We start from the raw sequence: 72,089 nt of genomic DNA, 5'->3' as shown, positions 1-72,089 counted from the left end.
CCCTCCATCTCACTCAGCCACAATATTCACTGGTTTTCACAGCCAGAAGTTATGGGGACTTCTCTCCTTGGCACTGGAACCCTGGGCTAAGCAGACTGGTGTGGGGCTAGAACCCTTGCTCCTCTGGTGGGGACCTCTGCAGCCGAGATACCCCTCCCAATATTTAATGGTCACACATGGTGTGGGACCAGCCTGTTCTGTGTCTCTGCCCCTACTACCAGTCCTTAGTTGTAGGGCTTTGGTTCAGCTATAGTTCAGGCGAGTTTAGTGATAGTTGTTGTGTAGTTTAGTTGTAGTTGATGTGGTCCTAAGAGGAGGTGAGCTACTCCACCACCTTGGCCAGATGTCTTTTATTAGCTTTATAGACATATAGTGTTAATTTTTTCAATGTTTGTTTTATCTTTGCATTATTATAGATTAGCATAGTACCAACCAGAAGCAAATTCAGTATTAAGTAATATTTGATTAAATAAAAATTGAGGGAGGAATGTTAAAAGCTTTTAGAATATAAGATTCATCAAAATATTTGATTTATCAAAATATTTACGAAGCACTTTCAACTGAAGATATAGCAAGATATATTTGGCAAGATAGTTACATAGTTATAGTCCTTGTCCTCATGAAGCTTCTAGTCTGAAGCTTCTAGTTGAATAAATTTTAATCAGTATAATACAATGAAAGTTTGAAACGCAAGTATGAATGACTTACCACAACCACGAGCATTAAAAAAGCAAGGGAAAAAAATGTTCAAAAATAAAAGACAGTTTAGGTGAGGAAGAAACAGTTTCAGGAATCACTGTGCAACATTTGACTAAGATTAAGTCTCATAATATCATAATTAGAGAGTCAAGCACCATGTTGGAGAAGGGACAAAAAGATATCTAAGAGAAAGAATAAAACCCCATTTATTCTTTCTTCATATAATAGAAATTTTAAAAAGAATTTTCCATGGATACCAGCCAATTTTCATTTCCTTTGAAAATAGTCTTTTTTACAACAGAGGTGGAGGGGCAAAAGATGTGCTGATAGGATGCAAAGTAGGTTAGTTTGTCTGAAACAGAATTTCAGTGTGAAAGTGTGGCAATGCAGTAACAAGGGAAAGTTTAAGACAAATAGTCCTGGGTCAGATCATGAAAAGCTCTAAATGCCATGCTAAGGAGTTTGCATTTTACCTTGTGTACAGTGAGAAGCAAAGCTTTTTGAACAAGAAAAATGTAATGACACAAATAGGATTTGAGGAAGATAAGTCAGCAATTCTTGAGAGGATATACTGGATGAAACTTTGAGACATGTCAGTCATAATCCTTTAGGACCATTCCAGAACCAGATGAGTGCAAGTTCCATGGGAGTATTGGCTATGTGGCATGCAATAAATAGTTGTTGAATTAATTAATGATCATGTTTCTCTTATTGGGAAAATCTGTAGTTATCAATTTCAAGTTCAAAACAAGCCTTGACTGGAAGTTTTACAATTTATATACTAACAATATTTCCCATTTAGAATGCCTTGGGAAATTTCAAGTCTGTCTATAATCCCTGATGTCACTGAGAAAAAAAAATGCTAATTTACAATTTTTCATTCAGCCATCACTCTACCCCACAGGTGGGACTAATGAACATTAGATAATAGGCAGCAAGTATGCTGATAAGGGAAAGAATAGCAGGTTGTAAAGATGAATTGTGGCGCAGCACTATTATTAGGCTCAAGAAATAATCTTTAATATAATTCAAGACATTAAGATGCTATATTAAGATAGTAGGAAAAATTGTGTTTTCTAATTTCTTTCTTTCTTTTATTTATTTATTTATTTATTGGAGATTGGGGAGGGAAACAATGCTGGGGAATCGGGGAAAGGGAACAGACAAGCTGCTGCCATCCTGTTCCTCAGTCCAGCAGTGGAGGATGCCGCCCCACCGGCCTAAGCCGGCACCATCACTGCGCTCCTCCGGGTGAGGCAGATCAGTTGCCGGCCTCTGGATGGCCGCCCACAGTGGCCGCTGGCTGCTCACGCTGGCTGCTGGCCACACATGGCTGCCCATGGCAACCCACTGCAGCAGGGGACTGCAGCCCACGCCGTCGCTGGCGACCCACGGCAGCCCAGCTCCAGGCTGAGCCGCCATTCAGCATCTTAGCTGCAGAGGGCAGTGCCACTGGCCCCCATATGCGGGATCCGAACTGGGGCCCTCCGGCATCCCAAACCAGTTCCCAACCAATGCGCCACTCGGCCCAGTGTTTTCTAATTTCTTGATAAAGAAAACAATATTTCTAACCTAATTAAGGAATAATTGACAAATATAATTGTATACATTTAAAGTTTGCAATGTAATATATATATTATAATTATATATATATATATATATATATCTCATATTTTCTTTCTTTATCCATTCATCCATTGGAGGACATTTAGGTTGTTTCCATATCTTGGCTATATATAAATAATGCTGTGTTGAGATAGATCTTTGACATACTGATTTCAATTCATTTGGTTATATACCCAGGAGTGGGATTGCTAGATCACATGGTAGTTAATTTTTAAATTTTTTTGAGGAACCACCATTTTGTTTTCCATAATGGCTAAAAAATTTACATTCCCACCAATAGAGCACAAGGGTTTCCTTTTCTCCACATTTTCGCCTACACATATTTCTTATCTTCTCCATGGTAGCCATTCTAACAGGTGTGAGGTAATATGTCGCTGTGGTTTTGATTTGCATTTCCCTTATTATTAGTGACATTGAGCACCTTTTCATATACCTATTAGTTATTTGTATGTCTTCTTTGGAAAAATGTCTGTTCAGGTCATATGTCCATTATCGAAATGGATTATTTGCTTCTTTGCTTCTGAGTTATATGAGTTCTTTATATATATTGACCTCTAATCAAATATACAGTTTCCAGATATTTTCTCCCATTCTATAGGTTGCTTTTCAATTTATTGATAGTTTCCTTTGCTGTGCAGAAACTCTTTAGTTTGATGCAGTACTACTTGCTTATTTTAGGTTTTGTTGCCTTGCCTTTGGTGTCTTATCCAAGAAATCCTTGCCAAGAGCAATGTCAAGGATCTTTTTACTATATTTTATTCAAAGAGTTTTATTGTTTCAGGTCTTACATTTAACTTTTTTATCCATTTAGAGTAAATTTTTGTGAGTGGTGTAAGATAGGGGTCCAGTTTCATTTTCTTGCATGTGGCTTTCCAGTTTTCTCAGCACCATTTATTGAAGAGACTGTGCTTTCTCCATTGTGTGTTTTTGGCACCCTTGTCAAAAACTAGCTGACCATATATGCATGGGTTTCTGCCTTGGCTCTGTCTAATTTTCCACTGGTCTATGTGCCTGTTTTTATGCCAGTACCAATCGATTTTGATTAGATAGTTTTGTAATATAGTTCGAACTTGGTAAGTGTGATGCCTGCAGCTGTGTTCTTTCTCAGGATTGCCTTTAGTATTTGGAGACTTCTGTGGTTTCATACAAATTTTAAAATGTGAAAAATGCCATTGGAATTTTGATAGAGATTGCATTGAATCTGTAGATGGCTTTGTGTATGGACATTTTCACAATATTAAATCTTAAAATTTAAAAGCACAGAATATCTTTCTATTTGTTTGTGGCATGTTCAATCTCTTTCATTAGTGTCTTATAGTTGTCAGTGTAAGGTCTTTCAACTCTTTAGCTAAATATATTCTTAAGTAATTTATTGTTTTTGATGCCAAAGTGAATGGGATTGCTTTCTTAATTTTTCTTTCCAATAGCTTGTTGTTAGTGTATAGAAATGCAACTGATTTCCATATGTTCATTTTGTTTATTATTAGGTTTGATAAATAGAATCTTTGAAGGTAATTGAATATACTGAGTTGCTATTAAAGTAGTAGAAAAAATTGTAGGTTTTCTAAATTTTTAGGTAGAGAAAGTAATTTTTTAAAGGTATTTCAATTTCATGTGTTTGAACTTTGTTCCCTCAGTAAACTGATAACTTCTAGAACATGGTGTCTTGCATGTCCACGTACAAAATACATGGTGCCAATTAAGTGTTTCTTATTAATGTGTAAAATACAAAAGCACTCTATGTGAAAAATTCAAAATCTTTTGCCATCTAATTGCTTCTTATATTTGGAAAGAACATATTTGTTTCATTATTATGTATATTTGTTCAAATAAAATCTAATTTCAGAAAAACACAATAAAAGTAGCTAACATTTATTGAATGCTTACTATATGCTAGTCTCTGGTCTAAGTTGCTTATATAGATGAGTATATTTATTCTTCATTTCAATCTGTGAAGTAGGTGCCGTTATATCTGTTTCACACATGAAGAAATTGATGCAGGAGAGGTTAAGTAAATTGTCCAAGAGAACACCAAAAATGGTAAGGAGGGATTTGAACATAGTCTGATTTTAGTGTGATACTTAAAACCAGCAATTGGCAATTTTTTCTATATAGGGCCAGATAGTAAATATTTTAGGCTTTGCAGGCCATACGGTCTCTGTCGCATCTACTCAACTCTGCCATTTAGTGAAAAGCAGCCATAGATAATATGTAAATGATAAGCATGGCTGTGTTCCAATAGAACTTTATTTATGGACACTAAAATTTGAATTTCATAAATTTTCATGTGTCACAAAATAGTATTTTTCTTTGGATTTATTTCCAACTATTTAAAAATGTAAAAATCATTCTTAGCTGTGGGCCATAAAAAAATGGAGCAGGGTGACTAGTTTTGTCCCACAGGCTATAGTTTGCTGACCCCTGCTCTATATTACAGCATTATTTAGCCTCTAGGAAGTGAATGAGGAGCCACCTAAGAAGCTAGCTAGAATACATTACTCATAAAGGAAGTTAGGACCTTTTCATTTTTCTGCTGAATTGACAAATACTTTGAGGAACTATTAAACAAAAGGATTTAGGATAGACCTAAAAATAGGTTATTAGATGAAATAGCAACTAAACCTCAAAACATGTTCCCGAGGATGATTGCAAGATCTTTTTATGTCTATTTTCTATTTGCCTCAGGAAAGACTATTTCTCTGAGAAATGGTTGATTCTTTCTTGGAATTTAGAAACAAGGATCATAGACAAGTGATCACCTAAACCATGCTTGACAAACCATGGGTCAGCCAAACCTGGTCTGCTGCCTGTTTTTGTACTGTCTGTGGGCACTATCCCAGCTAGCTAATATTAAGAATCATGGAGAACAAGGGGCAGGTAGGAGAAAGGAGTTCCTTCCCCATTCCTCCTCCATACCCAGTAACTGCCTTCCCAGTCATACCTTGTCACTGCCCAACATCTATGCCAGTTGCCCCTATACATTGGGGACTCTGCTGCTGGCACCAATATCAGAATCTCCATCTAGTAAGTGGCCTTGCCTCTGGGCTGCTGCCCAAGTTGAGATGGCCGCATTCCATCTGACTGTCACTGAAGCAAACAGTGAAACTGACCATGGCAACCATCTACCCTATTGCCACTAGGACCCCTTCCCTTTGGTCTCGTCCACCATCATCCTGAGTAAGTCTTTTTTAGACAACATCTCATCACAAAGCATCTCCACTACCTAGAATATCCACCCAGCAAACAGGGTATGATGGGCCAGGGTTTTTTCTCTTGTAATATAAGTACTTGCATCATACCCTTGATTTTTCGTCTTGGTTCACAAAGCCTGAAATATTGGGTTGTCGGAAAAGTCATGACGCATTTTTGCAACGAAAACCAGAAAAAATATGTCATGATTTTTCCGACAACCCAATAAAAATAGTTAATATCTGCCCTCTCCCTTCCTCCACCCACCCACAGAAAAAAATTGCCCATTCGTGACTTAGATCATGGCAGGGACTACCAAAACAAAGATGAAGAGGAAGAGGAAGGTGAAGTTGTTTTGAATGAAAAGATGTAAGATTTAGCCACAATTTAGCCCATTCAGTGTTTCACTTGACAGGAGGAAAATAACTGAAGCTTAAGTAAATATGAGACTAGAAAGCAATGGGACTGACAATTTTTCTTTACAATCACATGTAAGAAAATGGGATTACCTTTCAAAATGGCACCTCATGAAGCTCTTCATGAAATTTAGCAATGTTGCCATTGCTGTAAAACATTTTGACCTTCCTCTTTGGTAGCTGCCCCCTGAATTTTCAAGTTGCAAAAAATAATCACAGAGAAGGCATGTCAAGTCACATTTTAGAGCAGAAAGTACATTTGAGATCAGCCTCAGTGGTTTATAGTCACACACCTCCTTCACCCCAAGAAGTTAATTCCCAGCTGATCACCTTTTCTTGTTAGTAATACTTGCCTAAGTTTGACTCTTTTCTAAATTCATTCATTATTCCAGGATGAAAGCTATGTTTCCATCAAGGATAGTGAAAATAATTAACCACATGTTGTGAAAGTCATCTTACAAAGAAGAAATAAAAAAATGTTCTGAATTAAAAAAAAACTATCCTTTCTAGCAATGGCTAATAATTTGTTTAGCTACATAAATTCGTGAGAATTTTCTTTTTAAAAAAGTCATGTTATGCCATGATCAAGCAAAGTGCCTTGAGTTTTTGGAGTTTCATAACTTTCAGTTACAAAATAATTAAGTCTATCAATTCATGTTTTCTCTGAGTATTCTGCATTGTCCAACAAAATATATATTTTAAAATAAACACATCAGTATAAGTATTTGTCTGAATTATTAGTCACATTGATTTTAATAAAGCTAGATAAAGGGGGAATGTTGTTATGATTACTATTATTTTAGCAAAAATCCCTAGGAAAAAAACCAATATTATGACTTTATGTTTATCCACCACCAAAACAGTAACTAGGTTTGTTTCTCCTTCCTTCCTTCCTTCCTTCCTTCCTTCCTTCCTTCCTTCCTTCCTTCCTTCCTTCCTTCCTNGGAAGACAAGACAGAAAACGGAAACTGAAAAAGGAGAAAATGAACCAGAAGGAACTAGATAAAGTACACAAGTAGAAGGGATAACCTTTGAAAGGAGTAGGGACAAGTTTCTGAGCCTCAAGAGATGAGGTATATAAAAATATTTTTAAGTGAAGCAGTTGGAAAATGAGAAAGATTTTCTCTAATAACCCCCACCACTTTAGTAAAGTATAAGAAGAGCCCTTGTTAGACAGGGTCAGCTTGGGGACCTGACACAGGAACTGGTGATTTGCAGAGATGTTTTTCCCAAGTTAAAAGTTTAATATAGTTCATTAAAATGAAATACCAGCAAATCAAGCTTAGCTTTGTGTTAATTTTTTGTTTATATGCAAATTCATAGCTATCACCTAACTGCCTTGTAAATGCCAGGATATACTAATATAAAAACATTCTTTTTAAAAAATGAATTATGATCACATCCAGAAGTGCAACCCATGTATCAATTTGGACTGACACAATTGTTTTTATTTCTAATAAAGGCCTTCATTTACTTAAAATGTCGCTCCCTAGGTATTCTATTTCTCTTTTAAACATGTAAGACTATTGCTGTAAAAAAAAATTACATTGAATCAAAAGCCATTGAAAATATTAGTTGGAAACTTGATAAGCTACATAGAATCTTAATCTTGAAAATGCAGTAAAATTTGACTCCATCATAATAACCACAAGAGGCAGATCAATATGACTGAGTTAAGGTCTGTTCTATAAATCATTACTTGGTGAATGAATTAAGAAAAAGATAAGCTGTAACCAAAATGGTGAAGAGTGAGATGGGAACACTCCTCTCTGGAATTAGCTTCTAATAAAGTTCAGGTTGGGGCTGCAGTAATGGAAAATTAGATGTTGTATGCTGTGGGTGATAGTACATCTACTGACAGACTAATCTAGGCATAGGATTTGGGGTTTTGAAGGCACAGTTCTCACTCAGTCTTTGTGTAGAATAACAACAAAAATGTATAATATAAATCACAGACATAAGCTAAAGCTGTATATGTAACTATTACGTGTGAAGTTTGGCAATATATATTTATGATGTTAGGACTTTGTGTATGTTAATGATTTTTTTTATTGCCTAACTTGTTCAATTCAACTAAACAATCACTGGTTTAGCATCGACTGCCTACAAAGTACTGCCTAAGAACTGTAGATAATTCAAAGATTGAAGAGACTGGTCCCTGCCCTCCAAATGCTCAGTGTTGCAAGTTGAAAAATAGAAGCTTTTTTTTGAAATTGTGCATAGCCAGAAGGCTCTGTTCAGAATTCTTATGAAGTTTCAAATAGAATTTGATTGAAACATGGGAGAGAAAATGTTTATACTCCCATTAGCTTTTTTAAAAATTAAATTTTTTAAGATTAAAAAATATAGCTAACATACAATGTTATAAAAGTTTCAGGTGTACACAATAGTTCAACATTTACTGGGTCGTTGGGAAAGTCATGATGTATTTTTCTATGTTTTGCAATGCAAAAATGCGTCATGAGTTTCTGGACGACCCAATATATACATAAAGAAGTGATCACCATGGTAAGTCCAGCAACCATCTGACATCGTACCACATCATCACAATATTATTGACAATATTCTCTATGCTGTACATTACATCCCCATGACTTATTTGTTTCATACCTGGAAATTTGGACCTCTTATTCCCCTTCACTTTTTCCCCTTTATAAAAATTTTTCAATAACACTTGACCTTCAATGTTATTTTATATTAATTTCAGGTGTACAGCATAGTGGTTAGACATTTATATAATTTAAGGAGTGGTCCCCCTGAATAGTCTAGTACCCACCTAGCTCTATACATAGTTATTACTGTATCATTGATTATATCCCTGTGCTTTACTTTACATCCCCTGTGAGTATTTTGTAACTACCAATTTGTACTTCTTAATTCCTTCACCTTTTCACTCTGTCCCCCAACCTCCCTGCCATCTATCACCCCAATAAATCTAGTACCCATCTGACACCATACATAGTTATTACAATATTATTGACTATATTCCTTATGTTATACCCTACATCCCCATGACTACTGTGTAACAACCAATTTGTACTTCTTAACCCCTTCCCTTTTCACCTGCTCCCAATCCCCGCCCATCTGGCAACCATCAAAACGTTCTCTCTATCTATGAGTTTGTTTCTGTTTTGTTTATTTTATTCTTTAGATTCCACATATAAGTGAAATTACACTGTATCTGTCTTTCTTTGTCTGACACACTCCACTCAGCACAATATCCTCCAGGTCCACCCATGCCACTGCTGATGGCAAGAATCCATTCCCTTCCCTGGCAAAGCAACATTGTGTATATGTACCACCTCTTCTTTATCCATTTCTCCATTGAAAAACACCCAGGCTGCCTCCACATCTTGGCTATTGTAAACAATACTACAATAAACATATAGATGTACATATCCTCTTGAAGTAGCATTTTTGGTTTCTTCAGATAAAAACCCTAAAGTGGAATTACTGGGTCCTTCTTTGTTTCTTGTTATAACCTTTCTTTTAAGGTCTATTTTGCTTGGTATAAGCATTGCTACTACAGGTTTTGTTTGTTGGTTTGTTTGCATTATCATGAAATATCTTATTCCCATCCCTTTACTTTCAGTCTGTGTGTGTCGTTTGATCTGATGTGAGTCTTTTTTTAGGCAGTGTATGTAAGGGTCTTGTTTTCTTATTCATTCAGCCACACTATCTTTTGATTGGAGCATTTAATCCATTTACATTTAAAGTAATTGTTGATAGATATGTAGTTATTGCCATATATATATATATATATATATATATATATATATATATATATATATATAGTCTTAAAGAAATCCCTTTAATGTTCCTTGTAATTCTGGTTTGGTGGTGATGAACTCCTTTAGCTTTTTCTTGTCTGGAAAGCTCTTTATTTCTCCTTCGATTCTAAATGATAGCTTTTCTGGGTTGAGTTATTTTGGTTGTAGGTCCTTGCTTTTCATCACTTTGAATATTTCCTGTCAATCTCTTCTGGCCTGCAAAGTTTCTGTTGAGAAATCAGCTGATGGTCTACGGGAACTCCCTTGTAAGTAACTAGCTGCTTTTCTTTTGCTGCTTTTAAGAATCTCTCTTTGTCTTTAACTTTTGGCATTTTAATTATGATGTGTCTTGGTATACGCTTGTTTGGGTTCATCTTGTTTGGGACTCTCTGTGCTTCCTGGGCTTGTATATTTCTTTCTTTCACCAGGTTAGGGAAGTTTTCCATCATTATTTCTTCAAACAGGTTTTCAATTTCTTGCTCTCTCTCTTCTCCTCTGGTACCCTTATGATGCAAACTTTGGCATGTTTGATGTTGTCCCAGAGACCCCTCAAAATGTCCTCATTTTCTTGGATTCTTTTCTGCTACCTTGTCTTCTAAATTGCTGATTTGATCCTCTGCTTCATCTAATCTAGTGTTGATTCACCTCTAATGTATTCTTCATTTCAGTTATAATAGCCTTTATGTCTGACTGGTTGTTTTTCGTATTTTCTATCTCCATTTTTATGTTTCCTATCTTTTGTTTAAGTTCTTCCTGATTTAGTTGATCATCCTTTCAACCAGTGTTCTAAACTCTGTGTCTGGTAGGTTGCTTGTCTCCATTTTGTTTAGTTCTTTCTGGAGCTTTGTTCTGTTCTTCCATTTGGGGTATGTTTCTTAGTCTCCCCATTTTGGCTGTTTGTTTCTATGTATTGGGTAGGGCTGCTATATCTCCTAGTGTTAGTAGAGTGGCCTGATGTAGCAGGTGTCCTGTGGGGCCTACTAGTGACAATCTCCTTGGTCACCTGAGCTGGGTGCTCCATGTGTGTCCCTTGTGTGGGTTGTGTATGCTCTCCTAATGTAGTGAGCCTTGGTTTCTGTTTGCATATCAATTGGAGGAATTGACCTTCAGGCTGATTGATTGTGATGACTGACTCTGACTACAGTGGAGGAACTGTTGGGCAGGAGCTGACCCTACAGAGCAGGATTTGCTTCAGCAGGGCTCTGTTGCCTGCCCAGTCTGCCCTTTGTGTGTATCTTCTCTGGAGGTGGACAGGCGATATTCTGGCTGGGTCTGAAGCTGGACATAGGGTGTGTCAGCCCCAGGGCCTCATAGGAGGGGCCCCATTGTATTCCAAGTTCAGCTGCATCCTGTGCCCTGCCTGGGGCTNCTCTCGCTCTCTCGCTCTCTCTCATTCTCTCATTTCACAGCGATGTGCCACAGAGAGCAACCAAATATAACAACTCCCTTTCACAACCATGTGGAAGCAACTTGCTTCCTGCCATTTCTCTCTCTTGTGATATTCTGAAGTGAAAATGAAATACAGATACTATCAAACTGTGGCTATGACAGATGAAAAAAAAAGAGACTTCTGTTTTACTGAAGTGCATTTGTTTTCCTCCTCCATTCTGCAGGAAGCATCACAAACCCACAGAGTCCCTGAGAGATGGATTTTACTAGGAGGCAGAATGCTAACATGCTCAAAGATGTGTAAATGCCACGTGCCCAGATGGTCCTTTTGCCTATTCATAGGGAGAGGCTCAGAAACACACATGCATCTTTCTGTGGTCAGTCATAACAGATTTGTTCTAAATAAGCCACACTGTTTTGCAAGATGGCAGGGAACTGTCAGGCTGTATTTTAAGCACAAATGTTTCTGCCAGACAGACACAGCATATACCATGTGCTTCAGGAACACACACATGCGGCATTGATCTGAGGACAGAATACAGACCTTGTGTTGTATTTCACAGCTCAAATCAATAAGCCCAAGTTGTAGTTCCTGCATTGACCTTCAATTGATTCAAGAATTTCATGGCAATCTTCATATATAGTGATAGAGAAAGAAAGATAGATAGATAGATAAATAGATATGTGATAGATTAGATAGATGATAGATAGATAGATAGATAGATAGACAGACATATATTCCTTCTTATCCTTTACATAGTGATGTCCCTTTGCCAAGCCTGGTTTGGCATATTGCCCCTGAAAGAGTCATTGTGTTGTAGGGGGGGGGGAGTCCTAGTAGTTTCTTACCTAATTTATTTTTACTACATTTTTGCTGCTAAGAGTCACTTTCCATCAATGGTTTAATAAAAATAAAACTTAAGCAACTATTTACACTTGACATTTTGTATATTATCAGGTAGACTATAGTCCTTGGAAATTTGCATTCTAAAGTAGATATTCTGAGATAGAAATCTTTAGCTAACAGAGATTTATTTGAAAAAAAATTGTTACAAGAACTACCTTTCAGAGGTTAGCCACAATTTTGGGTAGAGAGTAAGAATACTAGTATAACTGAGTTAGTGATCAAACTGGGAAAGAACCATGAAACTTTGACTTTTAATTCAAAGTATTGTGGGACTGGTGACTACCACTGGATTAGTCCTGAGAGGCATCTTGAAGCAGGGGACAAGCCAAAGCCATATTACAAGAAGGCATGACTAGATGTGAAGATTGAATAGAAGTGAGCATTGGACTAGGGAAGAGGGAAAAGCATGTTGCTCAATGCAGCTAATAATTAATTACATCCCATCTCATTCCAAACAAAATTAGCAGGAGTTGACAAAGATGTGTTATTTTGAACTTGATGGTCAATTGGAAGAAAGATAGATTAGGGTAGAAAAGAGAAAAACAGTGCGAAGTATAGGTGATTATCAAAATATTTGCTCTAAGAATTTTGCCAGAGCTGGCTTGCACATTTGACTTTATGCTTCTGGCAGCCAAAAAGAGAAATAAAATCAGTGGCAAGTTCCATAGTGTCTAATAGGTTAAAAACACACCAGTTTCATAGGTTAATCCTATTTATATTTCATCTGAAATCTCAAATAAATCTATCTCCTGAACCTCATAAGAAGGCCACTGTGATGCAATAAGCAATATCTAACAACATACTTGTGGTAAAAATAGCAAGTTCTGTTAGATATTCTAAAAAATAAACTTTCTCAGATTTAACATGGGTGTAACCCCACAGTACAGTTCAGCAAAAAGAATTCTATTCAAATTTTAGTGGCCCATTATTTAAAAATAAAGTTGGGTGCCTAGAGGAATGGATGAACTTACAAGTTTCAGGCAATTCCCATCAATATTATTTCTGTGACCAAGTTTTGATTATTGTCTAATAAAAGCCTAAAGTGTAGATATTCTATTTGGAGACTGAGGGCAGATTTATATGACTTAGACATCAGAAAAAATTAGGGGTAGAGTTTAATACCTTTTATAAACTTAGGTAATACCAACTAGAATACACCACACACATACCTAAATTAAATACCCCTCACTGTCATGGCCAAGATTTTCACTAGCAAATAACATCACACATAAAAAATGGCCATGTTGGACTTCAATATTAAGAGTAACTTTAAAATGTTTTGACTATTTCAAAGAAAATGTTTGATATGACCAGTGAAGCCATTTCTATTATGTCACTGCAATCAACAGTATAAGTTGAAAAATCAAGAATTGAAATTTGGAAATGTTGAGTATACAGGGCAGAAATTAAAATATATTATCCTAATAAATTATTTGAATACCAATCAGGAAATCCAACAGTAGAATATTTGCAGCCTGTAATGCTAATATCAAACCAGGCCTAAAGCATTTCCTGGGGGATTAATGACCAGAGGGAATTAATGGCCCTTGGCTTCATCTCAGGCCATCCACTTTCCCAGCCAGTCATTAATCCTAAGAAATGCCCTGAGCCTCAATCATTACAGCTTAATTGAGATGTCATGAAAAGGGTTAAAGAAGTTTGACTACTTTACTACATGAATACCAGCAGTGAAAAGCATTTAGAATCCCTGTTTAAAAGACATGTAATTGTCTCAGATTCTTTATATTATCATAACTCTTCAAAATTGATTGGTTTTAGGTTTATGGAAAAATATGCAAATTTACAAAGGATATGACACACAGTTCTCATTGTGGGAATAAAAGTAGTTCACACAGAATTCATCTGATTGAGTTTGATTATGAACAAAATCTAATTATTTTAGATACATGATCTGACTTTTCTGGAGATGCATATTATAGGAAAGAAGTATTTGGCATGTGTGATTGTAGGAAAGAAGTATTTGGCATGTGTGATTGTTTGTCAGTTCAAATATGTTATCTTAAGCAATGGTTACACGGTGGGGTCCATTGTTTCTAGGAAGCACTGCTATCAGAACTACACTCAAAGTAAATAGAATGGAAGAAAGGATTTCTTCCTTACTTACTCAGGATGGTAACATAATTGGCCTGTGTGGAATAGGGAAAAAGACCAGCAACTTCTGTCTTAGCAATTTGGAACTCTATTTCCTAAACAAAGTATTTAATTAACTTACAGGGATACTTCATTTGCATAAGAATCTGATGATATTAGACAAAACAAGGACATCTAGCGAGTGGACAAATAGTGAGAAAGGCCAATCAGAATAAAAGAATGATTACAAAGAATCACAAGAGGGAACCACTTTTTAAGCCAAATATGCTTTCCAATGTAGAAAGGGGGAAAATTCACTAAAAACAGATCTTAAATATACATTTGATTGTCCTCATTGCTTTGAACCTGGCTACTTGCCAACCAGATGGGTCCCTTTTAAATTCTGGTCCTTAGTGACCATGTTTTACTCAACAAGTAACATCAAGCTCAGCAGTTTGAGAACATTTTCACATCTCCTAGTTTTTACTCTTTTCTCAGGACTTAGTATCCCCATTTTTTGAAAAATAGGTGTGTACATTCTACCATATTTTTGAACAGTAATTATTTGAGAGTAGTTGTGGTGGTAGTGTGTGTATGTGTGTGTGTGTGTGTGTNTGTGTGTGTGTGTGTGTGTGTGTGTGTGTGTGTGGTGTGAATGTATGATAAAAAAATGAGCATTGATAGTAGGTTTTAACATTACTCTTAATAAATCATCTTCTGCAGTGGTTGTAATTAAGTCAGTTAGTTGCCCTCTCACTTTTGAATTATCTATTTTCAATAACACCATTTGGGAAGGTTTCAGAATTTTAGTCACATGTAGTTGGATACGAGTAGAATTTTTCTTGTCTTAAATGGCTAATTTGGGCCTAACGTTGAGGACAAAGAATTGCTACATATCTTATGGTCCAAAGAGAGCTGACAACAGTGGTGCCCAGTTCACTCTCTCAGGGTTTTTTAAGAGGCATATGGGCTAACTTTGATATCTCCATCTAACACTCAGCACCCCAACTCCGTTCCAGGCTATTAAAAATAACTAAAAGATAGGGTGGAGGAAGAGGCAAGGAGCAACCTGGGTCATCTGGAATGCTGTGGTCCCACACTACCAAGCCAGGAAGAGGAGAGTCCAAGAGAATCTTTGCTCTAGAGATTAAAGGTAGCTGCCAAGCTCACATCTCATTCCCTTGACAGATATCTGCTTGGTCAGTGGACTTCTTGATCTACTTTGAGCCTATCTGAGAAATACCTACCTGGTCTCCCTGCCTTTATTTTTGCTGTCCTACAGTTTATTTCTGCCCAGCAGCCAGAGCAATCTTAAAAACCTAGGTTAGATTATGACACTTCTCTTGTTAGAACTCTCCAGGGTCTTTAAATTATACTCAGAGTAAAGCAAAGTCCTTATAATGGCTTTCAAGGTCCTATAAAATTTGTGTACCTGTCTCCTTAGCTCTCAAGATCCCCTATCACTCTCCCTCCTTGTAATGATCTTCCACTCAATTTTATGTATTCTAAAACAATATTTATTTAGTATCTATTATGTGGTAGACACATTCTAAGGACTTTCCCAGTATCAAACAGCTGGTAAGTGATGGAGGTACAATTTTATTTCAGGCAGACTGAGCCCACATGCTCAATCTTTACACCATACTGCCACTCAGTATGTATCTACGAAGATCGTGTGTTCTAAACAGTCAGTGTTTCTTCGTAATTAAAACAAGACTTCAGAATTAAGTGGAGCCAGGCTAATATCCTGGTTCCTCCTCTTCTTAACAATATGACCTTAGCAAATAACTTCTGCGTACTTTAATTTCCTTATCTGAGAAATGAGGATAATATTAATTGCCTCACAGCATTATGGCAAGGGTTAAATAAGAATATGAATAAATACTCTTAGTGCAGTCCCAGATAAAGAGTATGTTCTCAAAGCATTGTAAATTATTGTTATACTTATTTTAATATATATTCCCCAAGAAAATTAATATTCCCATTCTCAAGGCTCCTACAATGCTTCAAATTTAGACATTTGGGAATCCATATTAAAATGGCTTATGCTTGTATTAAAGATTTGTAGATAATTGAATGTGTCTACCTCATTGTCAAACTGAAGGTCAGGAGAGAGGAGTGGTTATTTTATTTGTAATTCTTCAAAGGATGTCCACGATTACAGACTCTGCATTTTACTCATTGCAGACATTCCCCCCCCCAAAATAATAGTTTACATTAAAGCTGACAAATATGTGCTAAAATTTTATCTTGATGCAAATTAAAGGTGACAAGTTATAATTTGGAATTGCAAAGTTTATAATGGAAACAGCAACTGAACCTTAAACAGGGCATTAGAAACTCAAAGCATTTTTTTAAGAGGGGGAACAATGGCTGTAGGGGCTACTCAGGAGGCCAGCATGGGTCTGTGCAACTGAATGGCATGATTATACCTAAACATTTGTTATATTAATCAATGAGAACTAGTTTACCATTATAAAGTATGATCTTAAGTGACAGAAGTATGTTTTTTTTAGTAGAACCTCTTTCATTTTTGTAGTACTTCAATACTTGCATTTTCTTTCAGTTCTTATTTGCTGTGCTAGCTAGCCATAAAATAAATAAATAATAATAATAAAAATAAAAACAATTTTAGATTTGTAGGTGGTCCTTTGCCTACCTTGAACCAGAAATTCATTGTGGATGCTCAGTAAATGCTTGTGGATTAATTGGTTGTCTCAAGGACTAATGATATAACATTGTTCACAAATGTTAGCGTCTTATCTCTAAATGTCTGATAACACACGCGCGCGTGCGAACACACACACTCACACACACACACACGCTACTGTTTTAAACGCTTGACTTATCGTAGCATATAATAACTCATTAATCCGCATGAAAACCTTCAGAAGTGGACAGTAATATTACTTCCATTTTAGTGATGAAGTATGAAGGCAGAGGGAAAGTAGGTGACATATCCATGTCACACAGCCAATATGTGGCTAAATTGGGATTTGAATCTGGAGAGTCTGGCACCAGAGAGCACATTTCTAACTACCACATCACTATGGCAAAGCAGCCCAGCTACATGTGTTGTCACAGTCAACCATTGGGATTAATATCTATCTTGACAAATATGTCTCCTAAATATCTATTAATATTACTAATGCTTGCTGTCATAAATGTATGGATCACTGTTGGTAACAGCTTTCAATTCTTAGCTCTGTTTTGACAATGCCCCTATGTCTATTTCCCATTTGACCCCCTTCACTGGACCATTTTTTCATTCCTTCCCATCCCCAACATTTCATTAAAGTCTCTTTAGAATGCAAGCTGCCTTTTCATTTTATCATATAACTTGATGAAATCAATTATAACTTTTTGTTTCCTTCACTGTTTTTTTTAAAACATAGTTACCTAGGATTATATCTTTATACAGCTATCAAATTATATTTACTAAACACCAGTATTACTTATAGTTATTATTCAAACTTTAAGGATTTGAAGGGATTATCCAAGTCTCTGAAGGGCCTGAGATCCCATTTGCTTAAACTGTAGCAGTGGGATGTAATATTTCTATAACACCATTCTTTGAGAGCTCTGTAACCCATGTCATTGATCCTTAAAGTATCCCTGCTTGGTATTACAAGCAGTATTCATTTTTGCTTCTGTAAAATAGAGATGAGGCAAAGAAAGTAAAAGTCCTTTTCTTATAGTTAATTGTGTTTTAAAATCAATTGTTTGAAATTAGAATTAGAATATGTATTATTATCAGGAATAGGAAATCTTGATTAATATTTTAGAAAGTTACATGAAGGATAGTGTTACCTTGTAAAATATCTGCTCCATAACTATCTCTGGGCAAAAGAATGAAGATGCCTAAAGACAATGGTCATGTGAACAGGACCAACATGGCTGCTGTGACTCAGAGAGTCCACCTCTTTGCCCTCAGTAACATAAGCATTTTGACTAACATCCTGATTTATTTAGGGATAACGATGCCTGATTATCTGGCTTTAGAATTGTTGATAGGAACTTTTTAAAGATAACATTATATTGGCACACAATAAAATGTCTTCTTTACTTGTGCACTCTCTTCTGGATTTCTTTCCGGGTTTCTATTGCATTTTACTCTGATCAAGGGCTAAAATGGGTTAGATCAATAGACCCTCCCTTAGAAACTACTCCATTTAATACAGCATCTCTTAGATGACAAAAATAGTTGGTTGAAAGGTGAAAATTCCCTACTCTCAAGCAACTGTTTTATTTTGGTTTGTTATATTAGGTGATTAACTACTTTCTTCCTCAAATTAAAGGAATGCATAAATACAATAAAGTACTAGCTCATTTCAAGTTGGGTTTAGAGTATTTTGATTAGGAACATACATAGTATTCTAATTTGAACAAGTTGTCTAGTCATTTATTTGGTTTAAAGTGCACAAACATGAATAACTGGGGTTAGTCTGCTTAGTTGGTACAGCAAATTTTGCTGTTTGTTTTAGTTTTTGATTCTCAATTTTATTCTGCTCTATTCATTGGAATTGACCAGATCACTCTTGGCATTTTATTTTCTTAATTTCTCCTTTTCGTCACTTCTTATAGTTTGGGATATTTTTATTTGCTTTTTTTTTTTCAGTATACACATGAAAAGTTATGTTGCAGATCAGCTGAAGAAGCAGATGTTTGGTGTCAGTGGTTTTCAAAAAAGCAATTCTCACTTAAAGGAGTGTTTTATTTTAAAATATAAAATGGAGTAAGATAGTTAACCCTTTCTAACATTTCTCAATTTTGGAGTCTTTATTTATGAAAGTTTACATATCAAAATATATATTACTTTGGATCATTTGTCCCTTCTTATTTTACCAAGGACAGATTTAGTAGATCAGAATAAAAAACTGCTTGATTCTGACAGATAGGCATATTAGTTTTTCTCTCTGTTCCTGCTGCTTAAAAGACGTTCTGAACCATTCTTTACTTCTGTAATCCTATTAGTTCATTGAAGATGTTTAACTGCAGAAGCACTTTGCAGTTTATTTTGTTTTATTATTACTTAATAAAAGCAAATAAAAGATAAATAAATAAATAGCACAATTCAAACAAAATATATGTCTGATTCTTAACTATTTTTTGTGACAAAATTCAAAGTTCTTGTCAAACTGAGGCAACAATCTCAATCAAAATGTTTACTAGGCTGTTTAAAAATGAAGTAACCAGAAGGAAAAAATATGTATAAATATGAGTATATATATATATGTATATATATATATTTGTATACATATATACATATATATTCATTTTTGTTTATTATATATATGTATATCCATATACACATTTTAAAAGGCATATATTAAATCTTGTGTTTCTTCAGCAACAAGGTGGTATATTATCACAATGGCATATTCATGAGTCCTCACAGTGACAAAATCATAGAGTTTCCATCCTTCCTCCATCCAAGTAGCAAATTTGCTGGCTTAAAATGCACTAGTTTAACTTAAACATCATATACATTAATTCAGACTCTTCCCATAAGTGCCCAAGTCTTCCAAGGCCATGGCAGAATATAACATTCAGTAGAAAGAACTCACAGAGGACAAGAAGCTTGAGTCCTAGGCGATATTCTTAGAACAAGGCAAAAATGTAAACCATACTTCTCTCTCTTTTTTTCTTATTAAAGTACAGTTGACATACAACATATATTAGTTTCAGGTACACAATATAATGATTCAACATTTACATGCCTTATGAAGTCATACTTCTCTTTAGATGTTAAAATGAAATCATTGAGAATAAAACTTTCTTATGGCAAAGGATTAGTGCTGGATGTAATCATCACTGGTTTTTTTTTTTTTTCCTGCATAAACACTGACGTAAGTATGCTACTTATGGTGCTGATTTGAATATTTTTGGCTATCAAGATACCTTCTCTTTCTTGATGTAGCTAGGAGAAGCCTATCACAATCTTGTCTTCCAAAGTTTAATGGAACTTCAAGGAGAGCTTGCAGTGCCTTTTCCTCTAATAAATTATTTTATTTCAAATAAAGCAACCACCAGAATGTCAGCTCAAGCCAGCCAATATATTAACTCGTTTTAGTAAATTAGCTATACCAAAACTAATAAAATATCCTCCACTTAAACAAAATAAGATTGTATATCTACCCGTACCATATCTTGTAGTAAATCCACAGATACTAACCTCCACAGATAATTACATTTTTCTCACTGAACATAAACATTTTTTTGTTTTCAGAGATAGTAGATATAGTTGGAACAAATGCAAAATCACAGGTGACCTAAGACATGGTTATTCTGTGCTGCAAAAACAATAATTTAACATTAAAGTTTTAGCATCAATAAATGTGATTATCAAAACTTTATTGGTAACATAATGATATTTCCTTTTTTTTTTTTGTTATCCCATTTAGGGAAAATCTGTAGGCAAGATACAATTTCAGCTGTTGATACTAGCAAATATTTGTTAATCTTTCAAAATTCTTGATACAAGAATTTTATAAATAAGTAATAATAAGTCCAATCCTATCTATTTGTTAAGTGTTTGTATGAATATGGTGCTATTTTAAGGGCTTTACTTACAGAAGTTAGGCTAAAAAGGACCTGCCCCCTTTTTAGAGGAAACTATTGTTTCCCAAGAGCTTAAAGAGTCGTCCTATCTGAAGGAAATCATCTCACCCAAGTGGAGCTCCTTTAATTTATTTTCTTATATGCAATTTCTTCTGCCTGTAAAAGTAGTATACGTCCTTTATGGAAAATTTGTAAAATTCAATGACGTCTGAGTAAAACATATTTACTCATAACAATCCCTCTCAGAGTCTCAACGGTAATTACTGTTATCATTTTGGAAAACACTTTCTTCTTCCTCCTACATTCTTTTTCATTTCCTTTTCTTCTTCCTTTTTTTCCCCATCCTTCTCTTCTCCCTTTTCCCCATTCCTTCACCTCTCTACATATAATGTTCTCTTGTTTTCAATTCACTTTCTGAAACATTTTCCCAGATCTTGTTTAAATGTTTTTAAACATATTTTAAAAATTTTCACAATATTCTGTCAAGTAGCCATTTTGCCTTATTTTAGGTACCAGAATCATAATGTCAATAGCCATGGCATTTTGTGATCCTGGGGTAGCCTACAAGTGGTAGAGACTATTCTAGATTAAGAATCTTCAGGGATTTTATGATCACATGATGATTGCTGGACTGTGGGACTAGGCTCCAAGTTCCTACTCAACTAGAGTGATACCATAATTATCTCTCAGAGGTGGATACAGTGACATTTGAGACATGACATCTGCTTGTTTTGAAAAGAGGTGAGGGTGTCTTTGAACATAAAACAAATTTTGTGAAGTCAAAGGATAAAGTGGTTTCTATCATTGTACTGAAGTCAAGTTTGTGTAGAAGAGTATGTAAAGATGTCAGGTAGTCAAAGTTTGGACCATAGTGACTACTATATTACTGTCTTTTAGCTTCAAACCCACACTTTTATACTTTGCTTTTTGATACTGAGCTGAAATTCATCTCTACTTTGCCAGTTGATCTCCATTATGCTTTGCCAGAAGAGGCACTAGAGAAAATCTGGAAGGCTGGATGAGTAAAAAAGGGACTTGTTCTTTCCCATTTGCTTCCAATTCCAGTCAGGTGATAGCTCTTCACCCTGGCTGTAACAATTGATTCCACAAGTAGCAATTGATTGCAGCTTGCAATATTTCCATGCTATTAAAATCAGCCTCATTACATTTCTCTCAGAAAACTCAGCATCAGCCTGACCATCCTTCATCCTTAGAAGAATAAATTCAGTGGGATTCTCTTTCAAGCTCTTAAACACCAATACTGGCTAAGAAGGGCTTTCTCCTCAGAGATCTGAGTCCCTGTTCCACAAGCCATTGAGCTTTAATGATTTCCTTTGTTCCTACAGATTAGGTTAAACAACAGAAACTGTCCCTCTTTTGCCTTTTTAATTTTCTAATAGCCAGTTAACAATTCTGTTCAGTTTTTTTTTCTATTAAAATGATTGATATAGTTTCTGTCTCCACAAAAATATCCTGACCTATACAGTGATAATTGAAGATTAAAAAAATGTATGGCATCACTCAAGATATCTGTGTTAAAGAAGAGATGGGGGCTAAGGGACAAACCCTAGGAGACAGAGGATGATTTGCCTGTGAAGGTATTCAAAGAAGTATAAAGTGAGTGAGTATAGTCACAGTTGAGAAAGGTATGAAATTGACATTTTGTGACAAAACTTTCATTTATGTTATTTCCATTAATCTTCACAACACTGTGCCAAGAGAATAATTATGAATTATTTGCCCAAAATTAAACATTGGATGATAAGCATGTGTTATACTCTCATCACTGCTCTAAATACTCTGTATTTGTTAACTCATTTAATTCATACAGTGACCCTTTTAAAAAGGTACTCTTATTATATTAATTTTAATATGAGGATATTAGAAGAGTGACATTAAGCAATTTAACCAAGGTTGTATAATTTAAATACTTATAGCTTATAAGTGGTAGAGCTTGAATTTAACCCTAGCAGTGTGGCTCAAGTAAAAAGACAGTTCAGAAAAATCTAAAAGAGTAGATCCTGGAAATGTGTCAAACCATTTAAGTAAATGATTACTACTTTGCCGCCATAAAATATCCTTCAGATAACAAATAACTGAAAAAGAAAATGGTAGCTCTATGTCATATATTTTTCAACCTTACGAACATAGCTTTTAGAAAAGTATTGACAATCTCCTGGACTGTTCTCAACTGCATTATGGGGAATTAAGAAAAAAACTCACGTGTCCTTTATTGGCATGAGCAGACTCAAAGGAGCTGCATTTCCTGAGCCTGTGTAGTAGTGGTGTAGGACAATAGTTAGTGTGAGGTCCTTAAGGAGATCAGCCTTGAAGAAACAGAGTTTGGGCAATCGGGGCTGATACCCTTTCCAGGTATTCTCTCTCCCTTATCAATGTGGAAGGCCTGTACTTAATTGTATTTAAATGGGTGTTATTATGTGTTCTCTGCCCAGAACATCAAAGCTACAGAGTTGTATCCTTCCTATCTCCATGGGCTATAAAATTCAGAGAAAAGAAAAAAATAATTAGTGATAATACCCTCTATAGAGTTTACAATTTTGGGGGGTGGCTGAGACTCCAAATGTCTAATTTGCTGTGATGGCAGTTGTCCTTTCTGAATCATCAGCTGACAATATGATGACTGTGACAGAATCCATTGTTGTGAATTTCACACTGCATACGTGCATTTGGTTTCAGATAGGGTGAACTGGGTGACTCTGGTGAACCAAATAAATGGACTCTTCATTGAGCAACATACCCTGGGAAGCATAAAACTCATCCTGTTTTCTACTTTCCTCCCACTCCCCAAACTCTCTCAGATTCTCTTCGACACACAAACTGCCTTTCATTTTACTGCATGACTTGATAAAACGTTAGTATATCTTTCATTAACTATGACTTTCTTTCAAATCATCTTTGAAAACTACTTTACTATTAGTATACAATTCTAATTGTAAAATTCTTCCATATCTTAAACTATAATTTGTCTTCATCCACTTGTTAGTTCTAGTTCTGTCTTTGAAGCAGTATTGGCATAAACTATTTCCTTTCTCACATGACAATCTTTTGAATGGTTGAATGCTTAAAGTCATATATCTTGCATCACCTCACTTCTAGTTTTTCTTTCCTGTAGGCTAAAATACATAGCTCTTTCAATCATTCTTCCTTTAACATAATTTGCTAGAGCATAAACCATCTTAGTTAATGTATTCTAAACATTTGGTAGTTGTTTAATGTTGTTCCTCAATTGTAAAGTCTAGTACAGTATACATACCTTCGGGCATGACCACCTGACTGATGTCAGGATTATTGCCTTTCTTGATATGAATATTACATCTGTTAATATAGCCTAAGTCTTCATAATGTTTTTTCTCTTTCATTTTTAAAACAAGCTAATCCCATTATTGATTGCTACTGAGATTCTTATTGACAAAAACTCTGGATTTTGTATATGTGAGCTTCTACTACAAAGTCAACTAATTCTTTATTTGTGAACACTCTTTTTTTAAACATAGATGATGGGTTCAATATTTTTAAAAGTCACATTGGTTAATTTTAATCCATTGTTTTAGACAAAGCAGCCTCAGAAAAACAAGTTGGGGTGAGATAATGTTCATGTTAGGAGTCCAGCTCAGCAAGAGGGGTGAGACATCTTTAACATCTCATTAAAATTGTAGGTATTCATCAAAGACAGGAAAAAAGCCTCACTTTAGGATTAAGAAACATTTCCTAATCCCACTCTAAAACAAAACGAAACGAAACAAAACAAAACAAAAAAACCCCACCTAAAACCAAGTAATCACAGGACTCTTAGGGAAGACAGAATTGGAAGGCTGAGTATTATCAAATTAGAGGAACTTGAGAAAAAAAAAAGAACTTTTTATAGGTTTGCCTTTAAAAAGTATTAGAATAAGGCCAGAGGTATCACACTCCCTGACTTCAAGAAAAAAAATCTATACAATTTTAAGGTAACTTACCAGTAATTTAATTTCTTATGATAACAAAAATCAACACTCTTCAGAAACTAAGACTGAATAACATATTATCAACACTACACAAAGTTCATGTCCAATGTCCATAAGAAATTCCAAAGGTGTGTGTGTGTGTGTGTGTGTGTGTGTGTGTGCGCGCACGTGTGTGTATGCACACACGCACACACATATGTGTATAAATTGTCAAGAAAGAGAAAAGCAAATAATAGAACCTAAACTTGAAATGATTCAGATTTGGGTTTTGCAGATGAAGAACTAAAGGAAAGTATGTACAAATAATTAAGAAGAAATATAACCTTAATAATGACACAAATAAAAAAATCTCAACAGAGAAAAGTAAATAGGAAAAGATAACCAAACAGAAATGGGGAGGAGAGGGGGGAGTAGATGAAGATAAAATATATGGTGGTGGAAGGAGAACTGACTCTGGGTGGTGAACACACAACGTGATATATATAGATGATTTATTACAGAATTGTACTCTTGAACCTATGTAACTTTACTAACCATAGTCACCCAAATAAACTTTAATTAAAAAAAAAAGAAATTCTATAGTTGACAAGTATAGTGTATGAAATAAACGTTCTTTGGATAAGTTTAACAGCAGATTGTAGGTGGAAGAAGAGTGAACTTGAAGACAATAAAAATTTTCTATCTGAAGAACAGGGAAAAAATTATTGAATAGAACAGATAAAAAAAACCTCAGGGATATATGGGACAATATCAAATTGTTTGAAGAATTACTAACAAAAAAAAATCTCTCAAATTTGGTTTAAAAAATGTAAGTTTACATATCCAAAAAGTTGAGTGAAATTTTCAGGCAGGAGAATTATCAAGGAAATCATACTTAGGCAATCATAGTCAAACTGCTGAAAATTGTTTGCTGAAAAAGATAAAGAATATCTTAAAGGTTGCTAGAGGAAAAACACACATCTCTTATATGTGGGGAAAAAAAGAGTTACTGTTCATTTTTCATCAGAAACAATGGAGGCAAGAAGATAATTGGATGGAATCTTTATGGTGCTAAAAAAAATTGCAACTTAAAAGTCTATAAATTATCTTGGAAAACTGAGACTAACACTTGCAACCAACTTTTATATGCATGAAGAAATAAGATGAATTGGTGAATGGATAGAATTATAAATAGATGGATAGACTGTAAGTATGATAATATTAATTTTACATAGTTCATGAGCCTATAAATGTTACTATAAAATTCTTTCAAGTTTTCTTGTGTTTGAAATTTCTTATACTAAAATATTGAAAAAATAAAAAGAGTGAAATGATGACATTTCAATAAACCAAAGCCTAGGGAATTTATTACCATTCCTTATTAAACCATAAGGAATACTAAAGAATATTCTTCAGGCTGAAAGTTTATCCCACAACTAGATGGAATGTAAAACCTATAGGTAAAAGATGATATAATAAAAATTGTTAGAGTGGGTAAATATAAATAATCCTCTTTTCTCTTATATCTTTAGAAGACAACTGTTCACTTTTAAAACAATAACATTTAAAGGTGGGAGTTTATAATGTATATAAAAGTAAAAGACATGAGAATAATTGCATTGAAAATGGGGTATCAGGAAATGCAATTATTATGTTTTAAGGTTAATACATTTTGTGAACTGAGAGTTGAATAGGATTAAGTATGCAATGGAAAGTATGAAACGTGAAGTGTCTGGTGATAAGTGAGAATTGTGATGAATCAGATATGAACTGTAAAGCAGTATAATATTGATTCTAAGTATATTTTTATAAGTATATTTTTATAAGTATTTATAAAATAGTTCAAGAAAAAAATCTATGCAATTGTAAACCATGGAAAAGACACACAAAAATAAAAAAGATATAAGTTAAGAAACCCATATTGAAAATAAAATGGAGTACCAAAACAGAAATTTAATTAGCCCCCAAAGGTAATAAAGAGATAGAGAAACAAAAAAAGAGAGAGATAAATGGAAACAAATAGCAAGATAATTACTTATGTCCAACCACAGTATTAAATATATTAAATATGTAAGGACTAAGCACTCCAATTAAGACAGAGTTTGTCAGACTGCAGAAAAAAACAAGAGTCAATTATATCATATTTACAAAAGGTACACTGCACTACATACACAAAAATGCAAATAGGTAAAAGTAAAGAAATAGCCAACATGTAAAGATTAAGCATAAGAAAACTGGAAGAACTATATTGATATAAAAAAATTAGACTTCAAGAGAAAAAATATTACCAGAGAGGAGACACATTTTTATACAATGAAAAGGACAATTCATTTTTTAAAAAAATCAGAAAGGGTATAATAAAAAAAAATGTATGCAACAGACCTGGATTAATTGACATTTATGGAACACTCATATGACACAAAATAATTGCAGAATGTTCATTCTTTTCAAGTGTACATCTAATGGTCAACAAAGTAAGTCACATTTTGTGCCATTAAATATGTCTTAATAAATTGCAGGAGATTGAGGTCTTCAGAATATGTACTATTACTAAAATGCAGTAAATCAGAAATCAGTAACAGAAAAATATCTAGAAAATCTCCAAATATTTGGAAATCATGTTTGTAAATATTTTTTCTGTCTGATTTATATGAAAACTGGATAAAGCAATTCTTGTATTTTTTAGCTGAGCCATCTGCCACCTGTTGGCAGCTCAGCAGCTGCTCAGCTCGGGACAGGAATCGAACTGCTGTTGCTCAGAGCTCAAACTCTTGAGTGAGCTCTTAACAAACTGAGCCACTCAGCCAGCCCTGGATAAGGCAATTCTTAAATCTGTATTGATTGACACAAGGACTATAAAGATGTAATTTGTATGACAACAACAAAAAGAAGGAAGGAAGGTTGAAACTATATATATGCAAAGGTTATGTATACTGTTGAAATTAAGTTACTATTAATTCAAACTATGTTGTTATAAATCAAGATGGCAATTGTAACCGCCAGGGCCACCACTAAAAAAAGTAAATTTAAAAGTATAGTAAAAGAAACAACAAGGAACTTAAAATGATACAGTAAAAACTATCTACTTAACAACAACAAAAAGACAATAATGGAGGAATACAGGGCAAAAGAAAATAATTGGCAAAGGAAAGTTATAAATCCTATATTATCAGTAATTGCATTAAATGTAAATTTCAATCAAAAGGCAGAGATTGGCAACTTAATTTTCAAAAACACTGTCTGACTATATGCTGTCTATAGGAAACACACTTGGAATTTAAAAAAATACAAATACATTTAATAAAAGTATGGAAAAAATATAACATGGAAAGAGAGAGAGAGAGAGAGAGAGAGAGAGAGAGAGAGAGAGAGAGAGAGAGAGAGAGAGAGCTTGCATGCGTGTGCTGCTGGCATGACAAAACTAAAAACAGACAAAATAAACTTTAAGACAAAAAACACCACTAGACACAAAGGGCATTTTAAATTATGCAAGGATGAATCCATTAAAAGTATAACAGTTACAAACATACTGGAGGGTGCCAAAAAATGTATACAAGTGGACACTTTGGTCAACTTTACTCAAGCAGTAGTTTGCTGTAATCAGAAGTGTCTGGATGCTGATGGTAACCATTTTGAGCATCTCTTGTAATTGCAGAAGTCAATGGGACTTGTATTCAGCTTTTGTTATCGGTGTATATTGAGTATTACAATTTTAATACAGTTTTATTTTCTTAAAACATGTATACATCTTTTGGCACCCTCTGTATATTCACCTAACAACAAAGCCCCAGGTACATGAAGCAAAAATTGACATAACTGAAAGAAGAGATAGTTCAGTAATTATAGTGGGAGACTTCAACACCACGTGGACTTTCAATAACGGATCATCTAGGCAGATGATCAACAAAGAAATATAAGTCTTGAACAGCACTATGGAGCAATAGAACTAGATATTTATAGAGTACTCTACTCATCAACAGCAGAATACATATTCTTCTCAAGTGCACATGAAATATTCTCAAGGATAAACCATGTTTGAGCACAAAACAAGTCTTCATAAATTTAAAAGGATTTAAATAATACAAATGTGTTCTACATCCACTACACAATCAATTAAAAATCAATAACAGAAGAAAACCTGAAAAACCCACATGTAGAAATTAAATATAATAACATATTCCAAAATAGCCAATGAATCAAAGAAGTCACAAGGAAAATTAGAAAATACTTTGAGATAAACAAAAATTAAAACCCACTTACTAAAAGTTATGGAATGCAGCTAAAACAATATTTAGAGCAAAATTTATAGCATATATTGCCTGTACTTAAAAAGAAGGAAGATGTCAAATCAATAAACTAACCTTCCACTAGAAGTTTAAGACACTGGGGAAAAAAAAGCAAGCAAAACCTAAAACAAGCAGAAGGAAGGAAATAATAAAAATTACGGTGGAAATGGATGTAATAGAGGTTAAAATAACAATGGAGAAAATCAATGAACCAAAATTTTGTTCCTGGAAAGATCAATAAACTTGATAAACCCTTCACTAAGTTGACCAAAAATGATATGAAAAGGCAAGCATAGATAGGGAGAAAAAATTTCATTATACATATCTAACAATATACTTATATCTAGATTATAAAGGGAAGTCACACAACTTAATAATGGGAAGGTCTACTATCTCTATCACTTCCCTGAAATGGGCAAATTATTTAAATGGAATATTTGTAAAGAAGACATTAAAGTAGCCTATAGTTATATCATATGAAACAATTTTCAATATCAAGTCATCAATTCAGATTAGAACCACAGTGAGGTCCCATTTCACACAATGCAATGCCTGAAATTAAAACGATAGTATAGCCAGTGTCAACCAGGCTAAAGCTCTGAAAGCCAAGGTCATCTTTAATAATACTTGAAACCTGGGTCTTCCTCTGTCATCAAGGTAAACAAGATTGGTCCTGAAATCGATTCAGAGAATGGAGGCTCTTTGCCCGTATCTCTACTGCTAACCACTGTTGCAAATAACAGTGTCTTTATTCACCAAATATCTCATGGATTGCCTGCTTTATATGGGATACTATGCTGGGTGTTGGGTTTAGCCCTCAAAGAATTTCCATCCTAGTTGGGAAGACATATGTAGGCAGGTAAATTTCAATATGAAATGTTATAAGCGTTAAAGCAATGGTATGGTGGAGCCTATGGGAGCAGAGCAACTAAGTCTACTTGGGGAAGACAAGAGGCTTCCAAAGCAACATATGAGGATCTTGAAGATGAGTGGGAATTTTCTGGAGAAAGAAAGAATGAAAGTGGTCGGGGTATGTTAGGAAGTAGACATGCAAGATACTTGGCTGTAGAAAGCCATGATGTGTTGCAGAAACAGAGATGTTCCAGGTGGCTGGGGCATAGGATGTATAAGAAGCGGTGGGAAACAGGGGAGAAGGAAAGAAAAGCCAGATACGATGCACCTTTCAGGTCACTCTTTTAAGCAAATCAAATGCATAAATAGACCCCACATTTTTACTGTGTAATAGGCCCTCTTGTGAATTAATCTTCTATTTTTACCTGATAATTACACACCTCAGCTTCCTTGACTCCATTTTTACATCTTAGCAACATTGTGTGAAATCATCCTCATGAAACTATTTTATTTTTAGATACGAAGATAAAATAATATAAGATCACAAGTTATTTTTAGATATTTAGAAAAGAACTATATAAACTCAAAATAGTACCATGCATCTTTTGTCTTTATTTCATTAAATTATATATGGTTCATGGAATGCTATGTCCAAGCATAACAATAGGTGATCTACACTATCATTATACTATTCTGTACTTTTGTATTCCAGGTATCTTCTTGTCAAGAACCTCTAATGCCTTTAAAAATGAGTAAATACAATTTCCTCTGATTTTTTATATATATATAATTGAGATAACATAAAGTAGGGAAACAGAGCTGAAGCTAGACAGGAAGGTTTGGAATAGTTCAGAAGAGTCTACACACACTGAAGAGAATTTATTTGAGCCTGTTTTAACCTTTGGATCATATCCCTCCCAAAGGAGATAAAGAAATCCATCTACCAGTGCACAGTGAAAATACTGACTACACTCTCCAATAAATGTTGTGTTAGGAGTTATTTCCTGTGTGCAGGATACACAGCCAGAGCATACAAGTCAGACAAAATGAGCAGAGGCCAGACATGTCAACACTTTTAAAAGTTTTTTCCTGAATATTACAAATGCTAAAAGATTCAAATATTTTGCTTTCACCAGTTATTGCTTTCAGTGCTTAATCCAAAACTGTTGCCTGCTCTCTTTTCATTCCTTTATATTCCATACAAAACCTCACAATAACTGCTGGGTGATTTAAAATACTATTTAAATAAAAGCTCTTTGAAGGCCTTATTAGAAGCTGAGCTGGGTACTTGAGTGAAGTTTTCCCCACCTGAAGCCAAAGACATCCATTTAACTACTGTGGTCTCTAGGCCGTGCATATTGACTGATTTACTGTCACAGATTATCCAGTGCTTGGCCAGAAGCCATTTCAGTTTAAGGGGATGTGGTTTGGCAGGCAGCATTGCTTGCAATAATGTAATAAAACAGAAAGAAATCCATACCTGGTTGTGAAAGAAAATAATCTATCTATTTTGCCAGAGGCAGGTGAATGGGTCTGTGTGATTTAGTGGTGGGTCAGAGCAGAGCTGTATAAAATAATCCACCATGACTTGTATTTCTGAAAATGACCAGAGTTTCTAAATTCTGTGCACTTCTGGAAAGGGTGGGGGCAACAATTACAAGTTTTTATTTGTCTTCTCGGGCCAGTTTATGATGGTGCTATTACTATTGATGGTGGTTTGGTCAAGGTTCTCTTGGATGCAATGATCAGAATGCCATGTAAACTACTCAAATCATATAAATATCAAAGGCCAGGAAAAGAAGTAAAGATAGGCTTCAGAAAAGATGGAACTGAGCTAGAGAGGCCGTTCTGTATGTCCAGGAGCTGCCTGCCTCCTCCTCTCCACTCCTCCCAGCGAGTCTGATCCATTCTTCTCTTTCAGCATGTCGGTTTCCTCTGCTTGCACATACAAATCACTGCATCTCCCACTTTGTCCTTTCCTGTATCACAGCCTTTATGCTACAAATCCATTACTAATCCACTGCTAACTGAGCCTCTCAATGCCTCATTTCCAAATTCCCAGGCAAAGAATCTGATTGGACCAACTCATTTATATTTTGGTCAAGGCCTTTGCACTAGGTGATATCACAGGTTTCTCCTTTATCAGCCTATAAATTGGTGCCTCAAGGGTGGTTTGAGTAGGGACCCTCATGATGTGGTCTACTGCTCATTCAGCATGGACTATGGACAGGAAAGGCAGTCGTAGGTATGCTGATACAACAATGGCTTTTAATTTTATTAAAGCTAGATATGTCTTCTTTCACTAAAAAATGTTGCATGCTTAAGTATATGCCACTATATTATGTATGTACCATGCGGACTTCTGAAGATGCAAATGTCAACAAGATGAAAAATCTCAGTTCTTCGCTGATGTGCCCTGGCCAGGTCACCCTCTTACCTCCCTTAGGCCCCTTTAAGCAAGTTTATTCACTGTGTGTTTTACTTGGGCTTTATAGGAGCACCTCTGAGTCTTCTTGAAGTTCCGTATCATAAAGATCCTTATTTACAAAAAAAGCACAAAGCCTTTTCATGGTCATCATTCCAAAAGTTATATAAAGCCACTTCTTCCACACAATCTTTTCACCCTCTATCCAAACCACTCCCAACTTACCACCAGTCCTTCACTTTACCTTTCTGGTGTTTATCTCCTTAATATGTCCTTCTTTTAGGCTTATCCTCTTTCCCTATCTCAGCTCAGAGCATAACCGTCAGCTGATCAGAGGACTTTTGTTTGAAGAGTTGAGGCCACACTATCTTCTACTGATGGACATTTGTCTTAAATTAATTTTTATAACCTAGACTTGAAGGAGGCGTGATTACTTACAAATTTCCTTTTACAGTGAAGAGGATGTAAAAAGGCATTTCTGTGTCATGCAAGAAACTAGCTGAATAAACGTGATTCTCCGGTGATTCACCGAGCTGGTAAAGATCCAGGGATACTATTGTCTCTTCCTGTAGGTACTTTAGCAAACCAAGTGAATAGCCCACTAGAGAAAAGTTGTCACTTTCACTGATTCATCAACATTTTTTCCAGCAATCACAGTACCTGTGCCATCTGTGTTTAGCACTTTACAGAAAAAAAAAAATTAAAAAAGCTCTTTGCGACTGCCATACAAATCAGGGGCACTAACAAGGTCACACAGAAGGGAATTTCAGGACCCTGAGAAGATGTTCTCCTGCATGGCAGGAAGCAGTAACGCAATGACGGCATTCTACACAAGTTCTGCCGCATCCCGGGCTGCTCTGCCCCAGCCTAGAGCGGCATCGGGTCCGGTGGGAAATGTGTATTATGCCTGGGTTAATTTGCTGATTAATCTCTAGTCAGTGGTTTGTGCTTTCCCCAGATGGCCAATTAAAATTTACAACTGGCAGAACAGTGTCCTGTTGGCAGGCAGCTGAGGGCTAAAGCTAGAGGCAGTGACAGAAGGCATGGGCCCAGTTTTGCCTTCTTTTCTCCTCCCCTTGTCTTTATTTCTCTCTCTCTCTCTTGCTCTTTTTAAAGCTGCTGGATTTATTCAGAAGAAAACATAAGCCCGGCTTACGCGGTAAGTGTGAGATGTGTGGTGTAGTTTACAACTCGGCTGCTATTTACTCTCCAGCACGCTCAGGGCCGCTCCAGTATTCTAGGCATCAACGGTTTTACCCACAGCAAATATAGCTGACGAAATCAGCCAGGGGGCACAACTGATTTAACAGCTTCTGAAATGTAATAGCCTTTTTTTTTTTTTCCTCTCCCTGATTTGCAGTCCCCATAGATTGATGGTCTAATATCATTCACTTCCTCACAAATATATAAAACATTTACAGTTGTTTGTATAAATCAAAGGCAAAGTGCTATGTGTGAAGCTGATAATAAGTAATGTTGTGATATACATAAAAGATAACACACTTTTATAGCAATGGCCCCACCAAATTAACTGTTACTTTTTATTTAGCGTTCTATACAAACGGCATTGTATACACATCTGAATAAAACACAGCAAGGAATTTAATTAAAGAAATGCAATTTGATATAATTATTTTATAGTGAAACATTTACCATGTGTTTCAAATATGCATGAGTCGTCTGGATTGGAAATCTGAGGGAAATTGTTAATCAAGAGCTATTGATCCTTAAATAAGCGAAACATGGTAATGATCTATGGTATTAGGACAGTTTTTATTTTCACTAACTGTTGGTAATCATTGACAAAATATAAAATAAAATAAAATAAATATTTTCCTTGAGGTGGAAATAAAAACATTTGTAAGGTGAATGTTGCATTATTGATGGTAAAAATAATTTACAGGACTCAGGTGTCTCACTCAAATTAACTAAATAGGAAATAAGGAGGCATTGTGTAAAATTACTTTTGTATACAATACATAGAATTTTGGATTCTGTTTTTATGAACAGGACATGTCATAGAACTTACAGACTGGACATCGATATGTCTCTATTAGACTTTAAGATGGGACCTCCAGTCCACAGGTGGCACTCTGTGAGTTATTTTCACTATATTGTATACCACAGCAAATACATAATTGTTAAATTTATTTTTATGAAATTGAATTTGAAAATGATTAGAGACATAGCAGTTTCCGTACTGGCAGTGATTGTATCACTATCTGGCACATAGTGAGCATTCAACAAAGGTTTGACTAGTACACTAATTTCCTCAACAAATAGGAAAAACTCAATGTTCTCCTTGCAAGAGTTTCCACGTCAGACTCCGTTCAAATGAAAGATCTCAGGATATTTGTCAGAAAGAGGTTTCTCATATGTTGTGGCCTTGAATTATTCTCATCCAAGAGATCACAGGACCCTTCATGGCAGGCATCATGCATCCTTCATCTTTTTCTTTAATCCCCCTTAGTGCCAGCACCACTATATCTGCTCAATAAATGTCTGCTGAATTGAATTCAAGGTGCTTCTCCAATTGTTGTACTTTACAGAAACAACTCAACTCCATTGATAAACCTTCCATCTCTTGAAACAGACTTTAACTACACAGGATTTTAGTTCAACTTCTAAGGTGCGTTTAGGCCAAAATAATTGTAAATGGGATAGCTACACACAAGACAGAATTGTAGAAGTAATATTTCTTGATTTTATATTAAGCTTCTTATATAATAACATAGACTATAAATTGTCCTTGGGGTAAATATTTTGCCCACAAAATAAAAGCACTTTTATGTAATATACATGTTGCTCTGAGGCATTATCAATATTTGAACCGTATTTCTTCTCATCTGTTTGGTCTAACTAGTTTGTGTCTAAACTAGTAGCTGACACCCTGACTCACTCTAGAGAGAGGACCCAGATGAGAAGCTGTGCAGTGCTCCAAGTTAAAAATAACTAAACTGATTCATTATGTCTTGATGGAGAGACTGCAAATAACTTCACACATATTTATTAAGTGCATACTCTATTTAAAGTGCTGTGCTAGACACTATTGGGCATTAGATATAATTAGAAATATCAAGAAACTTGTGCTCCATGAACAAAAATAATAATAAAATAGGGCATAATATCACTACTGCAATTACAGACTAAAAAGACCGACCCATGTAAAACACTTAACTAGAAAGTGATAGATTTTGTCTAGCAAGGTTAAGAAAGAATTCTTGGGGAAAGTGAGTCTTAAGGAAAAAGCTAGGACTTTATAGAAAAGGAAGAGAAAAGGGGGAACTTTCCAGGAAGAGAGAATTACATGAGCAAAAGTATAGAGGCAGAAAAAAAAAATTAGGTGCTTCACTGGTTACACAAGTAACAAGTGCATGTATCCAGTACCTGCAGCTGGAGAAAAACAAGAACAAGTTTCTTCCAACAAGGCTGATCCTTATGACCGGGACCTGACCTTTAGCAAATTATAATGTCATTATAATCTCTCTTGCATTTCGGTTACTATGACTCCCATCTTGCATCTGACACCACAACAGTTCCAGAGTAACCAAATAAGGAAGTAAAAGTAGGAAACAAAGGGTCCTGCCCAGGGCAGAAGATGAATGAACATCTTCCCGCCACCACTTCCCGCCCCTGGAGGGATAAATACCCCTGATTGTGACTTGATCTGGGAAACTCGTTTTATGAGTTTGCCCACACTTTCCTCTCAAGTGTGTACTTTCATTTTCAAATCATTTTCACTTTCCTGCATCTGTCTCACCCTTGAAATCTTTCTTGTGCAGGGACAAGAACTCAGTCACCGCTTCTCCGGTTGAGCCCTCTCTTGGGCATCCCCGTGAGCCTCCTACAATACCATCACTTTCCACTAAGTGATTTTCTTGTTATGATTGCCTGCAGATGGACTATATAGCAAGAAAATAAGCAAGCTAAAGAGTGTATTAGATGATACAACAGGTAAGAGGAATTGATCACAAGGAGCATTAAATTTCCTTTACTTTGGGCTGGCTGAGTGGCTCAGTTGGTTAAGAGCTCGCTCAAGAGTGTGAGCTCTGAGCAACAGGGTCAGCGGTTCGATTCCCGGCCTGAGCTGAGCTGCAGCTGAGCTGCCAACAGGTGGCAGGATGGCTCAGCTAAAAAAAAAAATTGCTCTACTTTGTACCTATCATATGCTTTAAGCTAGTTGCTATGGTGGAGTATATGGTGAGATAAATTCAAGACAGCATATGATAAGGTCTTAAATGTGTGATGGCACAGACAAATAATAAAATGGTATATACAAAGATGCTCAATATAAAATTTTAGTTCCATTTTCTCATAAAGGGCAAATAATTTGGCAATGTACATTTATGTTAGACTTAGGGACTGTGAATTAGAATGTAATGATACTATACACAAATTTACAATGTTTTACTCTACAAAATCCTGCAGGACTGAATTTTCTGAACTAAAGGAAGTTGAATTTCACTGGAATTACTACATCCGTTGTTATATACAATGCTTGTTCACATTTTCTTTTTATAGATTGTACCTACTTTTGAGAGAATTTAAAGAGTCATAATCCAGAAAAATACAAAACAGAATGCATTGAATCCATACCAGAAACAATAGTTTTGACTACTGGTTCACAAATGTATTACCTACAAGTTTTAAGTATCCTTGAGACTGTTTTTATGTAAACTACAAATTCTCGGATCTCAGGCATTTCTCTTATTTTTCTATTTGTCAGAAAGAGTGGAACAGAACAGATCATTCTAAGGCAAGCTGGTTTGAGTTTCCCAGTTGGAAATTCATGTAGAAAAGTCAGTGTACTAGCTATAATCTTATCATGGCTTTCTCAGCATGAGAAAAACTTAAGTATTCACAATACTGTAATTACTCATACTAATCCCATGTTTCAGTAATGACCTTGGAAGAGAGTTAGAAAACATGTTGTTCCTTCATCACAAGAAAAGCATTCTATTCTAATTATTTGCCATTGAATTTATATTATATGATTTTTAATAAGTAATTTGATCTGACAATTAATTGGCCTTATAGTGCCATTTTTTTCTTTCATGATCTACTTTCAGAGAGAACAATTTTGAAGACATATTTCTAAGTTATTAACCAGTGATTACATAAACCCTTAAGTAAATAATGAAAATGTAAATAGTTTTAAATCTATGCCCTAATAACAGATGGGTCAGAGTACTGTTAGATATTAGAGGGTGCACTCAGCTCATTATCACTGTTTTCATTATTTTAATTGTCCATGCCTATTAATTTACACTTATGTGTGGTGAGTCCATAGCCACTTTTTGCATAAATGTATGTGTATGATTATTTAATTGAAGGTTAAACCAACTTGTCTGTTTTACAGCAATCCATAACATTTTCTATAAAGAAGATACAGTCTTTTTCAAATCTGGCAGATCAATAACAAGCAATATATGTCTACCCTCAGTACTTCTGGTAATCTGTATAACTTAGGTGCCTATCCAGAACTGGCACAGACTTAATAGGACATGTAGTGCATTTAATGAGATTTTTACATGAGAATATTTTTATTTTATATAAATATTATATATAATATATATTATATTATTATATATTATGTATTATATATTATATACATTTTATATATTATATATATTTTTTTACCTTAATGAGAAAAACAAAATGAAACAGTAAACCCTTGGGCCAAACACAAGTGAAAACGAAGCTCTCTGTTGTGCTTTATTTTCTTAGTGTAAAATATTGAAAACAAAATGCAGAAACACAGGTAATATGTTTATTATTAGGACCATCAATCATTATTCAGAAATTTAAATTACATGAAATTTAAGGTGAAGAAATGGTTACTCATCAGCATACTCATGACATGCCTAAATGCTGCCCTTCAGGAGATGATACAGAGACAGGAAAGCACGTTTGAGGACCCTGTGCTGAGTATGAGCTTTGTAAGTAGAAGGGACAGGTTGAAAGATGATTCTATTAAATAAAAAAGTACATATACATTTTTATTATTATGCATTTTATTTATTATCAATATATGATCCTATTCATTTATTCATTTGTTAAATACATTTATTGAGTGTCTGACACAGGGTAGGCATAGCAGTGAATAAAACAGACACACCCCTACTGTCCATCATAGAATTTATATGTTGTGGGAGGAGACAGACAAATATGTACTAAGTATGATGGTGATTAGTGATATGGAGAAAATTGAGGTAGAAAAGAAGATTAGGGAGTGCCCTAGAAGGGGGCAATGTAATTTTATATAGGAATGTCAGGGAAGTCCTCTTTAGGAAGGTGACATGAGCAAACCAGCTTTAGGGGGAGTCAGAGAATTCCAGCAGAGGTGCCAGTATACCTGGCATACTCAAAGAAATGAGAGGAAGCCAGCATGCCAGCAGCACAGAGAGGAAGGGGGAAGTTAATAGAAATGTGGTTTGAGTGGTCAGAGGAGATTGTGTAAGACCTTGTAGACCAATGTGCAGTGCATTTTAGGTTGTTGTTTTGTTTGTTTTAATTTTGGTTTACACAGTGATGCCGTTGGAGGTTATGAGCAAAGAAGTGACAAGGACACAGGGCAGAAACAGGGTCATCTATTAGGAGGCTCTTTACCAAACCCAAGCCAGAGGCAATGGTGGTTCGATAGTGGTGGTAAAGGAGTAAGAAGTGGTTAGATAGTGATCTACTTCAAAGGCAGAGCTGGCAGCATGTAGTATAAACTACATAGAGGGTGTAAGAGAAAGACTGAAGCCAGAGTCAACTTCAAGGTTTGAACACTTAGTAACTGGAAGAATGGAGTCACTGTGTTCCTACATGGAGAGAGATTACAAGGGAAGTAGAATTGGAGGGGATGGTAAACAGGATTTGAATATATTTAAGTTTAAGATGTGTTGAGATGTTAAGTAAATGGTTTGGTCTATGAACTTGGAATTCAGGAGAGAGAGATGGATTTGAGACATATTTGGAAATCAATTGCAGTTAAAATCAAGACTGGATGAACTTCACCCTTGAAGTGAATTTAGATTGATGAGAGGTAAATCTAAGGAGTGAGCTTTGGGGGTTTCCAATGTGTGGAAGTTTGTAGAAAATGAGGAAAAACCAGCACAAGTAAGTGATAAATAATAATTAGTATGGTAGGAAGTAAACCAAGAGAATGTGGTGATGCCCTGGACATTGAGCGAGGCAATTGTTTTCAGGATAAAGGAGTAAAAATGTGTGTCAAATACTGTAGATAATATCAAGTAAAGACAAAATTAAACACTGGAATTAGCACTTAGGGGTGCCCGTGGATCACGGGCAACAATAGAAGGATCAATTTTATTTGATGTCACGTCTGAGCAAAAGCAATGCCAGTTTTGCTCAGCAAAGCATCCTTTCCATCCAGGATCAGGATGACTGGCTGCTATAAACCTGGAGAAAGTTGTCACCTGCACAATAAAGACAAAAAGAGTCCTTCACATAGGGCCATGATACAAAGGCAATCTGAAGGTTCAGTTTTCTATAAGAAATTTGAAATGAAATCTCATTTTTTTGTTGGCTGTTTCTCTACATAACTTAATTTTCGGCATTGCTGTCTTTACCTCTAACACCACGTGAGTGAATTTAAAGTCCCAAACAGGAGTTGACACATTCTTAGAAGGTACGCTAGATGCACATTATGTTCTGTGTTCTGGAGTTCTTCAGTCACAAGGCAGCCTGAGTTGCACCCTCAGATCTACCTCCTGAGCCATGTTGTTGGGGGAGGGATGTGGTAGGAAATACATCCCATTGGCCTTTGGGGACTGAGCCCAGTCTGCTGGATTTCAACTGTATCTTCATGGGAAAATTTAAGCGTTGGGTAATGGTGTTGTGAGGCTTTATATCTTATTTTCATATTTCTTCACTTAAATGACCACAAAAGAGTGTACATGATGAACAGAAGCAAAGTTTAATGACTAGAAGCAAAAAAAAAAAAATATTTGGTAAGAACTTTAGATTCTTCTAACAGCAAGCAAAGTCATTTTTGCAGGAGTTTCAAAAATTGACCAGCACCAGTAGTGAAAAAATAGAAATTTTATATAACAAATGCATTGCATATAACACTATACAATTTCATAAAAGTGAAGCAATCATTCACTTGGTAAATGTTTTTTATTGGGGATTTACTATATTCTAGGCACTTTGCTAGCACAGAGAATAATTCTCTTAGAGGATGTATAATCAGAGTTCCTATCAAACTTAGTCTTATCTCGTAAGTCAAAGAACATTACCTGTCTAAACCAGATTGCAGCGCTCCATTCACAAGGCTTTCTTTGTCCCTGGGAGGGTTGGAATATCAGGCTGATTCCTAGAGTCTGAAGCTGTGAAAAGGTTTTCACCTCTTCTCTTCTGTCCCACACACAAAGCCCAGGACTGCCCTGCTAGCAGAGGATGGCAGCATGTGTGTCTGCAGAACAGACTTTGCCTAACTTGCCCACTTGACTGCACAAATGGAGGAAACGGGAGAGTGAACGTTCATGGCACGAAAATGAGAGAAGGCACTGCAAGGATGCTGGCCTTTAAGGCACATTAGCACACAAGAAACAAGAGACCCACTTAATGTCCTGATCTCTGAACAACCAGATTAACAATTCCTCCAAATGTGAAAACCATAGTTGTACATGTCTGTTAACATACTTATAGTCGAATTGTCCTTTTCCTTATTTAAAAGTATAACTTTATTTTGTTTGTTAAATTAAATATTTATAATGTGAAATTAAGACTAATATCAAATTTAAATTATGTATTTATTTTTGTACACATTCAAGGCCATTATTAATGATAGGGAAATATGAAAATGATTAAAATATCCTAGTATGAGTGTATTTAAATATGTCAAATATTTTATTCTGGCAATATAAATAAGCCAAAATTAAAGAAAATACCTAGATGGAAATGGAACATGTTAATTGCAAACCACAGAGCACTGATATGTAACAGTTATAATGTTTTTAGTTGTAAATACAAAACACATCAATGTAATTTAATAACAATAAAGAAAATTTTATTGTCTCAAATGACTTAAAAGTCCAGGGATAATCTGGCTTTAGGTAAATCTTGGCCCAATGGCTCAAGCTACTTGATCAGGACTTGATTTCTTTCTTTCTGTTCATCTCCTCTCCACTGGGATCCATCCTTACCAAGCTCTGTCCTTGTCATCCAAATTAGCTGCCAGTAGATTTCAGATCTAGGTGCTTTCTTGATTTATTTCAGCGAAGAAAAATAAAATGTTTTTGTTTCACTATTTCCCGCAAATTTCTGAAATTCAGTCTGATTGAACCAGCTTAGAACCTATGCTCACTATTAAACCAGTGAGTTGGCCCGGGGACTGGAATACACTGATTAATTTAGGTCAGGTCTTTATGCTGCATCTTAGGATAGCATAAATTTACTAAGATGTACATAAATACCTATTGAAAATAAAGTTTTTTGATGATGTGACAAGTGGGGGTTGCATGCTGGGAAAGCAACCAACAAACTTCCACTACAGAGTATCTGAAAGGAGCTGGTAGGTGCGTTTTGTCTGTAGGTGCATTTCCCTATTTGCATACAAATATTACAAGGGAAAAAAGTATGGCTATTCTGGAGGCAAGATTTAAGCTGAAGAGTTTCTGAAATCTAAAGCCAGGCTTAGTGGCTCAGAAAAATGGGAAGCATCCTGACTTATTTGAAAAATATTTTGGGATTTAAAAATAAATTTAGTGATACAACTACTCTTTACTTCTTTTTTAATCCATTGTTTGATGTCCATTCTTTGTATTGTGAATACTATTTGTTGGAAACAAAGATACAATGAGATTTTTCTCTGATTAGAACCATTGTGTGATGACTCATTGCTGACAAGCTAAAGTCTAAATGGCTTAGTAAAGGCCTTCTGCAAACTCACCTGCTAATATTAATATTTTGATCTAGTTCTTTCATTCTCCCGCATACCTCATATTCTTATCTTTGTGAACTCTGCACCTTTCTTCTTCCCAGGCCTACCACACACTTTCACAAGTACCTCCCTTTACATATTTTTGTGTTTTTTTTTTTTTTTTTACCTGGAACACTTCCTTTCTTTCACTCATACTTACCCCATATTTCTCCTTCTACCATGCTGGAGCTTGCTTTCTGCTTCTGTGCCACTTTTATTATACTTGTCACATTCACAGTGTTATCACTGGTTGCATCTTATTTTATTGTGAACTCACTGAAGTTGTGAAAATGCTTTATTCAGCTTTGGGTAGTAAGTGCATAAGACATAAGTATGTACAATGAATTGAATTTCAAGGTACTCATATATAACTGGAGACACTACATCAAAGAAAAGATTTTTTTAAACATCAAGGATTACAAATTCAAATTACTTGTTTGGCACAAATCATTGTAGACACATACATTCGATTAGTTTTTAGAAGGAAACACAGTTGTTTTCCTACTTTACTGTGATATTAAATGTTTATTAAAGATCTCATAAATTGGTAAGCTCTTTTTATGAGGTAGATGTTACACGAGGAATTATTTCTATAATTATTGAATTTGTTGAACATTTAGCTGATTATTAGTCAGGCAAAAAAGAGTTATATTCTAAAAGAAATAATTGCATGACATATGCATAGTTCTAGTTAGCAATTTCCAGATATTTGGGGGAATACCACATATTTGGATTGAATATGACATATAATCTCACTTTTGAATTGTCAGTTGTCCATTTGTGGTCTTGGTGAGTAACACAAGATCCATGTAGAAAGACGCATAATGAGCTCAAGCACCAGGGAAATAGGATTTGGGTAACAACTGGGGTAGTCAAGCTACCCTTCAGGCCTCAGTGTCCCAATTTATGAAATGAAAACATTAAAATGAAAGTAATTTTTTTGGAACCAACTTACTGAAACTTAAACTTTGGGTATTTTTTTTTCCTTCTAAAACTCATGTTGTGTGATTAAAGATATATTTTAATGATACCAATAGCATTCAGTGCATTTTAGAACAATTTTTAAATTTTCTTTAGAGATTAGAATATAAAATTTGAATAGACTTAAAAATAAAAAAATATATTTTCATATATCTTTGGTTTTCGAAACTAGTGAAAAATTATTCTTGTTCATTTTTAATGAATAAAGTGTTTACTATGGTTTGTAGACAAAACTTAGCTGAGAATACAATTAGATTTTTCAGAAGTAATGTACTTTGGAAAATGGCTGAGAGGGCATATCTAACATGGAATTTCAAGGATCTGAGTATTATTTGGGCAAATATATAGCTTTCAAAATTTTTGCTACTAAAGGCAAGAAAGAAATGTATTATTCTTGGTTTGTAAAAAAAAGAAAAAATGACCTCATTCCCTGAGACTGAGGCGATATGAATTACAGTTAAGAGCAAAGGCTTTGAAGTCAGATCTGATTTGAGTTCAAATTTTGGATCTATAAAAAAGGAAATAATAAATAGTCATAAGATTGTTGTGAGGATAAACCAATGTACAGTCAATATATAACAAAATGCCTAGAATAGTCAGCCTTCAATAAATGTTGCCTATTATTACTACCTTAAATTATCACATAGTCAGATAACATAATTCTAAACTGCCACACATTGTTATAGATAGTAATTTATTACTATGTATATATGGTTTTATTGGTATATATTGGTATATGGTATATATTGGTATATGGTATATATTGGTATTTATTGGTATATGGTATATATGATTATATTTATCTATAATCCATATAGATAAGATATGAAAATTTGAAGCTGTGCAAATTTCAATAGTATGGTCGCATCCCCATAAAATAGGAATATTACATCCTGATGAAACATCCTTTATTAATAGAGACATGCTTGAGAATTAGAAAAAGGACTAGCAGGGTGGGTTTAGCTTATGTGGTAAAGATTTTAAAAAAACCAAAACTCAACTCAGCTAATAACATCTTATATTTAATAATATATTGCTTCACAAGTCTCCAAAACTTTTACATATTATATCACATGATGCTTACAAGAACATTGTAATTAGATTTAAAATCTACCTTTAAATGTGGAGGAAAGTGACAGAGAGGATGTGACTTATTTAATGTCACATGGCTAGAATGATGTGTAGCCGGACTGATGACTTAGTCTTTGTCCCTTCAGTTGATCTTCTGTCCACTAGCATCCCCTTTACTGAGAAGAGGAACTCAATAGATGCATTTGGTTTTGTGACCTAAATATTTTATTTTTTACATAAGAAATTTTTTAAAATACAAGTTATCAAACTCAGTAAAAAAAATCTCTAAACTATTTTGGAACAATGTTCTCCAAAATTAATTCCTTAGTGTAGTGTCTTGAGTTGGCTACAGTCCAATCTTGAAATGTTATTCTTCTGATGACAGGGGGGATAATCAGGCAATGAAGGCGAGCAACAGCACAACCTACTTATGATACTTCGTGATGCTGAGAGATAAGAGTCACTACAAATCCCAAAGTATCATAAGCTTTGAGTTCAGCAAATGTGAAGGGACCCTGCATAAGGCATTTCTAAGAGATTAACTTGATTTTCTATGTGAAAAACTGGAGCCTCAGATGCATTAAAATTATGGAAGTGTTAATGTTTGTTTTTAATCCAAATCAATAATTTAATCCCCTTATAGGTTTAAGAATCAATGTTTTATTTTATTTTTAATATAAAAATCAATCTTTTGGGACAACCACAACCTTTATATGAATAATTTCACCTCCTGAAGTGCTGTCAAGAAGATAACTTTATAAACTTTAAAAGAAGATGTGAATTCTAGATGAAAGGCAAACAGGTGCTAAAACACAAAGCTTCTAGTTTACTCCAGACATGCAAATTGGAAATTGGTTATAAAGTAGAACTGGGCTAAACAATTACACCATACTTCAAAAGGGTGCCACAATTTTTCCAAGATCTGTATTTACAGCAGTTACAGAAAAAGAGAATTTTGCTCATTATATATAAACTATAATTAAAGAAGGAAGTATCAGGTGGCCGTAAAGCACATATGATTTTGCAAAGAATGGGCTATTGCTATAAAACATCACAAAAAAGAAGAAATTAAGATTGTTGATCTTAAAGAAATAGCCAGATATTTCTCCAGCAAAATGAGTTTATACAAGCATAACAAAGAATTGCAATTCGGGGCATGCTATCTGATAGAGAACCACAAACAAGTCTTGAGAAACAAAGGAGAAGAGAGCTTCTGTAGAGGAGAAGAGGAAGTTGGGAGAGCTATTATAAACAAAGAGTTCTTACAGTTGGGATCTGTGATGGACAAGGGGCATGAGAACAACCCCCTTCTGGCTTCCTGATTTCATTTTACATGAGGCTTCTGTTTATTAATTTTTATAAGATGAAAATAAGAAGTGGGATAAAAATGTTAAGCTTGAGGCCTTGGAATTTGGCTGACTAAGGTTTAAATCCCGGCTCTATCACTTATATCTTGAGCAAATTACTTAATCTCTCTGAACTTCACCTTCTCCATCTAAAAATGAGGCAATAATTGTACTCTCTCATGGGGTTTTTTGAAGATTAAAAAAGATAATGCATATAAAATCTTTTGCATAGCTCCTGATACATAGAAAATGCTCAATGAAAATCATATATAGAATTGCAAAGATTTTTGAACAACAGAACCTGAATTAAATGATGTTCTTTAAATAAATGGGGGGCAATTAATATTGAAAACCTAACTGGTATACTTAGGCAATGCCTTTCCTTTTAAGTTAAAAAAACAAACAAACAAACAAACAAAAAAACAAGGAAAAAAAAAACTATGGTTGGCTGAGTTAGCAGAATCACCTTTCAATCAATTCTGCCAATTCATCAAAACTTAATAATGCAATTTTAATATAGAAGGCTTTTTTCCTATAGCACTTAAATGGGTAAATTTAATTCAGAAAGCAGAGATTCAAATTTTATTCAAAGATTGATAATTTTTAAGATTTGTTATTCAATAAAATTTAACGTTTATTTATTGAAGGTCTCCAAAATGCCTACAATTTATCAGACATTATTAAATTTATGATACTTTATATTAAATCCATGCAAAACACTGTACAAAAATAGTATCATTAGAAACAGCACAGGTATAGTGTCTATTAAATGTTTAGCATCATCCTACTCAGTTATGTTCTTCTACAACAGATATAAAAAGTTAATTTAGCTACTTCAAGAAATAAGACCAGTTCAGAAAATAAACAACACATCTCTGTTACTACTCTCAGCCTGGCACATAGTTTGGCAATGAACGCTCTGCTGAGAATCAATAAAAAGAAAAAGTGGCCCTGATCACACCCACCGAGCAAGCACCTGGACTCCCACTGCCTTTCCTTGAGCCAACTGCTCATGCTCAGATAACAGGAGCCACAGGATTGATTTCTATGCAGCCAAATGAAAAGAAAACTGTTACTGTCACCTAGGCTCTCATTGTGACACGGCATCTCTTGCTCCGATTAAAGGGGGGACACAGGGCCCAGCATTTTCTTTTGTTAAGTATAAATGTATATATAGTACTAAAACAAAGGGAAATATAAAGTAGGTCAGTCCAGACATTAAAAAAACCAACAAACTCTGAAATGTATTTTCCTTTGCTATACTGCCAGCCAGTGGCTTGGGTAGTCTTTCAAAGAAGAGAGATCTTTAGAAAATAATAATCAAATTGCAATAGTTCCCTCAGTTAACCTATAAGTTAACATAACTATGCCCACGGCCCATTGAATTTAATGGCTTGCCTGTCCTGGAATTGTAGATAGGACTTGCAATAATCATCTGACGCCAGAGTGCTGTGGGCCAGTTATTTATCAATTGTTCGGAAAGAAGTCAATCCCAAACTCTCAGCACCCCCAAAGAGAAAGACAAAAATATTAGAGAAGGTGACTGTACTCGTAAATTGCAGAATTGAAGGAGGAAACCTGATTAGGTCATCAGCTGTGACATACGGAATGATAATGAAGTTGGGGACTTAACATCTTGGACAGGGTGAGAAGCGCTTTTCAGCACTAAACAAAGCCAAACTAAAGCTGCCCATGACTGCAAGCTTGCTTTGTAGTTTCACACCAAAGTCCCGATTTTCTAGGCAATATGCATGAAAGACCACAGCACCCTGTGTGATGTGAAAATATTACCTACTTAGATTCGGAGTGGACGTTATAAGCTAGTTTCTTTTGTCTAAAATGTAATAGAAAAGCTATAGTTCCAACAATAAAAAAGGAATTACACTTTGGTGAGGGAATAGTAAAGGTTCCCAGCACTTTCACAGGCCAACCAAATGTCTTCCTCTGCCATGTAAATGCAGTAAAAGGATATCCGCATTAAATTATAGGATTTATAGTCAGCAGAAAAAACGAAACCATGCAAAGATCACTTTTGCATTAAAATTTGGTTTTCTCTACTAGTATATATTTTAAAAATATAGGTGCCTTTTGCTAATGAAGTACATCAAAGCATATTATGTTCTGCATTTTGTGAGAACTAGGCAATTTATAAATGCTATTCACATTTAATTAGTAGTCATTTCTTCTCCATAAGCATATTTACTCAGATCTCTTGTTCCTACGGCAACCCAGTGAGTACTACAGCTACAAGAACAGCCTAGACTAACCTGAAAAAGGATGGAGATTAATGAGCAAGCTCAATATTAAGACTATAATGCAAAAGACCAAGCAATAAGATTGGTGAGAGGAGCATTACAAAGAAACCTCAAATTAGAATCTCTTATTTCAAAGAGCCTGTTTATAGCAGTGCAGATTTTATTTATTCAAGGATGCCTATAGTATACAGCTAGTACGAGAGATGACTTATTTAGTGCTAAGTTCTGCTTAATTGGCTATCCACTCAGGTAAAGTGTTACACATACACATGCATATATACATACATGTATATAATTATAATCTGCTTAACACACTTATCAACAGACTATATAAACAATCTTACAAGCAGTTGTGCTTATGGATGTTCCCCTTAAATACTGCACTTGTTTAAAAAGAGTCTTTAAAATTAGCTTTGATGTAAAATAATGTCATTAAACATTTAGTTTAAAATTATTCTTCAATGTAAGCGTTTATGTTATTTGAAGGGTAATTCTCTGATCAGCGATTTATTCCAGTTCCATTACTCAACTCTTATTAAAGGGTTGACTTGAAAATAAATAACACTGTTAAGGGTACCGGAACAAAACGTAACAGTTAACAGAAATTTTGCATAGTCCCCTAAATTCTGTTTACAAGTGACAGTTCTTAAAGATTTAGGTGGGAGAGGTAGGTGTGAGGAACCAAGACCTAAATCTGTTTCTTTACAAAAAGTTATATGATATTACAATTCTATGAGAGACAGATTAGAAATAATTAAACATTATTTAAATTTTAGAGAAAACATGACATGACTGTAAAAAAAAGAAACCTCTTCAAGTCAACTAATTTTGCACGTTGAGGGTGGGTAGCATATAATTACTGCACATTATTTAACCCCAAAATCTCTTTATGTTTTAAAGCAATATTTGGGAGAGACAATGAACATGAATAAGGGTTAAATGAAAAATTATATAATCCTTGTTATCAAACCATGCCTAGTTAAAGTGACAGCCTCTCTTCAGAGCTGTGCAGTTCGTTCTTGCTGCAATATAGAGGCAATAACATTGTTATCAAGCCTCTAAATTATCCTGCTTAGTGGCAAAAAGTAAAAATTATGCCTTCTGACCTTTCTGCACTGCTTCATTAGCTCTAAGTTGTAAGCAACAAGTACAAATGAGAAGCTTTCTGCAGCCCCCTCTGATATAACTGATTAAAAGTAGCTGCGCGGCATCTGTTCAGGAGACGCTGGGTACCCGCTCACATGCTAAACGAGGGTGAATTCAGTGTGTGGCAAGAAACGCTTGCTGTACATTCATTCACTCATACTCATTTCCGTTCAGCCAGGACATTTCAGATTCCTTTCTTTAATGATCCAGAGGGATGGTTGCAGATGTAAAAGTTTGTATACCTTCCCCAGAATTATTAGTCAATATGAAATTATTTTATATGGCTCTCTAAATAAAGGAGGCAGTATTTTATAAGGTTTAATCTTGTGCAAATATTAATGGTCAAACAATTCTGTTGTCTCAAATCCAGTTCTCTAATATCAAATCCCTTTTAAAGAGTACATAATAGCTTCTACCTGTAATTTCCCTTTGGAAAAATGCGCCTTTAGCAGCAACTATTGTCTATGCAGTGAATTAATTATACTCAACAATTAAATCGCAAGGCATTTCTCTCCCAGATAATCTATGAATTTATTTCAGCCTTTCTATAGGTAGTTTTGTGCCTGTATGGAGAGTATTTTAATACCAAAGAACACAGCAACTTAAATGCCATTCCCTGGGTTTTATGAAAAAGCAATATAGGAAAGTAAATAGGGCAAATATCAACAACAAAGAACCCCTACTTTGAGTCAAACAATAAATGCAAATAGAAGAACTGAACCAGAGAAGAGAGGTAGTGGGGGTGAACACTTTGGTCTGAATATTCCTTCCTGAAAATGCTCACCAGCATGTTTTAGGCAAGAATATTCTGCTATCTTAAAAAAAAAAATCATAATAGGCCATCAATGAATCCTCTTCGCTCAGTTTCCCAGGTAGAATTAAAACGCAGTCCCAGAGGCACCAGGACATGAAAACTGAACCCTCTTGCCGCAGATAATCAGCACAGAAGCACAGCTAACTTCCTAAATAACCACAATTAAATTTCACACACTCTCTCCATTCCTGGTGTTCAAACGTGGGGTTATTTATCAGGGAAGAAAAATTGGAGGCTGCGTCTGTAGAAGGCAGCCAGGCACTCCTAACCTAATTAGCGTTAGCCACCTCGGAAAATAAATCCCCCGAATCCTGCGGCTCAAAAGTCACTCCTCCCACCCCACACTGCTCCATGCACCAGCACCTGGGCAGAATCAAGCAGCCGGATGGATAACAACATTCCACCCTGACCCCAGCAATAGCCCTAAAGAGGCATTTGCCACCACCTTCCAGGAAATGAGGTAAAAAAAAGAAAAAACAAAACAAAACAAAACACAGGGAAGTGTGTGTGTGTGGGGGGGGGAGGGGGCGGGGAGGGTGTGTGTGTATATGTGTGTGGGGGGGTGATGCAAGCAATTTGCTTTGTCTGTATTTAAACTTAATGACCACGCCATCACAAAATACGGCCCTGGAAGCTGCCCGAGCCCAGAAGCCTCGGTACTCAAACAGAAGGCTCAGAAAAGAATGGAGATTTGCAGATCTGATAATGAGCCAGTTAATGACATAAATGATACCTCAAGAACCTCACTAAACCATCCAGGTCCTACAATTTAATCTGTAATAAATACTCCTGCATCATTGCGAGATGGCTGCTCATAATGGCAAATGAAATATGCTGGTATGATAGGTACAATAAATCTGGATTTTCCTATGGTTCCCTCAGGCTAGAACAATATGTAACCACAGTGCGCACTGTCAGGATGAGCAGATCTCAAAGCCATCATAAAATCTAAATGGGGACTAATTAGGAGGCCCTTCCCTTCCAGAGTTACTATTTCTATTGACATTTTCCATGCATGAGCCCCTCCATAACATCATAAGTCACCAAGATAAGAACTCCCTAGATTATAGGGAAAAAGCTTTAATGGAGAAGTTGAACTCAAAGGCGATGCATAAATTTTCCTTTTGATACGATGGGAAGTCTGTGTTCAGTACTTTCTTTACAAACTTTCCAGCCATGAGCAGGGTACTTTTTAATCCCTGCGCTCGCTTTCCTACCGCCTGGCCAGTCCCAGTCTCTCTACACTGGGAGGCTGAGTGTCAGGTGGCACCCAGGGAGGATATTAAAACAGAGTGGGCTGCTTGTAAAACTGATGGCTGGGGGTCAGGAGAGTGCTGAGAGGGGCACTGCACTAGTTGGTTTCTGGTTTAGGGCCTTTGGTTTGAAGGTTGGGATTTTCCTAAAGGTCATGAAGATTAGACTTTCCCAAGTCTCTTCCAATCAGGAATGGATTTCTTCAAACAGGCCTTTTCAATGCAGGGAAGCGCATTAATTCTTTTGATAAATCAGGATGCCACAGGTCCTTGGGAAAAGGTGTGGTGGGGTCTCCTTTGTGCTTGGCAGGGGGTGGGAACTAGACGTCTAGGCACCAGTGAAGTGGAAAGGTGGAGGGAAACCAGGACATTGGTGTCAGATGAGCCTTCTCTCGTTACTTGTCTACCAAGGATATGGCAAATTAACTTTTCTAAGAAGCAAAATCCTCTGTTAAAACCGGCATAAAAATGACTAATTCCATAGGGCTGTTGGAAGGATTGAAATATGTATGTGGATAATTTTTAAAAGTAGCTATGGATATAATTACTTACAAAATTTACTATTTCATTTCAAAGGAATACAATAAGGACAATACCATGCAAAGGAGGTGTGCAACCCCAGTGTTCTTTTTTCTCAATCTTTGTTTTATGTAAAAGGAAAAGCCAAAGATTATTGGGGATGAATCGTCATATGATCTCACGAAATGCTAAGTCCTATATTAAATAGGCATGGTCCTATTAGTTTAATTACTTGCAAGTATTATCTGACTTTTGTATGTGTTAAAGTGGTTTTGGTTACAGAATGAAAAGCTGAGTAATGAGTGCAGAGCTGAAGCACCGCCTATGAACTGTCTCTCAGCAAGGCACCCCCTGAGCAATTTCCTAAGAGTCAAGGTTTGGGGCTCTAACTGGCCTGAAACATTTTCTGTTGAGAGTGAGTGTCTGCAACAACCAGGGTCACCTGCACCTGTGCATACGAAGTGAATAACATACAGATCGCCATTATGGCATGTAAAATGGGCTCCACCACCTATTGAGTTCGCCACTAGTAGAATAAATACATTCTTGTTCTTGAGCATCATCTGCTCTATGCAATAGATCATACACACTCTAAGAGACATTTGGGGAATGGTATTAGCTGCAAATGCTTCCAGTCTGAGTTGGAGATTAAACGGATGGTATCTTAGAAGAGAAATAACACACTTTTCTGTGTACATCTAATGATTTTAAATTTATGTATAGACTTCTGCTTTGTATCATTACCTTCCAGCAGGCTGAGTTGATATTTTATTATTTTAATTGTTTGTTATTGGCTATTGGACTTGTGTGAACTTTGCTGAGCTCATTTCATTTGCTTGTCTTGGCTATCAAAATGCAGTTTGTATCATCAAATAGCAAAAATTGTGAGCATTTCCTCATAATGTTTTATATTGTTATAGGAAATGATATAATTACCTGTAAACATTTTAGGAACATCAATGTAATAAAGATAAAATGTATTTTAAAGCTAATGTAGCATTCAAACTTGTAGTTTTTTTTATGAAGTTAAAACAATAAATTGACTTTAAAATATTTAACAAATACAAGTTAGATTGGATTAGAGCTTAATTTGTAATTTTCTTTGTAAGACTAATTCTCATAATTTTAATAAAACACTCACCTTCTTATTTCTTCCCATCACAACAATATAAAATAACTTTGATAAAAGCAATCTATACTCTGAATTCTACATTGAAACCAGCACTGTAATAATAATAATAATATAATAATAATAATAATAATAATAACACAAAAAGGTAAAGGTAATCACATTATTGGACTTGTTATTCTACTACTGCCTTAGGTTAAGTGGTAAGAGGAAACACTGTTTAATGCTGATATTTTTCAACTTCCGGTATGTTTCCTGGCCCTGGTCAGGCTATTAAGGTTCAGGGCCAGCTGTGGGGTCAGAAATATTCTTTTAAAAACTGAGGTTTGTAGAGGAAAAGAGAGGCCGAAGGTAGGTCTTGTAAACTGAGATGTCTGTCCTATTACAGCCCAGAGTTTAGAATTGAAAATTATTATCAATAACTCCCAGGCTCCCATACTCCTGTGTTCATGGGGCTTCTGAAATACTCATTAGCTTAGTTTTCACTGACTTAAGGTTTAGGTGTTTAGAGTTACAGTTTATTTACTCGGTAAATATTTATTTTATGTCTATTCTGTGTCAAACATTATTTGGGTGATACGGCATTGCATAAAACAGGCAAACCCCTGGCTTCATGGGGCTTATGTTCTTCTACGGGGAGAAAGACAATTAATAAATATACAGGTAAATTCATAATATGTTGGATGGTGATAAATGCTATGAAGACAAATGAAGTAGTTAGTGTTAGAGGGATAAGAAGTAGGGGGTGTGCAGGAGGGCACTGACATTTCATATGGGACAATTAGGCAATGCCTTACTGAGAAAATTACATCGGAGGAAACACCTGATAAAGATGAGGGAGCCAGCCCTGTTGATATCTGGAAGCAGAGCATTCCAAATTGAGGAAACAGCAAGTGCAAGCCTCCTGAGGTGGGGGCCATGCAAAGTGTTCTTAAAGAAGAGTGAGAAGGTTGGTGTGACTGGAAAGAAGGGAGCAAAGATGACAGCAGGAGCTCAGGTAAAAAAGGTGGCGACTGGACAGCTGGTGTAGGACCTGGTCAGACTCTCTCAGGATGTTGACTTGTATTTTGAGTGAGATGGGAAGTCTCCCAGCAGGTGTCACAGGATCTGATTTACTTTTTTTAGACTACCACTCTGACCTCTGTATTGAAATTAACCTGGGGTACAGAGGATGGGGAGGGTGGGCAGGCAGGCTAGAAGCAGGGAGGCCAGTAAGGAAGGTATTGCAGTAATACGGGGAGTGGGGGTGGAGGGGTTGGATCAGGGTGGTACATCTTAGGGAAGTCAGATTTTGGATATATTTTGAAAGCATGATATATAGCATTTGTCAAAAGATTGAATGTGCATGTGAGTAAAAGGCAGGAATGAGAAAAGGAATGATTAAATACCCTTTAAAATTTCTATTTTCTAACAGACAATGATCACATTCTCATATTACTGTAGGAGACAAAATAATTAGTATGGTACATTTTCCTTCAACATATACACATTTATTCATTCAACAGACTCAACAGATATTGATTGAATACCACATGCCAGGTCCAGTGCTGTGGATATAATAGTGAACAAAGCAGGCAAAATTCCTTATCACTCTGAGGTCATATTTTAGTGGGAAAGGAGGAGGAGGAAAAAAAAGAGAAGCAGGAGGAGATAAAAATAAGAAATAAAGAAGATTGCAGTATTTACTGTGAAATAACTAGCCATGTTGACATGCTCAAGACAAACATTCACAGTCATGAATAATCTGTAGGTTCACTTTCGGGTAATGATCTGTATAAAAGATACTGCTTTCAGAGTTTTTGCCCACACCTGGGTGAACATTTCCTTTACTGAATATGTGGCACTGAACTTTAATGAAGTCAGGGTTTCATATCCATGGACAGTTGGAAGAATATTAAAGAATCACAAATGAATGTGAAATATCTGCTGGAAATGCAAAGAAAATACCCAAATCTAAGAAGAGATAGCAAACAAAAACCATACTCACACTGTACTAATGCAAAAAGACCCATTATGTTTTTGTTTCTGTCTTCATTGTAAGCTAAAGAAAAGTAATTTACTGCTAATTACAAAGATGACAAATCTCAATGAAAGGCTTCTTTTTTTTTTTAAATTTTAATTACCATTCAGAGAACATCTAAATCTCTATATTTAGCTCTGAGAATCCACTGAGCTTCTGGCTAACACACCTAAGTGTTGGCTGAAAAATCCACTGGGATGACACATGCACTTCAAAGTCCACACATCATCACATTGCCACTTCTATATATTTCCAAGCTAAGTTAGCATTAGATAGTCATTAAACCATGCAACCAATCATTAAACCAGAAATATAGGAGCCACACTCATCTACCCTCCCTTCTTCATCCTTTATACACAAATAATAATAAACACTTGTTGATACATTTTAGTCAGCATAGACTGGGTTATGCCATAGTAATGAATGACACCAAGATCTCAGTGACTTCACAAAAAAAGTTTCTTTCTCATTCTCCAAAAGTCCATTAGGCCTCCTTGTGAAGATTCAGCATTCCGCCCATCTTTGCTCTTATGAGATCTCTGCCTGTACATGTGCTATTGAACAATGGCAGGTCACACTGAGGCTCTTCCAAGTTTTGGCCCAGAAGTGACATATGTCCTTATTGTCCATAGCCTATTGGCCAGAACTAATCATGTGGCACCACCCATAGCAAGGGACCTGAGAGGTACCATTTCATATGTGTCCCAAAGGGCAGGTGCACATGTTCACTCTACCTTCTAAACATGTCTTAATACTTTGCATCTCGCTTACAATACCTCAGTGTCTCCCATTACCTACAGGATGCAATCCATTATCCACAGTCCCCTGCATCATGCTCTTGTGTATTCCTTCACCCAGTGATGTGACTCACACGATGGGGATTTGCCTGACATGTTCTTCCTCCTTCTGCACCTGATAACATGCAGTGATCCTCAGGATAGAATATGGGCCTTACCTTCTGCAGAAGGCATTTCTGACCCTTAGGTTGAGCCGAGCATCATCCTTGGTGCTCCCAGAGCTCTTGGTACTTACCACATCATTGTATCAAATTATTTTTATACAGCTGCCCAGCTCCAAACCCTGGATGATAAGTTCCTCAAAGGCAGTACTTTCCAAAAAAAAAAAAAAGAGAAAGAAAGAAAAAGAAAAGAAAAAAGAAAAAAAATCACCTTTGTATTTTACCTTTAGCATTCTGTGCAGTGCCTGACATACAGTAGGTTTTTACAAATGTTTGTGGAATTAAGCTGTTATTTAGATTTTACTACCTTATTTGGAATCTGAATATCATATTTAATATTTGGAGATACTAAAAACAATAACAGGCACAGTAAAATTTGTGTGGATTAGATTAGAGGAAAAGGGTTGGCTTTCCCACTAATTGAAACACAATAGGTAAACATTGGCTAATTTGGTTCTTCTTTCTTTGCAGTAGTCTCTAGACTGGAATCTCGTTTTGGGGAGATACAGACTTAGAATCCCAATTCATCTCTATCTCCCTAGCTTCCTTTTGAAAATGTATGAGCTTTGTAGTTTCTTTTCATGTAGTATGTTTTAGAAAATAATTTCTGAGCTACAAATAAATTGCTAGATTCAAAAAATACTTTATGAACTACTGTGTTGTACTTTTAGTCTAGATAGGAAAATCTAGAAGCAAGTGAACCCATAGTAAAACCTACCCAAGAATATGCCAACAATACATGCTCATACAAAATAGGTTACCAAAATTAAAAATCAACCAAATAAAGACTCTAGGTCTCCTTAGGTTAAAGTTACCGTCTTTGTGTTCATAAATGGTGGGTTTATATGATTGATTGAAGTATTTGTGAAATGTATTTTATTTACTGGGCAATTGTATGTATAACAGAGATATTAAAATTCATTAATAATTTATAAAACAAATGTAGATGGATAAACTTGTTTTGAGGGGGCCTCAGTTCCCTTATTGATATAATCAGTTAGTTAGAATAGATGATATATATGACTTACTATCTTAGGAGTCTATAAATAAGGGTACATAGACATGAGGGTACAATATAATGGATTGATCAAGTTTCAGATTTGGGAAAATCAGTAACGAATTATATAGAGTGTTAAAAACGTATTCATAAAAGATTGGAAGACCTAGGTTCAAAATAATAATGTAGCTAATTTTTACTGAAGTTAAATAATGTGACTACGTACTTACCAGTCATGAGCCTAAGCACTTTAGATGCATTATTTTATTGAATCTATACAACATACTATCAAGTGAATACTGGTAGCATCTCTATTTTAGAGATGAGAAAACTGAGTCTCAGAGAAGTTAAATAATTTATCAGTAGTCACAATGCTAGCAAGCGGAAGTACCTCATTTCAAAGTAGGTAGTCTTCCATCAGCACTCATGCTATTAACCAACATACTATTCTGTTTACTATTAAGTGTTGGTTTTCTTTTCCCTCTAATTGCCAAACAATGCTTGTTGGTTTTTCTCTCAAGCCATCTCATGATGCTGAGTTACAAATATTTAAGAACTCCCTTCAATTTTGTGATAAAATACCTATTTGATGTACTATATTAAAACAAAAGCATTGATCACATCAAAAGCGAGTAGAAATTAGCATTCAACCCTAAATTGCTTTTGCTTTAGGGTCTTTTTTCTGGGTATGAAGTTTTGGTTCCCCATTTGGGTCAAATTTATATTATTTCAGTTTGCAAGTTAATTTTTTCCCCCTTAGATGGCCTACAGTATCTTATCCTAATGACAGCTATCAGGTCCTCTGAATATGGCCTTCTGATGATTAACCTTTGGGATGCCTAGGGTCATCCTGATAGAAGGTTTAATACTTTAAAATGCAAATCTGGCCATCTGGGATGTCCAAGCGGATAATCATCACTTCTCAAAATTAATGATTCACATGATTTTTTTTTTGAAAGTGCTACATCTCTCTTCCCAGGTTTATATATGGAATTGATTGTCACTTGAATATATAATAGATAAATAGATAGATAGATAGATAGATAGATAGATAGATAGATACAACATGTACACACACATACAACTTTCAACCAAGATGACATAAGAACAAACTTTCAAAATCTGCTACTAACAAGAATCAGCCAAAATGATCACTGAGAAGAAAAATGAGAGTTGGTATGTTAGCAAAGAAAGGTTAGGTAATGCTTCTGTATCAAACAACCCTAAGTTTTTAATAGCTTAACACAACAGTGCTTTATTTCTCAATCACAGTATATGTCTAACTCAGCTTTGTCTCTGTAACTGGTGGTGGGGGAGTGCTCTACTCAATGACTGACACGGATATATGTTTCATCTCAAGATATGCTTCAACAAACACCATGTGAGGAAAAGAACATGTTCAGTGTTGGTCTGGCTCTTAAAGAGTATGCCTGCAAATGATAGCCATCACTTCCTTGGTCAATTCATTTTTCAAAGTAAGTCACTTGCAGAGGCCTGAATTTCAAAGAAGTAGCTTAAAGAAAGTGCAATTCCACTATGGTACTGGAAGGAAGGGGGCTGGAGTATTTGGTGAGCAGCTGTCATGACTTCCATAGTGTAGAAGTCGGTTCTTAAATATATGAATGATCTGCCAAACTTCCAAAAAATTCTAACAGGCACAGTTTAAAATGAAGAAAGAGACTTTTGCCTAACACAAAATTTCCCTCAGGACATGGTAGAGAATTATTATAAGAACCAACTAATATGCCCTAATTTTAAGGGACTAGAACTGCAATTGTGGGAATGGAAGAGATGAGAATTGAAGAATTTTAGCTGGCAAATAAATTTTAATCTAAGAATATACAGGCAGGACTAAAAGAGGAAGTATGTATATGCTTATCTCCCTCCCATTTCTCTTCTGGCTTCTAATTGCATTGCAGTTTTTCTCCATAGTAGGGGAAATCCCCCTGCTTTGCAGGAACAAGTGAGAGCCATGGATAGATGGCCACCATTCTCCTTGGTCCAATTTTTATAACTGTGGACCAACACTAGCAAAAGTTGCACAAAGGTAAACAATTGCACTTCCACAAACTAAACAAACAAAAAGTCACTTTAAGTTTTCTATAATCTGTTTTCTCAACAACATGGCTTATCCCAAAGAAAAGTATTATATCCAGAACTGGAGAGTAAACCACTCAGTCAGGGCAAAGTACTTTTCAAATTTAGCAGATAGCAAATAAAAAGCAGTCCAATTGCAGAATAAAGGTCAGATGAACCTGAAAATTAGATATAGACACTTCTTCATCTAGTCATATAGCTGGTAACACATTAGCCTTCCCAGTGTAAACAAGTATAAACTTGGCAAAATACATTATTAATATATAGCCATTTTTAGAAGGAAACAAGGAAGTACAGAACTGTAATCCATGAGGGAAAGGAAATAAGCAAGATGAATACCATGGCTGTCCCCATTTTCTGCCTGGAGGCATTTTCTAGTCTGCAATGCAGGGAAGAAGAGCTCAAGCAGAGCATGATGGTCTCGCTGAATTGAGTAGACAGGGATCAATGTTCAAGGCTTCTGAAGCAGTTGAAATTGTTGGGGGAAAAAGCTATGCAGTGAGAAAAAAGCTAAGAGAAGGAACTTCCAAAACCTGTATAGGGGTCTGTTGAGTCTTTGGCATAATACCACAATGAACAGACACAGACACAGGCAAGACTTCACAAGATGGGTCAAGAAAGAACAACGACCAGGGAAAGAACAATTGGCAGGAAAAGAAGTGCCAGAACTGAGCTGAGCAATGTTTAAGTTCCATATAACCAGAATGCAGAGATGTTATTGAAGATCTGGACACTCAGTAGAGACCACCAGAAAGGTCACTCTTTAGTACCAGAGCTAAACCATATCTAGAGAAAAGGCTTTTCTAGACCTATCCCAACAAATCTTACAAACAAGCTTTAAAAGGATTGAGCTGATCTAGAAGCCAATTAACTACTCAACTGTATAACATTCATAATGTCCAGCACCCAGTAAACGATCACTAAGAAGGAAAATGTGACCCATAACCCACAGAAACACACCAGAAAGATAGATGAAAAGACTAGTCAAGTAGTTAAAAGAGATAATATTAATATAGTCAAAATTTCAATGAAACAATATAAATATAATGAGGTACCAAATTGGGGATCTAAAAATTGGAAACTATGAAACCAAATCAACTGAAAATTCTAGAAATAAAAAATGCAATATTGAACATGAAAATTTCTATTGCTATGTGTTCAATTTAGTTTTATCTTCATTTAAAATGTTTTCTTTGTTTTTAAAATAGCTTCCTTTTATATCCTCGTTTATATAAAAAAAATATATATATATGTTTTTCTTTAAATATTTTTGAAACTTTCAAAGTTTTTATGAGTTCATTTCATTATACTACTAATTTTTGTCTTTTTCTATTTTCTGATTTTCTTTCCTTCTCTATAGATTGCACTTTTCTGCTTCTTCCTTTTTAAAGAAAATTTTGGTTGGATGTTGGACATTGTCAATATCAAAATGTTAAATGACTGGATTCTCTTGTTTCTCTTTCAGTAGTGTTGAAATGTTTGTTTGTTTTTTGGCAGATGGTTCAATTACAAGCAGAAAGCAAGCAAAAAAAACCCCGAAAAGTATATATTTGCAGGTTAATTCAACTTATCACTATTTGGTATATCATTGACTGGCCAGGTAGAATTTTATCCTGAGCATAAACAGCTTAGTATTAAGCAGAAGAAGCAATGGAATTCTAATGATTTCTGAAGCTGTTTTTGTGTATACCTACCTATCTCCAGTACTTTCTCTGTGTCAAGGTCAAAATTAGTTGTGTTTTCATATACTTATGGCTAGCAATTGGAAAATGATATTTTAAAAATACCATTCATGGGCCAGCTGAGTGGCTCAGTTGGTTAAGAGCTCGCTCAAGAGTGTGAGCTCTGAGCAATAGCGGTTTGATGCCCGGCCTGAGCTGGCTGCCACTGAGCTGCCAAAAGGTGGCAGGGTGGCTCAGCTAAAAAATAATAAAATAAATAAAATAAAATACCATTCACAATAGCATTAAAAACTATGACATTCTTAGCAATAAATCTAACAAACACCTGTAAGATCTGTACACTGAAAATACCAAAACATTGCTAAAAGAAATTAAAGTCTTAAATAAGTACAGAGATATATCATGATTATAAATTGCAAAATAATATTGTTAAGAAATAAATTTTCTTCAAATTTATAAATAGGTTCAATTCAATCCCAATCAAAATCAAGAAAGATTTTTTGATAGAAACTGATGTCCTGATTCTGAAATCTGTATGGGATTTAAAAGTACCAAAAATAGCCAGTGTTGGAAAAGAAGTATTAAGTCTGAGCACTTAATCAATTTCAAGATTTGTTTTAATCAAGCTATTGTAATCAAGATAGTGTTATGCAGCTATAAAGAATGAAAAAAAAATCATTGGGAAGAATAAAAAGTCCAAAAAAGACTCCAACTTATATGTTCAATTAATTTTGACCTGGGAATCTGAAGAATTCGTTGGAGAAAGCAAAGCTTTTCAGTAAATAGTGCTGGGAAAATTAGCTATTTACATGGGGGAAAAAAATGAACCTCCACTCTCTTCATACCATAAAAAATTAATTCAAGACAAACTGTGTACCTAAATTTGAAATGTTAAACAATACAGCTTCAGTAAAAAAAATAGGAGAAAATCTTTTTGACCACGTGGCAAATAAAGATTACTATAAAAATTGGGTCCAGAAAACCTTATCTGCAAATGAAAAAATAGATAAAATGAATGTAATCAGAGTTAAAAGTGCCTATTAAAAGATACCATTAAAAAAGGAATAGCTTCATATTGGGGGGAATAAATGTAAAGATATATGATAATATTTTCATTTATTAGATTGAATGATTTAACATCTTAAAGATGTATTAGTTGTCCATAAATTGATCTATAGATACAATGCATTTCCAGTCAAAATACCAACAGGGTTTTGTGTGTGTGTGTGTGTGTGTGTGTGTGTGTGTGTGTATGTATGTGTGTGTGTGTAGATTCACAAGTTGAATTTAAAGTTTATGTGGAAGAGCAAAGGGCCAAGAATAGTCAGAACATTTTGAAACAAGAATAATACAGTGTGGAAGAACTTGCTAAAGTAATTAGGACAGTGTAACATTGGATTTGAATAGACAAAATATCAATGGAACAGAATAAAGGTCTAAAATAAGATTCACATATAGTATATGGAATCTTACTATATGACAGAACTAGCATTAGAGATAAATGGGTTAATAAAGGCACAATGAACATTGCTTATCCACATATAAATATATTAAACTGAATTTCGATCTCACACCATACATAAATCAATACCAGATGAATTAAAAGTTAAAAAAATGAAATAAAAACTTTTAAGACTTTAAAAAGAAGACATAGTTGAATATCTTTATAATATTCAGTTAGGGAAAGATTTCTTAAATAAGACTCCAAAAGCGTAATACATAAGTGAAAAAAAAATCTGCCACGTTAAAAACTGTTAACCAAAGAAAACAGATAAAATTAAAAGATAAGCCATTTGAGATTTTGCAGTATGTACATTGGATAATATCCACAAAATATGTACAAACACATATATAATATATTCTGTGTATATATAGTATATACATATAAAACCTTCTCTAAATCTAAACAACCTGAGAAAAAATAGTTGAAAAAGAATGAAAGAAAACACAATTTCTAATGAATACTCGTATATAAAGACATAAGCCTAGTCAACAGAGAAATGCAAATTGAAACCATAACGGAATATAATTTAGTATATATCAGGTTTGTAAAATTAAAAAGTCAGATAATGAAAAATGTTGGAGAGGAAGTAGAGCAACAGTAACTCATACACTGCTGATGGAAATGTAAATTCTTCCAACTACTTTGGACAATTTTTGAACATCTATTAAAGTTGAAAATGCACATAATAACTCAGCAATTCCATTCCTGGGGATGTACCCTATAGAAAAATTTCACATACGTACAAAAATTTTCATAACAACTTTGTTTAAAATAACAGAAAATCTGGAAGTAATCTAAGTGTTCATTGACAGGTTGACTTCAACAATAGCAATAACATATGCTGCCACTCTAAACAGAAGTAAAAATAAATAACCTCAAGTATAATGCATCTATATAGATAAATTTTTTGAGTGTATTTATTGGAAATGCAAGAAAATTGCAGAAAAAATGCATACATTATGATAACATTAATATAAAGTTCACACACCTGCAAAATTGATCAATGTAGGTATCTCTCTTATTATCAACAATTTAAGCAGAATTTATTTTACTTGCACTAAAAGGAACCCTACTCATAAAGTTGACATCTGAAGGAAGAGAGGGTGATCAAACAAGATATCTGGAGGGCTCCTGGAACCTTGGGTAGGGTGCCATGAAGCAGGAAAATGCTCCAAGAGCTCTAGATGTAAATTTTGTAAATGTTCAGAGGCTGGCAAGAGAGCTATTCCAAGAGAGATATGGGAATGGGAGGCATGAGTAAAGAAAGATGCTGAATGCAGAGATAGTAGGTCTCTAAAGCCCGACTCACCCCATTTCATAATTTCCTTATTGCAGAAATGCATTCCATCTCTACTGATGTTGTATGAGGGCAGAGGGTGGGGGTTGCAGTAGGAATATAATGGCAGCTCAGGGTTTTATGAGGGTCTGGCTTTTGATCATAATTGTTCTGTTAGCAGAAGGCGACCTGTAAGAACAGGAAGTATATTTGGCAGTGAGATGGTCTTCAATCAAGTCCTGTTTTAGTTTGAGAAAAGCACAACTGACAGGAGATACAGAGTTTGGAAAGAGTCCAGAGGCAATCAACAAAGATGATGAAATGGCTGAAAAATAGGACCTTTGAGGAAAGGTTAAAGGAACTAGGCTTTTTAGCCTAGAGAAGAGGAAACCCAAGGGGGATATAACTTTGGGAATATGAATGGATATGAATGGTTATTGTAAGGACGATGGAGACCAGCTGTTCTTCCTGATCACTGAAGACCGCACTGCAGGAGGTGAGCTAAGACTGCAGCAAGAGGGATTTGTGCTAGTTAGAAGAAAGAACTTACCAGCATGTCAGAAAATTAAATTCTATATCCAGGTATTAAAATAACTAAAAACTACCTGCTGTGGAAGGCTTTCTGAACAGGATGGTTTAATTTGGGGATCTGATGAACTTGTAGATGCCTACATCATTATTCTGTTTATATTCTCAATTTCCAGGCTTTATTATAAGTTTTAATTCCTAATAGTTCTAGGTGGTAATATGGGGCCTATGTCACATTCATAGCACATATTTAGCACAACTGAAAGAAAAGGGTTTGAATCTTATACAGTTATTTTCTCAATATCAAAACAAACATCTATGTTCATGAGATTTTTAAATGGTACATGAAATTGAAAACATTGTTACTTTAATAGAAACTTATTTCTATAATTTTGAAGAGGAAAGAATAAAATGCTTCTTTTGTTGGAACCAACCTAGAACTTTCCTTGAAAAAACACAATGTAAAAACCTCATAAAAGCATTTCTCAACTTGAAGTACACACACACAAAAAAACCCCAAACAAACAAACAAACAAACAAACTTACATGGAAACATATTATTCCAAACAAGTAGTATCTGGTATTTTAGCATTTTCCATGTTAAACATATGGCATTTATTGTTCTTCTCTGTGAGTTAGAGAGAAGAATCTTAGTTGTACCTTTACACAAAGAGTATTCCTGAAATCTTATTAGAGGTGGTTTGCATATCCATCTTGGACACTGATGGGATAGTAGGATTATTTCTGATGTCTCTTTTTGATATATGCCCCTGTGTCCCTGGTTGGGATGTAAGAATATGGAAGTGTTGCAAAGTCACTATGTAACTCGAGTTGAGACAACGCTTAATGGAAATCTCTTAGGGAACACCAGAGACCACTATAATCCAGGAGATACTGATGGTCTTATTTCTTTGCTCTTTGCAGGACTGGCTTTTGATCTTCATTGTTCTGTTTAGCAGAAGCCAACATGTAAGAACAGGAAGTGATCTTTCTAATTTGTTAGTAACTAGGTCACCTATCATACATGGTAAGAGTGTAATGTAACCCTTTTAAATATGTAAGTGGCTTCACTGCCCTAGAAGCAACTTACCACCACCCATGTAAAGATGTCCATTCTACATTTTATGGCATCAAGAAATAGCATCAGTTTCCAGGTGCCAAATACACTCTTTCTGTCTTGACTAACTACTGTTGCATGACCTTGACTGACGATCCATGTCTAGTAAAATTTAATTCTTACCTTTTATTCCTGAAGTGACGCAGTCTTTCATTTCTCTTTGCAAAACCATTGTAAGCAAGGGCCAGCTTTCTCCTCTCTGTTACTCAGCCCCAGTCCCTGCAGACCTCCGCCAAGGTTAGTGCTGCTGTCACATTCTCCTTTGCTTTGTTTTTCCAGTCTGTGAGAAAAGTCTAGACAACAGCTTTGACAGTGTAACAACACATCTAACCACTTCAGACACTTCCTAGTGGTAAGGAGAAAGTCTTTGAAGGGATAATCAAGTGTCTGTCACTATTGTCAAAGTGGCACTGTAATTTGTTTTAGTTGAGCTACTATTGCCACCTCTGAGATTGGGAAGACTTTGGTCAAAGATGGTATCTGTGGTCAGGTGGGTAGAAGAATAGTGATTCTGGATGGAGTTGAAGGTGTGATCAGGGTCCAGCAACTTCAGAGAAGAGGCTACCAATAAAGGAACGTAGAGATGAGGAGGTGGCTTGAGTAAATATAAGAATTGGAAATGTGGATGCTTCTGGGTCCTTAGGGAGAGTAGTACTTGACAAATTAATACACTATTATATGTGTACATCTCTACCTTTTAATTGGAGTGTTTAGGTCATTTAGATTTAATGTAGCTATTGATACTCTTGAGTTTAAATCTGTCTTCTTGCTATATATTTTTTCCATCTATTTTTTTGTTCCTTTTTCCTTTTGTTCTTCCTCTTTTAAATTAATTTATTATTTTTTTAGTACTCCACTTTATCCAATTATGTGCCTTATTGTTTATAACTTTATACCTTTATATTTTCAGTAAATTCTCTAGAGATTTTTTATATGCAGTTTAATATAGCACAGTCAGCTCAGGAATTGGCAAACATTTGCAATATAAAACCAAATCGTAAATATTTTTGGCTTTGTGGGCATCATAAGTTCTCAGTTGTATATTCTTTGTTGAGTAACACTTTCAAAATGTAAAAAAAATGTTATTAGCTTAACGGCCTTACAAAAACAGGATACATGCCAGATTTTGCCTATGGGTCATAGTTCATCAACCCTTGCTCTAGTTTCAAATATTATACCACTTCACATATAACAAAAGAAATTTATAGTAATATAGTGCTATTGTTCCATTCCACCATTGGTGCTATTTTTGTCATATATTTTTCTTTTACACATAAACCCCATTATTTATTGTTATAAATTTTACTTTAAATAGTTAATTGCTTTTAAAAAAATTAAAAGCAAGAAAAGGATTTTTGAAATTTATGTATATATTTATTATTTCAGATATTTTTTTCAACTATACATCTGTTATTATTTTTTTTCAGCTTGGAGAATTATTTTTAACATTTACTATTTAATAGTTTTAATATTTTTTCTTGTGTTAGGTTTCTGGATATGAATTCTCTCAGCTTTTACTTGTTTGAAAAAGTGTTCATTTAACCTTCGTTTTTTTTTTATTATTAGTTTCAGGTGTACAAAACAGTGCAATAGTTATACTTTTTACCCCTCACAAAGTGACAGACTCCCTCCCCCAAACCACTGCCCCACACCCCCCACCCGACATCATACATATCTATTACAATTCCATTGACTCCACGCCCCACACTATACTCTACATCGTGTGACTATATATATATATAGTTGACATACAATATTATTCAATGTCAGCTTCAGGTATACAGTGCAGTGGCCAAGCTTCTAACATCATCCATGAAGTGGCCTCCCTAACAAGGCATGTGACCATCTGACACCCTATAAAATATTTACATTATTCATTATATTCCCTGAACTGTCTTTCATATCCCTGTGGCAATATTGTAGTTACCAATTTATGCTGTCTAATCCCCTCCCCTTCCTCCGCATCCCCACCCCCTCCCATCTAGCAACCATCAGTATTTACTCTATATCTCTGAGACTATTTCTGTTTACTTGCTCATTTATTCAGTTCTTTGGATTCCACATATAAGTGAGATCATTTGATATTTGTCTTTCTCTGACTGACTTATTTCACCTAACATAATGTCCTCTAGGTCCATCCATATCGTTGCAAATGGTAAGATTTCATTCTTCTTTATAGCTGAGTAATACTCCATTGTATAAATGTACCACAACTTTTTAATCCAGTCATCTACCAATGGGCTAACCTTTGATTTTAAAACAAATATTTACTCACTGTAGAAATATTTGTTTACTTTTTTCTTTTAGAACTTAAATATGTCACTTTATTGATTTTGTCTTGTATTTTTCCTGATGAGAAGTCTGTAGTCATTCTTATGTTGTTTTCTCTATATGTAGAATGTCAATATTTTTCTTGTTGCTTTAAAAATTGTTTTTCTATCACTGGTTTTAAACAATTTGATTATGATATTCCTTGGTGTGGCTTTCTTTGAATATCTGTGTTAACAATTCATCAAATTTGAAATATTTTAGTTACTATTTCTTCCAATAATTTCTTTTTATTCCCTCTCTTATTCTCCATGTCTTTGATTCCAACTATGTATATATTAGACCACTTAATATTATTCCACAGGTGACTTAGGGTTCAAAAATTTTTTTCAGTCTGTCTTTTTCTCTTTGTTCTTTGGCTTGAATATATTTTGTTGTTATGTCTTCAAATTCATTGATTTTTTTCTGAAGCGTTTAATATATTGTTCAGCTTGTCCAATATTTCATTTTTATATTTCAAATGTTATATTGTTCATCTCTAGATATTCCATTTGTTTTTTAAAAAATATCTTCTATTTCTATATTCATTAAGTTTATATTTTCCTTTGTTTCCTCATTCCATCATCTGTTATTTTTATTAATTGCTTTTTCTATTAATTGTGTTTCAAATTTTGCTACTTCTTTACCTAATATATGTAGCACAGTAATATTTGATTGGATGTCAGATAATATGAATGATACATTGTTGATTATTTTGGGTTTTTATTTTTTATTAAACAGTGTTAAAGATTTTGGGGCATGGAGTTAAATTATTTGCAGATCAGTAGAATTTTTTCAAGATTTTTTTTGTTTTTGTTTTAAGCTTTGTTAAATCAAGTCTAAATTATCCTTTAATCTAGGGTTAGTTTAACCTTGCTTCTAAGGTGTGATCCTTCTGAAATCTCTATTGAAACCTCAACACAATTTCAACAAGATCTCTTTACTAGGGCTGGTAAAAAAAAACAAACCAAAACAAAACAACTTGTGAGCCAGCCAAGTGGTGAGTTGGTTAAGAGATGGCTTGGGACACCAGCTCTGAGCAACAGGGCCCCAGTTTGGATCCCACATGAAGGCCAGTGACGCTGCGCCCTCTACAGCTAAGATGGTGAACAACAGCTCAACCTGGAGCTGGGCTGCCATGAGTTGCTGGAGATGGCATAGGCTGCAGTGGGGCTGGCTGGCAGTAGGCCTGAGCTTTTGTGAGCTGCCCTGAGCAGCCGTCCAATGGCCGGCGAGCGACTGCCTCACCCGGGAAGAGCGCAATGATAATGTGAAGCAACATCCTCCACAACTAGACTGAAGAAAAAAAGGACAGCAACTTGTCTGTTCCCCTTCCCTGATTCTCCAACATTGTTCCCCTCCCCCAATTCCCCAATAAAATATTTTTTTTAAAGCAAAACAAAAGACCCCTACAAAACAAAACAACTTGCATATCTGCTAGCCCTCTGTAACCTTTGGGAATTGTTAAACTTATAGCTCCCTGACAGCTGATCTTTGCCAGGCCTCATAGAGTTTTATCTGGTACATATTCAGATTGGAATTCAACCTAGGATTTAGCCTAAGAATTTTGGGGGTTGTTATGTAGATTCCTAGAAGTCTTTGTCTAAGGAGTTCCCTCTTCTCCATTACTCTGTCCTACAAATTCCAGCTGCTTTGTTCTCCTTGAGATTCTATACCTGTCTTCTCAATTCTATAAACCTGAATCTGTTCTACCCTGGCAGAAATCCAAGTTTATCATAGACTTCTCCTCATTTGTTGCTCTATCAGGGCCTGTCACATTCCTATTCTTCTCACAATCCAGTTGTTGAAAACAGCTGTTTCATATATCTGGTCTAGTTTTTTAATTGTCTAGTTATTTTTGGTGCAAAGCAATTCCCATATCATTTATTATTTCATGGGTGCTCATGTAACTCCTACCTCTGGATACTGAAGAATCTTATTTATACAGCAATTTATCTCATGAACAGAAGTACAAAATTTTCTTGCTGAGAAATAGAAAATTTTGAAAAATTTGATCAGAAGGAAACAATCATACCATTATGATAAACCCATGCTTAATGACTACACAGGCAAGATGGAAGCATCTATGGGGATTGAGTTCTGTGAGTCTCTCCCATCAAGCATTTTAAAAGGGATACTTAACAGTGCAGTGGTGGGACAAGGAAGAATAACTATTTCTGTTTGAGGAGGGATTAGAGAAAGCCTTACAAAGGGGGGAAAAGGTATTTGAAAAGAATTGAAGGGTTAAAATATGAAGAGTTAAGGGTTAAGTTTTCTAAGCAGAATTACTGTATAGAAAGACATAAAGATATAAAATGGAATGCCTTGAGCATGTGAGTTGGGAGTATGAAATAAAGGTTGAAGATATAAACGAGGAGAGCCCTGACTGTATGATAAACTAATAAGTTTAGACTATCTAGTAATCGAAAGCGAGGCTTTAACGGGAGAAGTAATGTGTTTAGGTAGGTAGAACACAGAACTCTTTGCTGTCAGTATGGGAAATTCATTAGCCAGTGTCATGGCTGGAAACAGGGCCATTCTTTTGCAATGTTTTTCAAAGTCTAGGTAGCACACCCCCATTAGTGAGGTTGTAAAATCAATTTGCCTTTAAAACTGGAATAAGACAAAAAACATCAGTGTGATCACATATTAAGAGAAGAATTTTTTGAAGTTTATATTTCATCAATATATTCAGTTTAATTATGTATGTGTTCAATGAGTTATAATGTAAATATATTTTTTTTATGATGATAGGAAAAAAAATTGAAAGCCATACTGTAGTGGACTATAAAAATTGTCTATGTAAAAGACTATGAGGATTTAGCAAAGGCATTATTAACAAATCAAAATGCATAGGCATGATAATGAAAATGTAGAACATACATAATTTAGAGTTTAGCGAGTTGTATGGCTTGAGAGTCACACAAGAGTGCAGATGGCATCTTTATGTCTAACTTATATAACTAGTTGTTTGGTAATAACTTTAGCCAAGAGGAGGTGCAAGTTTAGGGAGAAAAAAAATCACTTCAGAGAAAGAAAAACTAAAAAGATACAATGGATGGTTAGGGAAATGATCCAAAATATGTCTAAATTTTACTCAACATAAAACATCAATGCCATAGCTACCCTCATCTGTTCAGTTCTTGGAAATGAAATATTACACGAACAAAAGTATAACAGCAGAGTAACGTTAAGAACAGATTTACCAAGTAGAGCAACAACTTAAATGAAATCAGACATTTTCTTCTCAATACATTTTTTTTGTCTTAAAGAAAAAAGTATTTGATGATGAAGTAAAGTCCATTGGATGAGTTTGATAAAATATAGAAATATAGGAAGATAGGAGAACTGTACATTATATGTAATACATGAGAACTTAAGCCCTTGATGACATTTATCTTCACTTGTGAGAGGAGATTCAATAAAGTAATTTATTAGGTCCCTTCTCACTCATGAAAAGAAATGCCATAAAAACCTATTCTTTCATGTATTGTCCGTATATTGAATATTAGTCCTTATATTACTAACTTAGTATGGTATGCTAAATTTTCAATGGTCCTGCTTTAGAGCAAAACAAATATAGATGCCAAAAAAATCTTAAATTTAGAGGACAGAGAATTTCAAGACTGGGAGACACTTATGAGTTTCTCAATTTTATGTGCTTATTTATTTTCAGGAAAGAACTAGCCTTGGGAAATAAGGCAAACATCATTTTGGCTGGTTAGATTATGATGCCAAGAATGATGTCTGTTCAGATAATGAGATAATATTTTATGTGGTCCAAGTCTACTTCCCAACCACCACACCTCTCTCAGAGAAAAGGTGATGAGTATTAGTGATTGATGCAAATTACTCTACTGTTAGAAAAACAGCTCAATTAATAGTCTTTTGTGTGTGAGACAGCAATTTTATTTTATCATTGAATATAAAATTCAATTACTTAAAAGATAGGTATTTTTAAAATATATAAAGTTTGAATCAGATTTGCAAAAATATCTAGGAAAATAATCAAGTGTAAGTCAATTGTAGCTCAATTTATTATTTTTAAAGTCAATGGTAATGACACCAAATTTAATTTAATCCTTAAAGTTTCTTTCATTTTAGTTAGATATTTTAGTTGCTCCTAAAACATGGACTGTTTTTCACCTTTGCCTTTCAGGCTTATCAGCACTTGGGAAGGGAGCTGTCTTGTCCAATAAATTTTCAGGTACATCGTCAGTTGCTTGAGACATGAGCAAAATGATGTAATGCAAAGCAAATATGAAATGACTTTGGAAATTGACACAAATTCCTACAATTGACACAAAGTGACAGTTCTTTTCAAAGGAAAACTCTACTGACAGTGGATTGGGTTATCTTCCTTAAAGCAGAGCTTCAGTTCTGGCAGCCTAGGTAGAGGAAAAGGATTTTTAGGGAAATGTACAAAAGAACATGACATACTTCAATAAATGGTCATTGTCATAAGTCCATACAGACCATGAATGGCTTTATTAGTTAAAAATTCTACAGAAACTTCATTTTTATTTTGAAAAATCTGAAATTCATCTCATATGTGGAAATAAGGATTCCTAAACTCTAATTCAGTTCTAGCTTGTCAAGCAGGAATCCTTGTAAGAATATGACTATTATCCTTGGGGTTGTGGACTTTGGAGCCTCTACAATTCAGAAATTTATTTTAGGTAGAAGTGACACTGCAGTTTGCAGGAGCAATATAGTGAGCTTCCATTTCTTCAATGTGTCCTGGCTCCTCTGTCTAAAGTATATGCAAAGACCATGTCTGATAGCTTAGTGAGGACAATGTAGTGTCTTATATGTAGCAGGTGCTCAAAATATTTTAAATTTTGTTAGCTTTTAACTACTGATTTTTTAAAAGAAAAATTTGAAAGATGCAAAAGTATATAAAAGCAAAATTTGGAGGCTCCCCTCTTTCACTCATGTTTTTACAGGAGTTACTATTAGCAGATCAGTTATTAAAAATGAATTGCCTGGGCCGGCCGAGTGGC

Source organism: Hipposideros armiger, unplaced genomic scaffold, assembly GCF_001890085.2.
Source record: "Hipposideros armiger isolate ML-2016 unplaced genomic scaffold, ASM189008v1 scaffold_30, whole genome shotgun sequence".
Lineage (NCBI taxonomy): Eukaryota > Metazoa > Chordata > Mammalia > Chiroptera > Hipposideridae > Hipposideros > Hipposideros armiger.
Note: the sequence above shows the minus strand (reverse complement) of the source record.